At 46.6% G+C, this 72,089-nt stretch overlaps 1 protein-coding gene across 1 annotated transcript; it reads right to left on the bottom strand.

Annotated features, from left to right (window-relative positions):
- Positions 1 to 51,240: 51,240 nt before the first annotated feature.
- LOC119923495 (vomeronasal type-2 receptor 26-like) lies at positions 51,241 to 56,387 on the bottom strand. The gene is given in 6 exon segments (XM_038742870.1): positions 51,241 to 51,720; positions 51,723 to 52,141; positions 52,757 to 52,880; positions 54,304 to 54,531; positions 55,562 to 55,615; positions 56,274 to 56,387. Coding segments are annotated over 6 exon segments (1,419 nt in total).
- Positions 56,388 to 72,089: the final 15,702 nt, after the last annotated feature.

Genomic DNA, 72,089 nt, shown 5'->3' with positions numbered 1-72,089 from the left:
ATGTAGGTATATATGTTTGTACATATTTATTACTCTATTTATTTTACTTGTACCTATCTATTCTATTTTATTTTGTGAGTATGTTTGCTTTTGCTCTCTGTCTCCCCCTTCTAGACTGTGAGCCCACTGTTGGGTAGGGACTGTCTCTATATGTTGCCAGCTTGTACTTCCCAAGCGCTTAGTACAGTGCTCTGCACACAGTAAGCACTCAATAAATACAGTTGATTGATTGACTGATTCTAGGGGTGCTAAGAAACCCCTGGTCAACTCAAAGGTAGCAAGCAGCCTGGGCATTGTCCAGTGATGTTCAAGGGTTTCAATCCCTGTTCTCCCCAACCTGCTCTAGTTTGCGCCCATCCACCCCATCCTGATTGAATCCCACCATCTGTTACCCGTGTTCCTGACAGTTTCTCTCTCCCTTCCCTAGGTGTTTCGGCAGAGGGGACACCTAGCAAGGGGTTGAAGTGGAAAAGGGGGAGTCCCTACCCCCATTTCCACCCTTGGGGTAGCAGGACTGAGGTGACTGATCCCTTCTTCTATGACTCAGGCTTGGTCCCCCTCAAATCTATCCAAGCAGAGACTGCCCCTGCCCACCTCCTTCTCCTCTGGCCCAACCCCTGTCCCCTTCCTGAAGCCTCAGCAAGAAGAAACAATAAAGGCCAGGCAGTGGTGCTGAGTTCCCAAAATTTGTCTCAAGGTCAGCAACGTTCTACTCCACTGATGGTCTGCCTCAGAAGGCCAGATCGAGGTTGTTGTCAGTTCCCTGAGATTAATATTGTTCCCTCCCACTCACGCTCCCTCACAGTTTCCCTCCTTTCTTCCTCCCTCCTTCGATGACTCAGGTGCTTTGGGAATTTCCTTCACAGACAGCAATCTCGGCTTGTTTTTCTATTCTTAATATAACTTCCAACTTATTAACTTGGCAACTATTTCTTCACATACTCTGAATCGAATTTTAATTGCCAATTATCGTTGCTTCAGTTACTTGTTGCTTTGGTTTCTTGTTTCCTTAGCAGCTTCTGGTGTTTCCCTGTTCCCAAAGTCTCTTCTGTTGTCCCCATGTGCTAAACCTTCCCCCGCCCCATCTCCCAGCTGTGTTCAGCCAACGATTCCAGCTCTGGGATCCAGAGTTTCCCTGCGTGTACCAGCATGCAGCAATCACCCATGTTCTGGCAGTGGTCCCAAGCAGAGCTCTCCCCCGGTTCTCAGCTGTTGTTTCAGGGAGATGTTTTTCTCTCTCCACCCATGAGTCTTTCTGGTTTCTATCAGCTGGTGGCTTCGAGCCTGGCCCACCATCTCCTGGACCAGGACTGTGACAGCATCTGCTAGCAAGGGGAGAGGAACAGTAACACCGGGGGAAGTGTGTGAAACTGGCCAAAGGGACAGGAAGGGCAGGCTAGGTTGTACAGAAAGAGCTGGAGGGTCATCTAGGAAAGAAGTGAGAGGAAATTCCCCTGCTGGATCCGTTTATACACATGCACACAGCACCCATAATGATAATAATGGTGGTATTTGTTAAGCTCTTACTATGTGCCAAGCACTGTTCTAAGTGCTATGGTAGATACAAGGTAATCAGGTTGTCCCACATGGGGCTCACAGTCTAAATTCCCATTATACATATGATGGAACTGAGGCACAGAGAAGTTAAATATCTTGTCCAAGGTCACAAAGCAAGACACAAGTGGCGGGGCCGAGATTAGAACCCACGACCTCTGACTCCCAAGCCCGTGCTCTTTTCACTCTTTATCTCTATATGTCTCTATATGTCTCTATATGTTGCCAACTTGTACTTCCCAAGCGCTTAGTACAGTGCTCTGCACACAGTAAGCACTCAATAAATACGATTGATTGATTCATTCATTGAGTCACGCTGCTTCTCAATATATATTCATAATTGCACACATACCCATAGAACAAACATCACACGCACATATACACATGCAAACACTACACCAATGGCCCCCAATCCAGCTTGGACTGCCCCCACAAAATGAATTGCCTCTAGTCTTGTGACAATGCCACTTCACAGCTGATGGGGCTGAGATGGCTCTTCTGCATATGGAGCTTGAACTTCATCTAGGCTGTTTCACTGCATAGAGGAGATTTCTCCTCTGTATTGAGAAGGTGTGTCTTCCAGGATATGTCACTGCTACTTCATAGCTGTTAGGCCTGAGGATTGCTATTTTGTGTAGAGAAGGAGTCTTTTTCACAGGTTCCTCTTCAGCCTCCCACCCTCTAACTGTAGGAGTGTTCAGCAAGTAGTAAACAAGGCAACCTGTCCTAGTGGGTGAAGCAGCATGGACAAGTGGATAGAGTACAAAACTGGGAGGCAGAAGTACCTGGTTTCTAATACTGGCTCCACCACTTGTTTGTTGTGTGGCCTTGAGCAACTCATTTAATTTTCTGTGTCTCAATTACCTCAACTGTAAAATGGGGATTAAGATGGTGAGCACTATGTGGGACAGAGACTATGTCCAACTGGATTAGCTAATATCTACCCCAAGGCATAGTACAGTGTCTGGCACTATTAAAAATATTAAGCACTTAAATATACCACGAATGTTATTATTACCTCTGTGTTGAAGGTTCGCAATTGCATTTGTATTCTGTAGACCTAGGAGACATGAATAGAACCTGGGAAGCATATTTTCAGCCCAGTAACCACAGGCACAAATGAAGGTGTGTGAGGTCTGGAATATGGACTCAATCAGCTTGGATCAAGCCAAGGGTCTGGCCAGACCAGGTTCCATCTCCAGACTGCCTAGATTACTTACAGGAGGATGTGGGAGGAGGCGTGTCTTCATAAAACGACTTTCAGTGTTCAGCTCAGTGAGCTACAATAAAAAAATAATAGGGCCAAATTCTTGGAAATTTACACTGATGGGTCCTGTTCTTAAAGCTAGTGATGGGCCTCTGCCTTGGGCTGAAGAATGGGACCCTGCCCTTAGTCCTGGAGAAGTGAGGCCCTGTCCTTAGTAATGAAGTCTGGGTGGCTTTGAGACTAGACATGGGGGTCTTACCTTGGGTCTGAAGAAGGGCCTCTTGTCCTTGGTTCTAATAATAATAGTAATAGTAATAGTAATGATGATATTTGTTAAGCACTTACTATGTGCCAAGCACTCTTCCAAGCTCTGGGGAAGATACAAGGTTATCAGGTTTCCCAGGTGGGGTTCACAGCCTTAACCCCATTTTACAGATGAGGTAACTGAGGCACAGAGAAGTTAAGTGACTTTCCCAAAGTCACACAGCCGACAAGTGGCAGAGCTGGGATGAGAACCCATGACCTCTGATTCCCAAGCCCATGCCCTTGCAACTAAACCACGCTGCTTCTCTTAGAGAATGGGACTTTGTACTTGGGCTGATGAATTGGACGCTGCTTTTTGGTTCTAGAGACTGAGGCCCTGTCCTTAGGGATGAAGTCTGAGAGGCCCTATCCTTGTGGCTAGACATGGGCTGGACAATGGGGCCATGTTCTTGGGCTGAATATATGGGCCCTGCTCTTAGATGGACATAAGAACTATGTTCATGGGGATGAAGACAGAAGGACCCTGTCCTTGACGATGAAGATAGAGACCCTGTCCTTGGCTCTGAAGAACAAAGGTTCCTTAGATAAGTATGAAGACCCAGGGACTCTGCCCTTGAGGTTGGAGATAGAGGCCCTGTCCTTGGGACTGGGAAATGGGGTCCTGTCCTTAATGCTCGAGACCAAGGAACCCTCTCCAAGTGACTGGAGACCGGGACTCCGTCTTCAGGCCTGGAGATGGGGGCACTGGTAGCATGGCCTAGCAGCAAGAGCATGCACTTGGGAGTCAGAAGACCTGGGTTCTAATCCTGTCTCTGCCACTCACCTGCTATGTGACCTTGAGTAAGTCTCTTCACTTCTCCATACCTCAGTTGCTTCATCTGTAAAATGGGGATTGAGACTGAGCCCCTTGCCCCCTCTTACCTCACCTCCCTTCTCTCCTTCTACAGCCCAGCCCGTACACTCCACTCCTCTGCTGCTAACCTCCTCACTGTGTCTTGTTCTTGCCTGTCCCATTGCCAACCCCTGGCCCACATCCTTCCTCTGGCTTGGAATGTCCTCCCTCCACACATCCACCAAACTAGCTCTCTTCCTCCCTTCAAAGCCTTACTGAGAGCTCACCTCCTCCAGAAGGCCTTCGCAGACTGAGCCCCCCCTTTTCCTCTCCTCCTCCTCCCCCCAATCGCCCACCTCCCTCACTCCCTCTGCCTTAGCCCCTTCCCCTCCAGATAGCATTTGCACAAATTTGTACATATTTATTACTCTATTTTATTTGTGCATATTTACTATATTTATTTTATTAATGATGTGTATGTAGCTACAATTCTATTTATTCTGAGGTATTCACACCTATCTACTTGTTTTGTTTTTTCTGTCTATCTCCCCCTCTTAGACTGTGAGCCCGTTGTTGGATAGGGACTGTCTCTATATGTTGCCGAATTGTACTTCCCAAGTGCCTAGTGTACTAGGCTCTGCACCTAGTAAGTGCCCAATAAATATGATTGAATGAATGAATGAGTGACAACCTGATAACCTTGTATCTACCCCAGCACTTAGAACAATGTTTGGCACATAGTAAGCACTTAACAAATACCATAATCATTATTAGTATTATCATCAGTCAGTTAGTCAATTATATTTATTGAGAGCTTAATGTTTGCAGAGCACTGTCCTAAGTGCTTGGAAGAGTACAATATAACAGACACATTCCACAACAAGCTTACAGGACAGAGGGGAAGACAGATAATATAAAGAAAGTACAGATATTCATCCAGTCATATTTATTGAGCAATTACTGTCTGCTGAGCACTGTGCTAATCACTTAGGGGAGCACACTATAACAATAAACATAGCATTCCCTGCACACAACAAACTTACATTCTAGAGGGGGAGACACACATTAATATAAATAAATAAATGACAGGTATTTACAGATATATGCATGCTGTGGGGCTGAGGGGGTGATGAATAAAGGAAGCAAGTCAGGGTGATGCAGAGGGAGTGGAAGACGAGGAAAGTGGGGCTTAGACAGGGAAGACCTCTTGAAGGAGATGTGCTTTCAATAAGGCCTTGAAGGGTAGAAAAGCTATTGTCTGTTGAATTTGAGAAGGGAAAACATTCCAGGCCAGAGACAGGATATAGGCGAGGGGTCAGCAGTAAGATAGTTGAGACTGAAGTACAGTGAGAAAGTTAGCATTAGAGGAGTGAAATGTGTGGGCTGGGTTGTAATAGGAGAGTAGCACCATGAAGTAGAAGAGGGCAAGGTGATTAAGCCAATGGTAAGGAGTATTTGCTTTATAGGGAGGTGGATGGACAACCACCTGAATTTCTTGATGAGTGGGGAATCATGTCCTCAACGGTATTGAAGAAAAATGATATGGGCAGCAAAGTGAAGTATGGACTGGAGTGGGAAGAGACAGGAGGCTGGGATGTCAGCAAGGAGGCTGATACAGTAATGAAGGAGGGATAAGACAAGTAATTGTATTAAGGTGGTAGCCATTTGGATGGAGAGGAAACAGCAGATTTTAGTGATGTTGTGAAGGTGGGATGCACAGGATTTAGTGATGGATCGAATATGTGGGTTGAATGAGAGAGAGGAGTCAAGAATAAATCCAAGGTTACGGGCCTATGAGACAGGAAGGATGGTGACACTGTCTCTGTCTACAGTGACGGGAAAGTCACGGGGAGGACAGGGTTTTGGAATGAAGATAATGAGTTCCATTTTGGACATGTAAAGCTTGAGGTGGCAGGAGGACATCCAAGTAGAAATGCCTTGAAGGCAGGAAGAAATGTGAGACTGGAGAGAGAGAGAGAGAGAGAGAGAGAGAGAGAGAGAGAGAGAGAGAGAGAGAGAGAGAGAGAGAGAGAGAGAGACAGAGAGAGAGAGAGAGAGAGAGAGAGAGAGAGAGAGAGCAATCAGGACTGGAGATATAGATTTGAGTGTCATCCATATAGAGTTGGTAGTTGAAGCCATGGGAGTGAATGAGTTCTCCAAGGGAGTAGATACAGATGGAGAATAGAAAATTACCCAGCACTGAACCTTGAGAGTCCTCCACAGTTGGGAAGTTGGAGAGAGAGTAAGAGCCCACAGTGAAGACTGGGAATGAGAGGCCAGAGAGATGAGGAGAACAGGGAGCGGACAGTCAGTGAAGCCAAGTGAAGCCAGAGATGCAGCCTGAGATAGTGGATAGAGCACAAGCCTAGTAGTCAGAAGGTCATGGGTTCTAATCCTGGCTCCTAGAAATGAGTCAAGGATAATGTTAGAATAATGTGTTTGTGAGACAGGGAGGGATGTGTTGCGTTCAGGAGTGATGAGATTGTCACAGTGAGGATAGGGATTGGGTGGGAAGCTTGGGAGTTCTGTTTCAGACTTTTTAAGTTTGAAGTTTTGATGGGACATCCAAATAGAGATGTTCTGAAGACAGGAGGAAATGCAAGACTGCAGAGAACACAATTTAGGGCTAGAGAAATAGAGTTGGGAAATCATCACTTTAGAGATGATTAGTTGAAACCGTGGGAGGGAATGAGTTCTCCAAAGAAGAAAATGTAGATGTAGGAAAGAAAAGTTTCCAGAACTAAGCTTTGAGGCACCTCCACAGTTAGATAATAGGAGGGAGAGGAGGGGTCTGTCAAATCGATTTAGAAGGAGCAGCAAAAGAGAAGAAGAATCAGGAGAGGACAGTGTCAGTGAAGCAAAGGTTGGATAATGCTTCTAGGAGAAAGAGATGGTGTACAGGTAGAATGCAGCAGAAAGGTCAAGGAAGATTAGAATGGAGTAGAAGTTGTTGGATTTGGCAAGATCACTGGTGACTTTACGGGGGGCAGTTTCTATGGAGTGAAGGGGGTGAAAGGCAGGTTACAGGGGAGAAGGAGATAAATGTGGGAGGGGAAGTGGAGGGAGCAACCGCTGACAACTTGCTAGTTTGGAAAGTAACGTCAAGAGAAAGATGAGGTGAAAACTGTTTCCAAGGGGTCAAGGGAGGTCCTATGTATTTTTAGGATAGGGGATGCTTGGGTATGTTTGAAAGCAATAAGGAAGGACTGTATGTGTGTGAGGTCCAAGTGTGTGTGTGTGTGTGTGTGTGTGTGTGTGTGTGTGTGTGTGTGTGTGTGTGTGTGTGTGTGTGTGTAGATATGCAGAGGGACAAAGCAAGACCTGCATGAATGGGGATGGGGAATAGACAGAAATTTCTCTTCTTAACCCCCTTACCTACAGGGGTCCCACTCATTAGGAGGCTGCATCAGGGACAGAGCAGGTGAAGACTCAGTTTAGCTCCCTCATATTTCACTTTACTCTCACTTTTCTCCTTTTACTCTAGCAGGTGGACAAATCATTGCAGGAAATAAGATCTGGGGTAAGAGACCGAGGCGTGTCTCAATCCCCTAAGTTTCATTACAATAAAGGACTTTGGAATAAGGGCCTAGGCACTTCTTTTCCTGAGGCATGGGTCAACCTGCTACCCTGGTCTGGACTCCTGGAGCATTCGGGAATCTTGTGGAATCTTGTAGAGAAGCAGTGTGGCTTAGTGGAAAGAGCACGGGCTGTGAGTCAGAGGCTGTGGACTCAAATCCCAGCTCCACCGCCTGTCAGCTATGTGACTTTGGGCAGGTCACTTAACTTCTCTGTGCCTCTGTTACCTCATCTGTAAAATGGATATTAAGACTGTGAGCCCCATCTGGGACAACCTGATAACCGCATGTCTCCCCCGGCGATTAGAACAGCACTTGGCACATAGTGAGCGCTTAACAAATGCCATCATTATTATTGTTATTATGGTGAGGTGCAAGGGTGGAGCAGGGGAGAAGTGGGGCTGAGAGGGGTAAAGTGATCAGGGATTGAGGGTATGAGGGACTGGGGCAGGGGTGAAGCTGGAGGCTGATGCAATGTTGTGAGGAACATGGACTGCATAGAAGAAGATGAACTTTCCACGGTAGGGGATCTGTGCCTCGGCAAGTGGTTAATTTAGTGCAAAGTGCTGAGATAAGGGCCAGGATCAGTTGATGCACTAAACTTTGATTGGAAACACTTCCTCCACTGAACGTTTGAAACCTAAGGTCACATCAAAGAGCCAGGTGAGTAAAACTTTACTGCATCCTTCTTGCCTGTGATACATTTTCTCTCATCTCTACCCACCGGATTAAGGTTTATCCTGGAAACACAGATGACTAACCAGTCGAGTGCTTCCGTGTTTGTCCTGCTGGGCCTGTCTATGAACCCCGGGCAGCAGCAGCTCCTCTGCATAATAAATAATAATAATAATAATGTTTGTATTTATTAAGTGCTTACAATGTGCCAATCACTGTTCTAAGATACAAGGTGATAGGTTGTCCCATGTGGGACTCACAGTCTCCATCCCCATTTTACAGATGGGGTAACTGAGGCACAGAGCAGTGAATTAACTTGCCCAAAGTCACACAGCTGACAAGTGGTGTGAAGCAGGTTAGAGAAGCAGCGTGGCTCAGTGGAACCAGCACGGACTTTGGAGTCAGAGGTCATGGGTTCGAATCCTGGCTCTGCCACCTGTCAGCTGTGTGACTTTGGGCAAGTCACTTCACTTCTCTGGGCCTCGGTGACCTCATCTGTAAAATGGAGATGAAGACAGTGAGCCCTCTGTGGGACAACCTGATCACCTTGTATACCCCCAGCGCTTAGAACAGTGCCTTGCACCTAGTAAGCGCTTACTAAATACCATTATTATTATTAATGTTAAGTGGTGGAGCTGAGATTAGAACCCACATTCTCTGGCTCCCAAGCCCAGGCTATTGCCACTAAGCCATGCTGCTTCTCATAATATTGGAATTTCTTAAGTGCTATGTGCCAAGCAGTGTTTAAGTGCTGGAGTAGATACAAGGTTCTCAGGTTGTCCCACGTGGGGCTCAGAGTCTTAATCCCCATTTCACAGATGAGGGAACTGAGGCACAGAGAAGTTAGGTGACTTGCCCCAAAGTCACACAGCTGATAAGTGGCAGAGGTGAAATTAGAACCCATGACCTCTGACTCCCATGCCCGGGCTCTTTCCACTAAGCCACCTGTTTCTCCTTCCTGGCTCTGTATCTGGTCACCGTTTTCGGGAAACTTCTCATCATCCTGGCCATCGGTACGGACTCGTATCTCCATTCCCCTATGCACTTTTTCCTCACTAACCTGTCCCTTTTGATATCTGCTTCTCCTCCACCACCATCCCCAAGATGTTGGCCAACATGCAGACTGTCAGCCACAGCATCTCCAACGCTGGCTGTCCGAGCCAGATTTTTTTTTCCATTCTATTTGGAGATGTGGACGACTTCCTCCTGGCTGTGATGGCGTTTGACCACTTCAGGGCCATCTGCCGACACCTGTGCGATGTCACGGTCAAGAACCCCCAGCGCTGTGTCCTGCTGGTGGCCACCTACTGGATCATCGCTCAGCTCAGTTTCCTGTTACACACCATCCTGTTGGCTCAGATAACCTTCTGTGCTGACCACACCATCCCCCACTTCTTCTGTGACCTGCCCCTGCTGCTGCTACTGTCCTGTTCTGACACCTCCATCAATGAGCTGCTCCTGATGTCCGTGGGTGGGGGGGAATTTTAATTCATCTCATATGCATCTTAGGCTCTTAAACCCACATAATCTTTGCCATCCTGAGAATGCCCTCAGCGGAAAGCAAGCACCAAGCCTTTTCCACCTGCGGTTCCCACCTGGCTGTGGTTTCACTGTTCTACGGTACAGTTATCAGGGAGTACCTGGGCCCCTCACCCCCTGGCTCCTCTGATGAAAGCGACCTAGCCACAGTGTTGTATGCGGTGGTGACCTCCTTGTTGACCCCCTTCACTTATAGCCTGCACAACTGTGACCTGAACCGAGCATTGTGCACATTCTTCTCAGGAAACCTCCCTTTATCCTGCTATGGACATTCCAGGACCCAAAATATAATAATCGTAGTATTTGTTAAGCATTTCCTAAATGCCCAGCACTGTGTTAACTGCTGAGTACACTACAATCAAATAAAACAGAATCCTTATTTCACATGAGGCTCACAATGTAAGGGGCAGGGAGAACAGGTATTTAACCCCCATTTTACAGATAAGGAGAATAAGGCATTCAACTAAAAAAAGGCAGAGTCAGGATTAGGACCCAGGCCTCGGGAATCTCAATCCTGTGCCCATTCCATTGAGCTATGTTGTGTCTCTGGTTCGTCAAATGGGACCCCTACCCTGGGGCTACAGTTTAGATTTTCTAAACTCTCCAGAGGCTGGCAAACCTCTCCAGGATTGCAGAGAATTAGCATGGTGTAGTGGATAGAGCACGGGCCTGGGAGTCAGAGGGTCGTGGGTTCTAATCCCAGCTCTGCCACTTGTCTTCTGTGTGATCTTGGGTAAGTCACCTTACATCTCTGTGCCTCAGTTACCTCATCTGTAAAGTGGGGATTGAGACTGTGAGCCCCATGTGGGACAGGACCTGCATCCAACCCGATTTGCTTGTACTTACCCCAGGGCTTAGTACAGTGCTAAGCACACAGTAAATACTTAATAAATACCATTATTATTATTATTATTATTATTATTATTATTAGTATTATTATTATTATTATTATTATTATTACACTGCCAGGTCCCACATCTTCCCTTTCACATTCAGGAAACCAATTGCAGCAGTAACGGTGGCTCCAGGCTCACAGAACATGGGTTGGGGGATAGGACGGAGTGAAGAATGAAACTGTGGGTTGAGGATCGTATCTCCCAGAGGATGATGACAAGGTAAGAAGCAGCCAGAGATGGACACCATCTACGGCAATCACGAGGTCATTTGGAAACTGGCCTCAGTGCCCGGGCCTGAGCTTCCTGCTTCTCCACAGGAAGTGAGTCCAACCATGGACTTTCATGATGACTCTGAAGTGCACAATTCCTGGGAATTGGTTAGGTATTCCTCCATCTCCTCAGCCTCCATTGTCTTTCTCATTCCTGGCCATCCTCCTCGACCCACTCAGTGTCCCTGTTCTTCTGCTGATGCTCTCCCCACTTGCACACATCCCAACCCCCCTGGCCAACCCTCCATTCGTCTGATGGTCCAGTGGCCCCAGATGAGTGCCTCCTCTATTCCCCTTGTAGACCCACTTTGGAGCAGGGCTCCCTACACCAGCCCTTTCCTCCTCTCCTCATTGTGTCCTCTTCTATCCCCACCTCTCTGGGCCCTTGTCCTTCCATTGTCTAACGGGACAGACACTTCATGGCCTCCTTTGAACCCTTAATTACTCCTTTTCCTTCCTGCCTGTGGCAAGTATAGGCAGACATGCACTGCGATAGGGACTCTGGGCCTGGCTTTTATTTTCTGACACCTGCTATTGAGCCACCTTCTTCTAAGCCACCAACACACACCCCATCCCCAGGCACCTGGGCATCCAACTACTTCTCCCTGGGTGGCTGGTCAATGTGCCCCAGGCTCAGGTGGCTAGGGCTCTATCCAGGGCCTGGAACTCACCCATCCACAGAACCCCATTCCACCCCCCCCCGCCCATAGAGGCTCAGTAGTCCTTCCCAATCAGCAGTGTTTCCTGGGAATAGACAGCTGCTGACCAGTCATCTTCAGACTTCTGACTGATTTCTACTGCAAGGGTCTCACCAGCAAGTTCCTGCCCTTTGCCGGCACCTCAGGCCCTTCAGAAGGGAAATTGGGGACCATTGATCATGGCTCTCCCTGAACACCTGCTGCAGTGTCTGGGGGCAGGAGGATCCAGAGTGAGTCTGGAGGAGGGAATCCAGCCGAGGGATCTGGGGCAAGGAGGGACCAGCTCAGTCAGTCAACCAATCAACTAATGGTAGTCACTGAGTGCTTACTGTATACCAAGCACTGTACTAGGTGCTTGAGAGAGTGCAATGTAATAGTGTTGGTAGACATGACCCCTCCCCACAGGGATCTTGCAGTTTACAGAGGAGGACAGACATTAAAATGAATCCCAATAAGGGAAATAGTAGAGCATAAGGATATTTATATGTCTGTACTTTAAATTAAGCCCCTACTATGGTGCAGAACTCTGTACTAATGGAAAATTACAATGAATAGACAAGAATTTTTTATGGAGCAGCTTTCAATTTTTTTAGTGCAGAGCAGTGAACTAAGCATTAGGAGAATGCAGTAGAGTTAGCAGATGCAAACCCTGCCCTAAGGAACTCACAATCTAGCAGGAGTGACAGCCAAGGAAATGAATTACAAGTAGTGAGAAGAGGGGACCGGGAATACAGAGACCCTAGAGTAATTCCACTGCTCGGCCCCTGGGGCCCCAGATGTGAACGACTTTCACTAGACCCAAATGTTAAGGGAGATTGCTAGAGTGGGAACACCCCTGGATCAAAATCTCCCTGAAGCAATGTTCTCCCCAGAGAGGAGCAGAGCCCAGAGCACAAACTGAGGATGGGCCCTAATTAGGAGCATCGGGGATTAGATGCAGATCCAGTTGCAGTGCCTGTCCCCTTCATAAACCAATTTCTCCTCTCATATGTACCTCATCCCTCAGCCCCTTGGTTCTCAGGAATTAGAGGAAAGGCTCATCTATCTCTTGTCTCCCTCCTTAGACCCACACCTTGTCTGGAATTTTCCGTTGCAAAAGGCATCTTGCAGCAGAACCAGTGGTTTGAATCAGGTCTCGGGTTAGTGGCTTTGACCAGCCAGATAGAAGCTGCAGGAACAGTGACTGAAGAATCTCACACAGGGATACATAGTTTCCCCCAGCCCAGCTGGCTGGTTCACAGGACAGGGGAGAGTGGAGGCATCAGAGCCAGGGCCCTCAGTGATGGTCTCTGAGCTCATCCATACTGACCAGTGAGATCAGATATGAAGGATGGGAAGGGAAATGGGGAAATCTCTCTCACTCACTCACTCACTCACACACACACACACACACACACACACACACACACACACAGACTGTCTCCTAACCCAGCCCTCTCTCCACCACCACCAACTGCCTCTCTTCCTGTTGGCATCATCTCCAAGGCAGTCATGCTCAAAATCCTTCGGACAGCAGGCAGAGCACAGTGGCCATTCCAGAAAGTAGTGGAGCAGAGGCCAGGGGCTCCAGGTTTACCTGGCCAGTGCAGCCACTTTCCTCTGGCAGCTTCCTCCCTGCTGCTCCCTCCGAAGAAGTTTGGGGTTGAAAGGCACTGGATCTGTTAACAGAGCTGTCAGGGAACAGGCCCATCAGAGTCCTGAGTGAGAGGTGCATTAGGGGAGTGGCAAGAGCAGGATTTGGACTCTCGGACCAAAGTGGAGCTCAAGGGACAGGGGGCCAGGGTGGTGAAGGAGGGAAGAGAATAGCAAAAGGGGTTGGAAAGGATCTATGGGCCAGAGCAAAAATAGGAATTCCCTTGAGAGGTTTATGTTATTGTTTGGGTGATCGTGAGTTTGTATGTGTGTGTGTCAGCCTGAAGAGTGTGTAAACTAGACTTTGAGCTCGTTGTGGGCAGGGATTTTCACTGTTTATTGTAGTTTTGTTCTTTCCCAAGAGCTTAATACAGTACTCTGCACACAGTAAGTGTTTAATAAATAAGATAGATTGAATAAATGAACTAGCAAGGAGGGGGCAGTGTGGGTGGAGGAATAGCAGGAAGGTTGGGGGTGATAACAGCAGGGAAGGGGCAGGGGATGGAGGGTAGGGTGGTGGGGTGACATGAGTGTCAGGAAAAACTTTCAATCCTAGTCTTCATTTCAGAGGTGGTGAGAAAGAGGAGATGGAAGAGGGGCAGAACCCAACCGAGTAATGTCTACAGATACCCATGGTGCCAGGCTGGGTCTCCTGCCCAAATCCCTTCCTTTACCCACTCTGGCCCCAGAGGTTCAATGGAGAGGGGCAGCATCCATGGAATAGTAGTCCTGGCCAGCAATGGGTTTCCAATAAGCCATTCAGTGTGGGTCTGAGCCTGGGCTCCAAATCACCAGGCACACTGTCCCTGGAAATGGGGAGAGGGAATGACTGGGGGCTGGGGTCCTGGCAGATCAGTGGCTGGAGTTGGGGCAGAGGAGGAGAGGGGTCACTGCCCTAGATTTCCATTGGCAGCTGAGCAACTTCCCGACCCTGGACCAGGAGATTGGTGTCTGGGAGTGGGAGCAGGAAGAGGGGTTTGGAGTGATGGATCAGTGACCCAGCCAGTGTCCTACCACATGTAGTTACTGCTGTGTAACAGGAGGTCCTTCTCTCAGTGACCCTGGTGGTGGACAGGAAGGATTGGGTAGGCCCCCTACCCTCACAGACAAACTTAGACACTTCCAATGCCCCCCACCTCGCCCAATTCCAAGCACCCAACAAAGCAGAGATGGTATCCAAGAGGCTGCAGGTAAGGGCTGGCTAGAGGTGGGCAGCAGAAGAGAGGGAGGAGAGGAAGGAGACACTCCCAGCAGATCAAAAGATCAGTATATATATATATAAATAAAATGTGTGAATTTGTGCATGCATATGCATGTAAATAAGTTCATTCATTCAATTGTATTTATTGAGTGCTTACTGTGTGCAGAGCACTGTACTAAGCGCTTGGGAAGTACAAGTTGGCAATATACAGAGACGGTCCCTACCAACAGTGGGCTCACAGGCTAGAAGGGGGAGACAGAGAACAAAATAAAATATATTAACAGAATAAAATAAGTAGAATAAATATGTACAAGTAAAATAAATAAATAAATAGAGTAATAAATATGTACAAACATATATACATATACACAGGTGATGTGGGGAAGGGAAGGAGGTAAGGCAGGGGGATGGAGAGGGGGAGGAGGGAGAGAGGAAGTCGGGGGCTCAGTCTGGGAAGGCCTCCTGGAGGAGGTGAGCTCTCAGTAGTGCCTTGAAGGGAGGAAGAGAGCTAGCTTGGCGGATGTGGGGAGGGAGGGCATTCCAGGCCAGGGGGATGATGTGGGCCGGGGGTCGACAGCGTGACAGGCGAAAACGAAGCACGGTGAGGAGATTGGCGGCAGATGAACGGAGGGTTCGGGCTGGGATGTAGAAGTAGAGAACGGTGGTGAGGTAGGAGGGGGCGAGGTGATGGAGAGCCTTGAAGCCGAGGGTGCGGAGTTTCTGCCTGATGCACAGGTTGATTGGTAGCCACTGGAGATTTTTCAGGAGGGGAGTAACATGCCCAGAGCGTTTCTGAACAAAGACAATCCGGGCAGTGGTATGAAGTACGGATTGAAGTGGGGAGAGACAGGAGGGTGGGAGATCAGAGAGGAGGCTGATACAGTAATCCAGACAGGATAGGATAAGAGCTTGAACGAACAGGGTAGCAGTTTGAATGGAGAGGAAAGGGCGGATCGTGGCAATGTTGCGGAGCTGAGACTGACAGGTTTTGGTGACGGCTTGGATGTGAGGGATGAATGAGAGAGCGGAGTCGAGAATGACACCAAGGTTGTGGGCTTGTGAGACGGGAAGGATGGTAGTGCCGTCAACAGTGATGGGAAAGTCAGGGAGAGGGCAGGGTTTTGGAGGGAAGACAAGGAGTTCAATCTTGGACTTTTAGGTGGTGGGCAGAAATCCAGATGGAGATGTCCTGAAGGCAGGAGGAGAAGATGGAAGCCTGGAGGGAAGGAGAGAGAGCAGGGGGTGTGTATATGGACACACATATGTTTGAGTATATATAAGCAGATGCATTTGTGTTTTTGTATATATGTCCATGCATGCTTCTGTGTCTACATATGTGTATGCATATTTGCGTATATGTGCATGAATAGTATGTGTGAAAGCATATATATGCATATGTACATTATTTATAGGTGTATATGTGAACATATGTATGTATATGCATGTGAACATGCCTGTGTATTTAAGAGTGGGCATATTCATTCATTCAATCATATTTATTCATTCATTCATTCAAGCATATTTATTGAGCGCTTACTGTGTGCAGAGCACTATACTAAGCACTTGGGAAGTACAAGTTGGCAAGATATAGAGACAGTCCCTACCCAACAGCGGGCTCACAGTCTAGAAGGGGGAGACAGACATCAAAACAAAATATATTAACAAAATACAATAAATAGAATAGTAAATATGTACAAGTAAAATAAATAGAGTAATAAATCTGTACAAACATAAATACAGATGCTGCAGGGACGGGAAGGAGGTAGGGCGGGGGGGATGGGAAGAGGAGAGGAAGGAGGGGGCTCAGTCTGGGAAGCCCTCCTGGGGGAAGTGAGCTCTCAGTAGGGCTTTGAAGGGAGGAAGAGATCTAGCTTGGCGGATGTGTGGAGGGAGGGCATTCTAGCCCAGGGGGAGGACGTGGGCCAGGGATTGATGGCGGGACAGGTGAGAACCCTGTGAGCTCACTGTTGGGTAGAGACCATCTCTATATGTTGCCAATTTGTACTTCCCAAGCGCTTAGTACAGTGTTCTGCATACAGTAAGCACTCAATATATACGATTGAATGAATGAATGAATGAGAACGAGGCACAGTGAGGAGGTTAGTGGTAGAGGAGCAGAGGGTGCAGGCTGGGCTGTAGAAGGAAATAAGGAAGGTGAGGTAGGAGGGAGCGAGGTGATGGAGAGCCATGAAGCCGAGAGTGAGGACTTTTTGCCTTCTTGACTGGTATTTGACTGATAGCCACTGGAGATTTTTGAGGAGGGGAGTAACATGCCCAGAGCGTTTCTGCCCAAAGATGATCCGGGCAGCAGTGTGAAGTATAGATTGAAGTGGGGAGAGACAGGAGGATGGGAGATGATGGGAGATGAGAGAGGAGGCTGATGCAGTAATCCATATGCATGTTTGTGCCTATGTATGTACATGTTGCTGCTTTCAATCATGACTTTCTCATTGCAGAACCATCACAGCCATGGGTTCCGCAAACCAGACGGGTGACTCGGCATTTGTCCTGCTGGGTCTGTCCAGCGACCCCGGGCAGCAGTGGCTCCTCTTCCTGCTCTTCCTGACTCTATACCTGGTCACGGTGTGGGGAAACCTGCTAATCGTCCTGGCCATCAGCACCGACTCCCACCTCCACTCACCCCATGTATTTTTTCCTCATCAGCCTGTCCCTGATTGATATCTGCTTCTCCTCCACCACCGTCTCCAAGATGCTGGCCAACATGCAGACTGGCAACCCAGCCATCTCCTATGCCGGCTGTCTGAGCCAGGTATATTTTCTATCTCTATTTGGAGGTCTGGATGAATTCCTCTTGGCCGTGATGGCTTTGGACTGCTTCATGGTCATCTGTCAGCCCTTGGGCTATGCCACAGCCATGATTCCCTGGCTCTGTGTCCTACTGGTGGCCACCTGCTGGATCACTGCTCAACTCAGTTCCCTGCTGCACACAATCTTGCTAGCTCAGCTAACCTTCTGTGCTGACCACACCATCCCACATTTCTTCTGTGACCTGACACAGCTTTTTGCTCTGTCCTGTTCCGACACCACCATCAATGAGCTGATGCTAATGTCCATGGGCGGGGTGGTGATTTTAATTCCGCTAACATGCATTTTGGGCTCTTGTGCCCACATAATCTTTGCGATCCTGAGAATGCCCTCAGCGGGAAGCAAGTGCAAAGACACCCAGATCTACATCTCTGCCCCTGCTCTCTCCCCCTCTCTCCAGGCTCGCATCTCCTCCTGCCTTCAGGACATCTCCATCTGGATGTCTGCCCGCCACCTAAAACTCAACATGTCCAAGACTGAACTCCTTGTCTTCCCTCCCAAACCCTGCCCTCTCCCTGACTTTCCCATCTCTGTTGACGGCACTACCATAGTTCCCGTCTCACAAGCCCGCAACCTTGGTGTCATCCTCGACTCCACTCTCTCATTCACCCCTCACATCCAAGCCGTCACCAAAACCTGCCAGTCTCAGCTCCGCAACATTGCCAAGATCCGCCCTTTCCTCTCCATCCAAACTGCTACCCTGCTCGTTCAAGCTCTCATCCTATCCCGTCTGGACTACTTCATCAGCCTTCTCTCTGATCTCCCATCCTCGTGTCTCTCCCGACTTCAATCCATACTTCATGCTGCTGCCCGGATTGTCTTTGTCCAGAAACACTCTGGGCATGTTACTCCCCTCCTCAAAAATCTCCAGTGGCTACCAATCAATCTGTGCATCAGGCAGAAACTCCTCACCCTCGGCTTCAAGGCTCTCCATCACCTCGCCCCCTCCTACCTCACCTCCCTTCTCTCCTTCTACAGCCCACCCCGCACCCTCCGCTCCTCTGCCGCTAATCTCCTCACCGTACCTCGTTCTCACCTGTCCCGCCATCGACCCCCTGCTCACGTCATCCCCCGGGCCTGGAATGCCCTCCCTCTGCCCATCCGCCAAGCTAGCTCTCTTCCTCCCTTCAAGGTCCTACTGAGAGCTCACCTCCTCCAGGAGGCCTTCCCAGACTGAGCCCCTTCCTTCCTTTCCCCCTCGTCCCCCTCTCCATCCCCCCGTCTTACCTCCTTCCTTTCCCCACAGTACCTGCATATATGTATATATGTTTGTACATATTTATTACTCTATTTATTTATTTATTTTACTTTTACATATCTATTCTATTTATTTTATTTTGTTAGCATGTTTGGTTTTGTTCTCTGTCTCCCCCTTTTAGACTGTGAGCCCACTGTTGGGTAGGGACTGTCTCTATATGTTGCGAACTTGTACTTCCCAATCGCTTAGTACAGTGCTCTGCACACAGTAAGCACTCAATAAATATGATTGATTGATTGATTGATTGAGAAGGGGGTGGTCCACAGTGTCAAACTCAACTGAGAGGTCGAGGTTGATTAGGATAGAGTATGAGCCGTTGGATTTGGCAAGCAGGAGGTCATTGGTGACCTTTGAGAGGACAGTTTCTGTGGAATGTAGCCGACAGAAGCCAGATTGGAGGGGGTCGAGGACAGAGTTGGCATTGAGGAATTCGAGGTACCGTGTGTAGACGACTCTTTCAAGGAGTTTGGAAATGAATGGTAGGAGGGAGATAGAGCAATAACTACAAGGTGAGGTGGGGTCAAGAGAGGGTTTTTTTAGGATGGGAGAGACATGGGCATGTTTGAAGGCAGAGGGGAAGGAACCATTGGAGAGTGAGCGGTTGAAGATGGAAGTTAAGGAGGGGAGAAGGGACGGAGCGAGAGATTTCAGGAGATGAGAGGGAATGGGGTCAGAAGCAGAGGTGGCCGGAGTAGCATTTGAGAGGAAGGAGGAGAGCTCCTCTGAGGATACTGCTGGGAAGGATGGGTGAGTAGCAGAGAGCGTTGAGAGCCGGAGGGTTGGAGAAGGGTGGGGAGTGACTTTGAGGAGGTCAGACCTGATGGATTTAATTTTATTAATGAAATAGGAGGCCAGATCGTTGGGGGTGAGGGAAGGAAGAGAGGGAGGAACCGGGGGCCTGAGAAAGGAGTTGAATGTACGGAAGAGCTGACAGGGATGATGGGCATGGGTGTCAATAAGGGAGGAGAAATAGTTTTATCTGTCAGAGGAGAGGGCTGAGTTAAGGCATGAAAGGATAAACGCGAAGTGAACGAGGTTGGCATGGTGTTTAGACTTTTGTCAGCAGCGTTCAGCAGCTCGAGCTTCAGAGTGAAGGAGGCGGACAGTGACAGTTATCCAGGGCTGTGGGTTAGTGGTACGAGAGCGGCGGAGTGAAAGGGGAGGGAGCACCATAGTGAAGGTTTTAGATATTTCATGGAGAGGGATTTTTGTTAAAACTACAGAATCCATCAGAGATTTCAGAAACATTTTAAAAAAAACAACATTCTATACATATGTTATTTATACTCATATCCATAACACATGACGTACACATTTCTCAATGATAATAATAGTAATGGTGGTATTTGTTAAGCGCTTACTATGTGCAAAGCACTGTTCTAAGCACTGGGGTAGATAAGCAGTGTGTCCCACATGGAGCTCACCATCATAATCCCCATTTTACGGATGAGGTAACTGAGTCAGAGAAGTTAATTGACTTGCCCAAAGTCACACAGCTGATAAGTGGCAGAGGTGGGATTAGAACCCACGACCTCTGACTCCCAAACCCGTGTTCTTTCCAATAAGCCATGCTGCTTCTCAATAGGTATGGATATGCAATAAGTATGCATATCCAGATTTTTTAAAATTCAGCCTTTTGGTTTGAAAGATGCCTCTTGTGACAAGATTACATTGGTGGGTGAGGATGGTTGGTAAGACAAATCTGTAACTGACCATTTTTTCTACATCTCAGGAAGGCAATTCTTCTTGAAATTAAATTGACAGTAAAGCTGTCAATCTGATTAATTCCACAACTTCCTGTTCATGTCACCAATTATAATATCTTATTGATAGTTTATGTGACTGCTTATTATTTAGACACGCCTTACCACTGGTTTTAAAGCATTAAATCAGCTCTCCCCCTCCTACCTTACCTTGCTGATTTCCTGCTACAGCACACCTCTCTCCTCTATTCTCAGTTTGCTCACTGTGCCTTAATCTTGACTATTTTACTGCCAGTTTTTTTCCTGTGTTCTCCCTTTGACCTGGGACTCCCTCTAAGCCGTACACACCAAACCACCACTCTCCCCACCTTCAAAACTCTAGTAAAATCATTAAAACTGCAACTCCTATGAGTTCTTTCTCAATTAAGCTCTTAACTCCCTCTCCCTTCTGTGTCACTTATGTAGTTGCGCATCTATTCATTCATTCAATCGTATTTATTGAGCACTTACTGTGTGCACAGCACTGTACTAAGCACTTGGGAAGTACAAGTTAGCAACATATAGATATGGTCCCTACCCAACAGCGGGCTTAGGCACTTGAGAGTCACTCTAGGCTCAGCCCCACTGCATTTATGGATCTGTCTGACATTTATTTATCCTATTTATTTATTTATGTCTTTGTCCCCCACTAGACTATAAGCTTCCCGTGGGCAGGGGTGTCTACTAACTCCTTTATACTGTATTTTCAGAGGAAAATACAGAGGAAAATGCTCAATAAATACCATTGATTTTACTTTTGATTATTTTTGCCATTTAGATGTGTGCTCTTAGTATTGACTAATGGACTTGATAACTTATGCCACCTGTCTCCTTGAGGACAAGGAACATAACACTTGCTTCTCAGAATTTGCTCAGTAAATCCTGTGGTTGTTGATGATGATGGTGACAATGACATTGATGATAATTAGATCCCAACATCTTTAAAGAGTCTCCTATCACAAATCCAAGATGAGTGTAATTATTGCTTATGGAGCTTTTAATGAGAGCTGGCAAAGCAGAGCTTTTAGGGAAAAGCCCAAGAAAATAATTCATTGGATTTTCAGTCATTTTCCAAATGCTACAAACATAGATGCAAACACTTAGTTTAATATACAGAGAAAAAGGGGAAAGAATCCAATTCAAAAGATGTACTGACTTCGGCATGCCCATGGACTATAATAAATGTACAACAAAAGTCATCAGAAGTACAAAAAAAAGCAGTGTTGCTCAGTGGAAAGAGCCCGGGCTTGGGAGTCAGAGGCCATGGGTTTGAATCCCATCTCTTCCACAGCCCCCTCCTTCCTCCCCCCTCCTCCCCCAACCCCCCTTGCCTCTCCTCCTTCCCCTCCCCACAGCACCTGTATATATTTATATATGTATGTACAAATTTATTACTCTACTTAATTTACTTGTACATAGTTATTCTATTTATTTTATTTTGTTAATACGTTTTGTTTTGTTGTCTGCCTCCCCCTTCTAGACTGTGAGCCCACTGTTGGGTAGGGACCATCTCTATTTGTTGCCAACTTGTACTTCCCAAGCGCTTAGTACAGTGCTCTGCACACAGTAAGCACTCAATAAATAAGATTGAATGCATGAATGAATGTCTGCCGTTTGACCTTGGGCAAGTCACTTCACTTCTCCGAGCCTCAGTTTCCTCATCTGTAAAATGGGGATTAAGCCTGTGAGCCCCACGTGGGACAGCCTGATCACCTTGTATCCCCCCCGTGCTTAGAACAGTGCTTGGCACATAATAAGGGCTTAACAAATGCCATCATTATTTGCAAAGTTCTCAGCAGTATGCTCTCAAGTAGCAAGGTTACCAGATTCTACCAGCAGACTCGAAGAGAGAGCGAGAAATTGCAAGATAAGTTTCCCCCTCTCTTGAATTTAAAAGATTCCACCCGGCTGGCTGATTGGCTCTCATCTCCACAAGATGCTTGGGAATGTAGGCTTCTGATTTCTGGGAAATTTAGTTCCCAGAAAACAGGTACTACAAAAGTAAGTTGCCTATTTCTTCTGTGTCATGACCTAGTTCAGCCTTCAAAGGAAACCTGAACATGAATGATCACAACTAGACTCCGGCAGTAATTTTGATGTTGTATTGTTTTGGGTTTTTTTGTGGTATTTGTTAAGTACTTACTTGAAGCCAGGAACCATACTAAGTGCTGGGGTAGTTACAAACTAATCAGATTGGACACAGTCCATGACCCACTTAGGGCTCACTGTCTTAATTCCCATTTTACAGTTGAGGTAACTGAGGCACAGAGAAGGGAATGACTTGCTCAAAGTCACACAGCGAACAGAGCCAGGATTAGAACCCATGACCTTTGACTCCCAGGCCAATACTCTATCCACTAGGCAAAACTGCTCTTTTGCCCGCAGAACCTAATACTCTTTTTATTTATCCCTTTTTGGGTCATAAGATTGTGAAACTTCTGTTCTAATCACTCTAGATGAACCCTCTGATATTGTCTCCCATCTATTTAATCAATCAATCAGTGGTATTGATTGTGTACTTACTATGTGCCTCTTCTAAGCAGTTGAGTACAGTATGAGAGTCAGTAGTTCTATTTGAGGTTTGGTTTCATTTGTTCTTTAGAAATTGTATTTCTGCATTTTTACTGTCTATAACAGGATTGGATTTTCTTTGCTATACCTGTCTTGCATTCTGCCCTTTGGTTTATCTGGAGAACCTCTTATTTTTTTTTTTAGGCACAGAACTTGTCTCAGAACTAGCCAATTTGAAACCCCTTGAATTGAAAATGTCTTTGGTCACATATCATTGGTTACATGATGTTTGTGGGTTTTCCTGAAGATCTATTAATAATTGTGTTTGTTCAGCTCCTACTGAGTGCAAAGCACTAGCTAAGCACTGGGATAGATATAAGATAATAGTCAGACACTGTCCCTATCCCCTATTAGGTTCATAGTCTAAAGGAGTGAGAGAGCAGGAATTTTATCCTCATTTCAAAGAAGAGGAAACTGAGTCACAGAAATGTGACAGCAGCCAAGTGGCAAAGCTGAGATGAGAAGGTATCAAACATGTGAAGTAGCATGGCGCAGTGGAAAAAGCCCAGGCCTGGGAGTCAAAGGGCCTGAGTTCTGTTCCCAGCTCCTCCATTTGTCTGGTGTATGACCTTGGACAAATCACTTAACTTCTCAGTACCTCAATTATATCATCTGTAAAATGGGGATTAGGATTTTGAGCCCTGTGTGGGACATACAGTATGTCCAATCCGATTATTTTATATCTCCCCAAGCGCTTAGTGCGGTGGCTGGCATGTAATAAGCACTTAACAGATACTATTATATCTAGATATATAGGCATCTTCCATTGTTAAAATAGCATCCAAATCTATGCTTTATCAAAAAGCAATTCTTAATGAACCCTCAAAGCTAAATATTCTGAAAGCACTTGAAAACACCGGCTACTAATAGTATAGGTAACATTTATTACAGTATGATCACAGTAGTTTGTAGAGAGGATGGCAGAGATTTTCCTATCCAGCTATGTATGCTGATTTTCAGAATGGCAAACCTTTATTGAGAGAACACATGGGTGCAGCTAACTTCTTGTTAATCAAATCTAATTGCATGAATAATTGCTTAACAGAAGCTAAATTAGCACTGCACTGGGTACCCTGCTTGCATGAAATTTAGTGCCTAACATCAAACTGGTTTTTCGTTTGCCATTTTGTACTTCATTTACTAGTTTCTTTCGTCATTTCTATTAAATTCATGTTTATTCTACTTTCATTTATTCATTCCTAACTAAGTCTACTAGGTATGGTTCCTTTTATCCTCTAAAGATAGGGGAAATTTTCTTTTACATTTGTGGCATTTTCTATATACAGAATGAGCGTATCATCATCCTTCTCCTATTCTGTGATTGTGAGATTTTGTTATTCATTCTATCCTATTTATTGAGCACTTACTGTGCGCAGAGCACTGCACTAACTGCTTATGAACAGAGTTGAAATTTTTGAACTATTGTATCAGTAGGAAACAGCACTCCATTAGCCCCACAGCACTTGTGTACATATCTGTAATTTATTTATTTATATTACTATCTGCCTCCCCCTCCACAATGCAAGCTCCTTGTGGGCAGGGAATGTGTCTACCAACTCTGTTATACTCAATCATTCATTCAGTTGTATTTTATTGAGCACTTACTGTGTGCAGAGCACTGTAATAAGCGCTTATTGTACCCTCTCAAGCGCTTCATACAGTACTCTCCACCCAGTAAGCACTCAATAAATATGATTGATTGGCTGAAATAAGGGAATTGTTTCATTTTCCTAAACCGTTCACAACTGAATACTTCTTTGTTCTGACAAATATAGGGTGTGAAAAAGTAAACTGTTCAGGTGTACTATTGGTGTTATTGTTTCTAGAAACTATCCTAGATTAAAATAGCTTTCTCCTTTAGAATCCCTTCCAAAATAATAGGTACTTACCCTTTTCAGTCACTATCAAAGAAGCCCAGGCCAATCTGGCCAATGGCCCATTGTAACTAATATTGTTTGAATTCATAATAAATAATAATAAATTAATTAATAATAATTAATAATAATTCTGTGAATGCCCATCTGGCCAATACCTGCCACCGTTAGAAAAGCCTCAGCATCAACTCATCATTTTCTACATTTTTCCCAGAAAAAAATAATCTGAACATGATTCGGGTCATTTAGGGAATACCAATAAACTCTCTTTCTTTGAAATGGAAATAGCTCCAAGAAGCAGGTTCTTCGACATAAAGGAATCTCTGAGTTATGGTATAATGTTAAGTCTGATGGGTTAGGGTAGAGTGGGAGACATGTAGCATTCCAGGAATTTCGTGCTATGGAGTCAACTGAAACATGTGTAGGGCCCTAGCATTTAAATGCAAATTAGTAATAACCATTGGATGAATGAGTAAAATGTCAAAAAGCATAAGTGCCAGCTTCCATTAATCCAGCCTTTCATCTTGACTTTGATAGAACCTGACCATCTGCTTCCCACACCATTTTCCCAGAGCAGATCTCACTGTTTGATGCGATGGCATTTGGAGTGATACAGAATGTGTTTTTAAAACATTCTCATCTGAAAAGAAATATTATTTCTCTGGGAAGACTTTTGTGGGCATGGAAATTCTACTGATCTATTTCAAGGGCTCTTTGCAGCATTACCAAGCACACCACCAAAGCCACTCATCCAAGTTGCCTCATTGCTCTGCTCATATTGCCGGCCCTCCCTAAATGAATTTTCCCAGCTGCGCCAAATTCATATTGAGAAATTCCCAATAAATTCCTTCTGGGTGGAGAAATGCTGATGCCTGCTACATAGTGAATCTATGAATAGAGCCATTGCTGGAACCTGCAACTTATAAATTATCCCATTTGGAACTGAGTCTTAAATAGGGAAGCTGGGTGGGTGATTTTTCACAACAGATTTTTTTTTTGGATTGGTAAATGTAGCTTAAAAGGCAATCAAGCTACTTTGTGATGAGTACCCGTTAAATATTCTAGCCAGATGTTTCTAAAGTGCCATGCTTGTTTTTAGTTTCATTATCTATTCCATGCACCTATTAACATCGATAGCCCCTATCAACGTTACATTTAGAAATGCATAGGCATGTTATTATTTAGTTAAGTTTAGTTTAGTTATTATTTGTTAAGCACATACTATGTGCCAAACACTGTTCTAAGTTCTGGGTAGATGCAAAGTGATCAGGTTGGATAAAGTCCGTGTCCCACATGGGGCCCACAGTCTTAATCCCCATTTTACAGTTGATGTACCTGAGGCACAGAGAAATGAAGTGACTTGTCCAAGGTCACATGGGAGACAGGTGGCAGAGCTGGGACTAGAGCCCTTGTTCTTCTGACTCCCAGGCCTATGTTCTGTTTACTAGGTCACACTGCTTCTCCTCTACTAATGCTCCTCATCAATAACTGTGGTATTTGTTTAGTGCTTACTATGTGCCAGGCACTGTACTAAATGCTGGGATAGTTACAAGCTAATCAGATTGGACAGAGCCCCTCTTCCAAATAGACCTCATGGTCTTCATCCCGATTTTATAGAAGAGTTAACTGAGGCTCAGAAAAATGAAGTGACTTGCCCAAAGTCACACAGTAGATGTGTCAGAGCCAGGATTAGTACTCAAGTCCTTCTGACTCCCAGTGCATGCTCTGTCCACTAGTCCATGCTTACTTATGTTTTGCCTTAACAACGGCAGCTGGATCTATTCTGAAACCATCTGCTTTAAGTGACACATTTTTTCAATGTTCTAAATGATTAAACTTGATATGATTTACCTGAGGTAAGTTTGTTGTGGGTAGGAAATTTGTCTGTTTACTATTATGTCGTGTTCTCATAGAACAATCTGTACTTGCCCAAAACTGCACGGAGGAAGCCTAATATAAGTCAGCCCATTGTTATAGGGATTGTAACTTGGAGATAGTAACTGTGGTATTTGCTAACCATTTATCATATATCATGCAAGGTTCTAAATGCTTGGGTAGATTCAAGTTAATCAGATTTGACACAGGCTCCCAGTCTAATTTTTTTTGTTACTATTAGGTCTTGTGCTTACTATGTGCCATAGTCAAGTTGATTTCGACTTGAGTTCTGAACTGAATCTTTCCAGTCGACACTCCCACCTCCTTTCTTTATGGGTCTCCTGTGGGCTGGGAAGCATTAATTACTTGGTTTCCTTAGCTCCTGTTTCAGTGCTGGTAATGCAAATGCTCAATAAATATTTCTGGTGCTAGGATTAAAGAAGCAGTGAGGCTTAGTGGATATACCGTGGGCCTTGAATCAGAAGGAGATGGGTTCTAATCTTCAAACCACCACTTGTCTGCTGGGTGACCTTGCTCACCTTGTATCAACTGATTGACCCTACACAAAATACTTAAACCCACTGTGCCTGTTTCCTCATCCGTAAAAGGGGGATTAAATACCTTATCTCCCTCTCCCACTAGACCGTGAGCCCTATGTGGGACAGAGACTTTTTCCAGCATAATTATCTTTTGTCTTCCCCACTGCTGGGTACATAGTGAGCACATAACAATATCATAATGATCGGTTTTTATTAGGGCATATGGCTGGGAATCTTTGTGTGGGAGCGGTTCAGGGAGGGGAACCTAAATTGCATGCATTGTAAACTCCTGCTCAGGTCACAATATATCCTGAAGCCTGTCGTGGTGGTGGCTTTCTCAGACAGTGACCACCCGAGCAATGTCTGTTGGTGCAGGGAGCTCTGGGGGCATGCGGGATCCCAAACCACAGAGTCTTCTGTGACTTCCAATGCCTATCTCCAATCAGTCATCACCTCCTGTTGGTTCTACATTCACAACACCTCTAGATCCTGCCCCTTCGTCTCCATCCAAACTTCCACCATGCATGTCTGCACACATAATTTTCTGCCTTGACTTCTGGTTCAGCCACCTCGCTGACATCCGATGCCTCATCCTTTCCCTACTCCAGTCCATACTCCACTCTCCTAACCAGATCATTTTCTGAAAAATCATTCTGCACCTGGCTCCTCAACCCCAGGGGTTACCCATCCTTCTCCACAACAAGCAGAACCTCCTTGCTATCAGCTTTAAAGCACTGAATCGACCATCTCCCTCCTGCTCATGCTTGCACATCTCCCACTGCAACCCAGTCCATACCAATTTGCTCCTTTAACAAAAATGTGTTTACTGTACTCAATCTTATTTCTTTAGCTGTTGATCCTTTTCTTACATCCTCTCTCTGGCCAGGAAATTCTCTCCCCTTTCACTCTGGTCCTGGTGAGTTTCACTTTCACTATGGCTTTCCTGGCATAGAGAGTGCCTGATAGCATCAACGAAGCCAGGTTCCTCATGTTTGGCCTGCCGGTGTTCTGCGGCATCTGGGCTGCCTTCCTCCCCATGTAACAGAGTACCAAATAGAAGACAATGAAGATCTTCTGCATCCTTGCTTCTGGGACAGGGCTCCTCATCTGCATCTCTATCCCCAAGTGCTAGGTGATCCCGCTGCAGCCCACCAGGAACACCGAGGGATGGTTGAAGAGGAAATTATCCTGGGGACTGTTTCTTTTATTGCCTAACATTTTTCTCAACCCCAATTTTACTACAGTGGCAGGATCAAAGAAAACGTAAATCCTGTCAGAGACATTCAGCCGGGATTTGGTAGCTCCATGCCGCCTCCAATCTGGACTCCAACCGAGACTTCTGCTGTCACCCGCCTGGATGCCCTGGGGAACATTCCAGGCTGGACAGGGTGCAGTGGAGTGGCTGCTCTGTGCAGATGACTCCAAGGGTCTTGGGCAATTTTCCATGCAGGGCAGAGTCTGGTGGGGATGGTGGAGAAACGCATGGAAGTTCCTGAGCTAAGCAGATGCATAAAGCTTGGGGGAAACAGGGACTCCCTGCATCACAGTCTAACAGGGAGGTGAGAAAAAACAGGGGATAGTACCTGCTTCTCACCTCTCCCTCCCTATTGGTGGGCTCCAGCAAAGCCGCAATCTGGCTCAACTTGGACTCTGGGTTCAGGGCCATGGCGGTGGGATTCAGGCTCCCTCTCCTCCTCTTCCACTGGCTCAGAGCTGGGAAGCAGGGCTTAGGCTCTGCTCTTTCCCCAACTGGAGTCCTGGGAGACAGGATAAGAGTCCTTCCAAGGCAGCCTGGACTCATGTGCAAGGACAGACCCTCGGTTTCCCTGTGGAAAGCCGCTTGGCTCTATTTGATTTTAGTAGTTGCTCAATTCCCGGATTAGTACTTTTTCCTGTGATACCCCGATTTCCCAGAGACCTCAATGGCACACCTAACTTACATCCGTAACAATTGATTGTGTGGCCCTTTGCCACTAAAATAGGGTTTTGGACTCAGTGATGCAGCATGTTGAGTTCTGTGAAGAGTAGACCAGTTGGCTGGAGTTTTCTGGGGCAGATAATGGGTGAGGGGGCGACAGATATCAAGGTCTCGGCTAGTGGGACATAACTCTTAGGAAGGAGAAAGAAGGCATCGACTCTCATTTCCCTTCTCTATTTACCCTACTTTCTGCATCAGCTATGCATTTAGGTCTGCATTCCTTATGCCCTTTGATATTCACCTCACCCAAAGCCTCTCTGCACATAAGTCCATATCCTTTAACCTCTGTCTCCCCCTGTATATGTAATTTATCTTAATCTCTCTCTTCCCCATCTACACTGTAGGCTCTTTTTGCTCAGGATCACACCTACCAATTATTTTGTATTGTAATCACCCATGGGTTTCAGGTAGACCTCTGTAAAACTAAAGTGCTAAATAAATACCATGGATTGTTGGAGTTATGGACTGATCCATTGGGGTGAAAGAACTTCTTTTTTTCAACCCCTGTCCCCCTGCCTCCTCATCTCTTGTCCCTAATCACCTGGCCTCCTTCTTCATTAAGAATGTTGAAACCATTAGACATGATCTCCCTTTAGTCTCCCGTCTTCCTTTCCATTCCCTCCCCACTTTTGCTCCTTATTCATATCTCTCATCTTTCTTATTTTTCAGTATCTCAAGAGGACATCTCCTGCCTTCTCTCAAAATCCACCCCCTTCACTTTCAAACCCATCCCCATACCTTCACAATTTATCAAAGCATTTTCCTCTTCCCTTCTTCCCTACATGACTGCCACTGTCAACTGTACGCCCTCCAATGGCCTTTTCCCCACTGCTTTCAAACATGCTCATGTATTCCCTATCCTAAAAAAAAAACTCTCCCTTGACCCCTCAACTCCCTCTAGTTATCACCCCATCTCCATCCTACCATTCCTCTCCAAACACCTTGAGTGTGTTGTCTACACCTGTTGTCTCAAGTTTCTCTCCTCTAAATGTCTCCTTGATCACCTTCAATCTGACTTCCATCACCTTCAGGACACAGAAACCACCCTCTCAAAGGTCTCAGATGATCTCCTTGCCAAATCCAACAGCCTTTAATCTATCTTAATCCTCCTTGATCACTTAGTTGCCTTCAACACTGTTGACCACCCCTTTCTCCTGGAAACATTATCCAATTTTGACTCCACTGACAGTATCCTTTCCTGGTTCTCCTATCTCTCTGGCTACTCATTCTCAGTCTCTTTCATGGATGCCTCCTCTGCCTCCCATCCCCTATGTGTGGCAGGTTCAGTTCTGGATCCCCTTCTATTCTCCATCTACACCCACTTCTTTGGAGAACTCAGTTTCCCACATGGGTTCAACTACCACCTGAGAAGCCGCATGGCGTAGTGAATAGAGCATGAGCTTGAGAGTCAGAAGGTCATGAGTTCTAATCCCGGCTCCACCACCTCTCTGCTGTGCGACGTTGGGCAAGTCACTTTAATCAATCAATCAATCAATCAATCGTATTTATTGTGTGCTTACTGTGTGTAGAACACTGTACTAAGCGCTTGGGAAGTACAAGTTGGCAACACATAGAGACAGTCCCTACCCAACAGTGGGCTCACAGTCTAGAAGGGGGAGACAGAGAACAAAACCAAACATATTAACAAAATAAAATAGAATAGATATGTACAAGTAAAATAAATAAATAAATAAATAAATAGAGTAATAAATATGTATATATATATATATATATATATATATATATATATATACATATATACAGGTGCTGCGGGGAAGGGAAGGAGGTAAGATGGGGGGATGGAGGGGGGACGAGGGGGAGAGGAACGAGGGGGCTCAGTCTGGAAAGGCCTTCTGGAGGAGGTGAGCTCTCAGTAGGGCCTTGAAGGGAGGAAGAGAGCTAGCTTGGCGAATGGGTAGAGGGAGGGCATTCCAGGCCAGGGGGATGACGTGGGCTGGGGGTCGACAGCGGGACAGGCGAGAACGAGGCACGGTGAGGAGATTAGCGGCAGAGGAGCGGAGGGTGCGGGCTGGGCTGTAGAAGGAGAGAAGGGAGGTGAGGTAGGAGGGGGCGAGGTGACTGAGAGCCTTGAAGCCCAGGGTGAGGAGTTTCTGCCTCATGCGCAGATTGATTGGTTGCCACTGGAGATTTTTGAGGAGGGGAGTAACATGCCCAGAGCGTTTCTGGACAAAGACAATCCGGGCAGAGGCGTGAAGTATGGATTGAAGTGGGGAGAGACATGAGGATGGGAGATCAGAGAGGAGGCTGATGCAGTAGTCCAGATGGGATAGGATGAGAGCTTGAACGAGCAGGGTAGCGGTTTGGATGGAGAGGAAAGGACGGATCTTGGCAAATTATCTGTGCCTCAGTGATCTCACCTGGAAAATGGGGATTGAGGCTGTAAACCCACGTGGGACAGGGACTGGTCCACCCCAATTTTCTTGTATCTACTGCAGGGCTTAGTACAATTCCTGGTACATAGTAAGTGCTTAACAAATACCACAATTATTATTATTACCATCTCTATATGGATGATTCCCAGTCTACATCTCCAGCACTAATCTCTCTCCCTCTCTACAATATTACATTTCTTCTTGCCTTCAGAACATGTCTTCCTGGATAACCCCCATTCCAGCACCTCAAACCTAACCAGTCCACAACAGAACTCCTCACCTTCACACCCAAATCCTGTCCTCCCCTGATTTTCCTATCACTAATTTACTACATCATCATTCTTCCTGTCTCACAAGAACATAGCCTTGGCTATGGATTTGAAGGATTTGAAGGAGGGAAGAGTAACTGTAGTGTGTGAAGAGGGAGGGCATCCCAGTCCAGAAGCAGGTCCGTAACAAGGTAGATGAAATAGAGATACAAGGAGAAGTTTGGCATTAGAGGAGTAAATTGTGTGGGGTGAGCTGTAGGAGGAAAGGACTGAAGTGAGGTTGGAGGGGGAGAGAGTGAATGAGTGATTTAAAGTAGATGGTAAGGGGTTTCTGTTTGATAAAGAGATGGAGGTTCTTGAGGAGTGAGGAAATACGCCCTGAGCATTTTTGTATAGAAAAATGAACCAGGGAGTAGTGTGAAGTATGGACTGGAGTGGTGAGAGACAGGAAGCTGGGAGGTAAGCAAGGAGGCTGATACCGTTATCTAAGTGAGATAGGACAAGTGCTTGGATTCATTTGGCAGCAGTTTGGATGGAGAGGAAAGGATGGAATTTAGCAATGTTGTAAATGTGGAACCAACCAGATTTAGTGATGGACTGAATACGTAGGTTGACTGAGAGCAAGGAGTCAAAGATAAACACCAGGTTTGAGGTTCAACTTTCACAGCATTGCTAAAATCCTCCCTTTACTCTCCATCCAAACTGCCTCCATAGCAACCCATGGTAATTACCGCGTTAATCCTACCCCTCCTTGATTACTGCATCAGCCTCTTTGCTGGCCTCCCTGCCTCCTGTCTATCCCCACTCACACTCCACTCTGCTGTCGGGATTATCTGCTGGATCATTTTCCTCAGTCAAGTTCATCCTTGCATGCCTTAACTCTGCCAACTCCACTACCCAGCAAATTTCTCCATATTTATTGACACCCATGCCCATGGCCCTCATCAGTTGTTCCAGTAGTTTAACTTCCTCCTCAAACCCCATGTCCCTCTGCCTCCCCAATCCCTTACCACTCATGACGTGGCTACCTACTTTACTGAGAAAATGAAATCTATCAGGCTTTATCTCCCTAACATCTCTCCTGCTCCTCACCAGTTCCTGCCCCTTCTTCAATTTTCCCACCTTCCCAGCAGTACATAAAAAGGAGATCACCTGTGTTTTCTCATAATCCACCTCCTTCAGCTGTGCATTTGATCCCATCACTTTGCACCTTATCAAAACACTTGCTGCATCCCTTCTTCCCTCCCAGACTGACATCTTCAACTGTTTGCTTTCTATTGGCTTCTTCCATACTGCTTTCAGGTATGCTTATGCCTCCCTTATCCTTAAAAAACCCTTCCCTTAACCCCATGACTCCCTCTAGTTATTGCCCCATCTCCCTCCTTTTATTCCTTTCCAACCTCCTTGAGCACGTTGTCTGCTCCCACTATCTCAAGTTCTGTTCTTCCATTTCTCTCAACTCCCTCTAATCTAGCTTTTGTCTACTTCACTGTACAAAAGCCATCCTCTCAAAGGTCACAAATGATCTCCTGCTTGACAAATCCAATGGCCACTGCTCCTTTCTAATCCTCCTCGACCTCTAAACTGTCTTCCACACCATTGGCCACCCCCTTCTCCTCAAAATGTTATCCAACCTCAGCTTCACTGACACTGTCCTCTCCTGGTTCTCCTCCTACCTATCTGGCCACTCTTTATCAATCTCTTTCGTGGTCCTTTCCTCAGAGGAATCTCTTTCCTCTGCCTCCCCCCTCCTACCTGTGGATGTCCTCCAAGGATCAGTTCTGGGTCCCTTCTATTCGCCATCTACATTCACTTGGAAAATCATTCACTCATGGCTTCAACCACAACTCTCTGCCGATGATTCCCAAATCTACATCTCTAGCACCCTCTCTGCAGTCTCACATTTCCTTCTGCCTTCAGGACATTTCTATTTGTATGTCCTGCTGTCAACTGAAACTTAGCATATCCAAAGCAGAATTCCTTACCTTTCCACCCAAACCCTGTCCTTCCTTGACTTTCCCATTACTATAGACCACACCACCATCGTTCCTGTCTCACAAGCTGTTAAACTTGGCTTTATCCTTGACTCCTCTCTTTCATTCAACCCACATATTCAGTTACAAAATCTAGTTGGTTCAACCTTCACAATATTGTTAAAATCTTTTCTTCTCTATCTAACCTGCTACCACGGTAATCCTATCACTTCTTAATTAACCTATCAGCTCCCTTGCTGACCTTCCTGCCTCATGGTTTTCCCAACTCCAGACTGCACTTCAATTTCCTGCCTAGATTATTTTTCTACACAAACAAGAACCCCCAGTGGTTGCTTATCCATCTCTGCATCAAACAAAAATACCTTTCTATCAGTTTTGAAGCCCTCAACTAGCTTGTCCCCTCTTACCGTGCTTTACTGATTTCCTTCAATAGCCCAACCCTCACACTTTACTCCTGTAGTGCCAGCTTGATTGCTGTAGTTCTATATCATCTCTCTTAAAACCTACCCCTTGCCCAAATCCTCCCATTGACCTGGAGGTCCCTTTCTCTCTGTATACAACAGACCACCACACTCCCCACATCTTCTCCAAGGGGTGTATTTCAATTACATCCTCTTTTCCCCTACTCCCTCTTACTCCAAATCACCTTTCAATTGGTACCCTTTAAGCACTTTATATTCACTCTACCCTCCTCCTCACTGCATGTAAATACATCATCAATCGTATTTATTGAGCGCTTACTATGTGCAGAGCACTGTACTAAGCGCTTGATATTACATATCTCTAATATATTTATTTGCATTAATGTCTATCTCCTCCTCTAATAATAATAATCATGATGATGGCATTTATTAAGCGCTTACTATGTACAAAACACTGTTCTGAATGCTAGGGGGGGATATAAGGTGATCAGGGTGTCCCACGTGGGGCTCACAGTCTTCATCCACATTTTACAGATGAGGTAACTGAGGCACAGAGAAGTGAAGTGACTTGCCCAAATTCACCCAGGTGACAAGTGGCAGAGGAGCCATGACCTCTGACTCTCAAGCCCGGGATCTTTCCACTGAGCCACGCTCCTCTAGACTGAGCGTTCAAATGGCCTGGGAATGTGTCTACCAAGTTTATTTTATTGTACACTCTCAAGTGCTTCATACGGTACTCTTCAAATAGTAAGTGCTCAATAAATACCATTGGTTGATTGATTGATTGATTGAAAATATTCTCAGTCACTCTGCCCCCCCCATTTCCCATCCTGTCTTCTCCTGCTCTCTGTTCTTCAGGCCTCACTCCTTTTCCTCCAGATTTTCCCCTCTTGCCTCATCCACGAGGACTCTCTCCACCCAGATCCTTCTCCATAAATTTATTTCAATCAGTAAAACAATCAGTGGTAGTTACTGAGTGCTCACTGGTGCAAAACCCTATACTAAGTTTTTGGGAGGGTGCAATACAGCAGAGTTAGCACTTTCTCTGCCCACAAGGAGCTTCCAGCCTAGCTTACAGCTTCCTCTCAACTCCCTGGGTTCTGTTTCTTCAGGCTCACCCTCATGTTCAAGCTCATTCCCATCAGTATTCCCAATGTTGTGGTGTGGAGATCAGTTTCTCCCATAGGTACAAGTTGTTAATAACAATAACAATAATAATAACAATAATGGCATTAGTTAAGTACTTACTATGTGCCAAACATTGTTCTAAGTGCTAGGGGGGATACAAGGTAATCAGGTTATCCCACATGGGGCTCACAGTCTTAATCCCCATTTTCCATAAGAGGTACCTGAGGCACAGAGAAGTTAAGTGACTTGCCCAAAGTCACACAGCTTGGTGTCAGTTTGGTGTCAGCATGGTGGCAGAGATGGGATTAGAACCCATGACCTCTGACTCCCAAGCCCATGCTCTTTCCACTGAGCAACGCCGCAAATTCAGTTTCTGTGGAGCTTTTGAAGGGGAGAAGTCAGGGCAGATAGGGGCTGGTAGGAAAGTTGGGATACTGGGGAACATGAATTGGGGATGAGGGATGAAACTATTAAGCTCACTGAAACATAGAGGCTGTGAGAGGAGAATATTTCCCCAAGGGTTTCTGGGAACCCACAATATTTTCTGGTCAAGGAGGGGCTTGGGGTTTGAGCATGGATGGGGTGCCTACATCCACTTTGTGCCTGTAGTGGTACCAGCTTCCTGTCCTGTAGGATCATAAGTGGAGCTGCTCACTCATGGCCACTGATTCTCAATCACTTTTGTGGACTCCCCCTCTGCCTCTCCCACCCTAACTGTGGGAGTTCTTCAAGGTTCAGTTCTGGGTCCTCTTTAAGTCTCCACCTTCACTCACTCCCTTGAAGAACTCATTTTCTCCCAGGGCTTCAGCTACCACCTCTATGTGGATGCCCAAATCTAAATCTCCAGCCCAGATCTCTCTCCCTCTCTGCTGCCTCACAATTCCTTTTTACCTTCAGATTATCTCTATTTGGATGTCCCCTCCAACAGCTCAAACTTAAGATGTCAAGGGAGGGGTTTGGTGTTTGACCATGGCTGAGGTGTCAGCATCTACCCTGTTCTGGTAGTGGTACCAGCTTCCTGTCCTGCAGGATCAGTAGTGGAGCCACTCTGGGTAGTCGGGCTCTTCCTCATGAGTGACCAATCTGGGCCCTCCTTCCACTTGCCTGACATTCACCCAGATCCATCACCACCAGGGTGCATCTTCTTCGTGTCCAGAAGGGGGTCTATCTTGGGAGTCAGGGGAGAGTCACGTCCAGGGGTAGGATGGTGCTGTTAATAGTTAGGGGCAGGGTAGGGCCAGGATGACCCTAAGGATCTAGGCCCAGTTGGCACAGGACAGAGCAGGCTGTGGGTGGAGACAAGATGATTTGGGGCAGGCTTTGGGCAAGAAATGGGCAGAGTGGCAGCATGGCCTATTGGAAAGAGCCTGGGCACAGGAATCAAAGAACCTGCTTTCTAATCCTGGCTCCACCACTTGTCTGTTGTGTGACCTCGGGCAAGTCACTTCACTTCTCTGTGTCTTAGTTTTCTCATCTGTAAAGTGAGATTCAATCATCCTCCCACAATCTTAGACTATAAGCTCCATGTGGGCCAAGGACTATATCTGACCCTGATTACCTTATACCTATGCCAGCTCTTAGAACAGTGCTTGACACATAGTAAACCCTTAACAAATACTATAAAATAATGAGTACCTTCCCGACACAGGGCTTGTCCACAGCTACCCTCCCCTAGCCTACCCTTCTCAGTCCTTTTCCCTCCAGGCTTGGTAGACCAGAGGCAAAGATCTGCAAAGGGGACAAGGTCGGGCTCTTTTTCCTACCCTGTCATTATTCTTGGTGCCCAGGACTTTTTCCAGCTGTGGGTGATCTATCAGTTACGTTTTCATAATGGTATTTACATAATGATATTTCCATAACACTGGCATTTATTGAGCACTGACTGTGTGTAGAGCACGGCCGTAAGCACTTGAGGGAGTGCAATAAAACAGAATTGATGTACAGCTTCCTTGACCACAAACAGCATATAGTCTAGAGTTACAAACAAATGATTTATATTATCCATTTTAAATGTATGTAGACATGCATGGGCCTGGCAGGTAGGGGACCTGGATTCTAATCCCTGCAGCATGACTTTGGACAAGTCAGTCAGTCAATCACATTCATTGAGCACTTACTGTGTGCAGAGCACTGGAGTAAGCACTTGGCAGAGTACAATATAGAAATATAGTAGACACATTCCCTGCAATGAGCTTACATTAATATAAATAAATAAATTACAAATATGTGGGCAGGGAATGTCACTGTTTGCTGCTGTATTGTACTTTCCCCAGTGCTTAGTCCAGTGCTCTGCACACAGTAAGCGTTTAATAAATACCACTGAATGAAACTGCTGTGAGGCTGTTGGAGGGTTGCGGGGAGGTGAACAAAGGCAGCAATTCAGGGTGATAGAGAAGGTAGTTGAATAAAAGGAAAAGAGAGCTTAGTCAGGGAAGGTCTGTGGAAAGATATGTGCCTTCAAAAAGACTTTTTTGTTTGTTGTCTGTCTCCCCCTTCTAGAGTATGAGCCCACTGTTGGTTAGAGACTGTCTCCATATGTTGCCAATTTGTACTTTCCAAGCACTTAGTACAGTGCTCTGCACACAGTAAGCATGTATTGTCAACAATACGATCCAACTGAGTATTGTCAGTTGGATAAAAGAGGGAGGTGGTTCTAGGCCAGAGGGCAGACATGGGTGGATGATCAGCGGTGAGATAGACCAGATCGAGGTACAGTGAGATGGTTAGCATTAGGGGAGCAAAGTGTGCGGTCCAGGATGTAGTAGAAGAAGACGAAGCAGCATGGCTTAATGAAAAGAGAACAGAATTGCGAGTCAGAGGTCATGGGTTCTAATCCTGGCTCTGCCACATCAGCTATGTGGATGTGGGCAAGTCACTTAACTTCTCTGTGCCTCAGTTATCTCATTTGGAAAATGGGGATTAGGACTGTGAGCCACATGTGGGAAAACCTGATTACCTTGTATCTACCCTGGCGCTTAGAACAGTGTTGGCACCTAGTAAGTGCTTAACAAATACCATAATAATAATAATTATTATTATTATTAGAAGAGTAATAGTAATGATGATGGAATTTATTAAGGGTTTACTATGTGTAAAACAATGTATTAGGCACTGGGGAGTTTACAAGGTGATCGGGTTGTCCCATGGGGAGCTCACAGTCTTAATCCCCATTTTACAGCTGAGGTAACTGAGGCACAGAGAAGTAAAGTGACTTACCCAAAGTCACACAGCTGACAATTGGCTGAGCCAGGATTTCAACCCATAACCTCTGACTCCAAAGCCCGAGCTCTCTCCACTGAGCCATGCTGTCTAAGAGTACTGAGGTAAGGTAGGAAGGGGCAAGGTAACTGAGTGTGTTAAAAAGCCAATTGAGTTTCTGTTTGATGAAGAGGTGGATGGGCAACCACTAGAGATTTTTGAGGAGTGGGAAAACATGCCCTGAACTTTTCTGTAGAAAAATGATTCAGGCAGCAGAGTGTAGTGTGGACTGGAGTGGGGAGAGACAGGAGTCTGGGAGGTCAGAAGGAGAATGATGCAGTAATCAAGGTGGGATATGATATGTGATTGTATTAACATGGTAGCAGTTTAGATGGGGAGGAAAGGGCAAACTGACATGATTAGTCATGGATTGAATATGTAGGTTAAATGAGAGAGGGAAGAAAAGGATAACGTTAAGGTTATGGGCCTGTGAGACAGGAAGGTTGGTGGTACCATTTACAGTGATGGGAAAGTCAGAGGAAGGACACGATGTTGGGGAGAAGATAAGGGAGGAAGATAAAGGAAGATTAGAAGTTCTGTTTTAGGCTTGTTAAGTTTGAGGTGACAGGAGGACATCCAAGTAGAGATGTCCTCGTAGACGTCATTTAACTTATTTTTTCCTTCAGTTTCCTCAGATGTAAAGTAAGAATTGAGGGTCATGGATCATGCCTACCATCTGTACTGTACTCTCCCACATGCTTAGTAAAGTGCTTTGCCCAAATGAAGTGCTCAATGCATAGCACTGCTCGACTGAAGATTAATTAACTAGTCTCCCTGTCACTTAAGTTATGAGTCCCCATGTGGGATTGGGGCTGTTTCCTACCTTATTATCTTGTATCTACTCCAGTGCCTGCTACAATACTTGGCATATAGTATGCGATGAATGAATACCACAGTTCTTATTACTGGCAAGTTATTGAGAGGTTCACCACATACAAGTCTTGGGAAGTACAGAATAATGGAATGACATTCCTGGACCACGAGGAGGTCCCACTTTATTGGAAAGTAAAAGATAAAAATATTAACAACCACTACCACACTTCACGGGCACTGCCCCTTATCCCTCTTAATTATGTGCAGTAGGACGACCCCAGCTTCACTCCATGCCTGTAACCTTAACTTCTTTTCCCAGAATCCTTCAGGATGAGCCTTTGCTCCGTCAGCTGTTATAGACACGGACCCCAGAACAGAAGTTGGCTTCAGGGTGATCGGGGGGATGGGAATTGTGCAGACTCATAAGGAGGGTTCTGACTGGTGGAAAGAAGGGTGCCTGGACACACAGCACAGTGCCCAGGCCTTCCTTGATGACGTTACTCTCAACTGCCTCGTTGTGGGTGGGGAATTTGTCTGTTTTATTGTCATGTTATAGTCTTCAGAGTGTTTAGTACAGTGCCCTGCACATAGTAGGTGTTCAGTAAGATTGACTGATTGATTGAGTATGAAGACAGGAGGTTTGGAGGCCATGGATCCTTAACTGAGCTCAGGTGATTGTGGAGAAATGGAGTCTAGGGCTACTGTAGGAGTGAATTTCCTCTGTGGAAACATGGGACGCTGCATGTAACTTGGATTTAAGTTTTGAATCGAATCTTTCCTATCGTCCTTCCCAGCTCCTTTCAATGTGAGCCTCCTGTGGGCCAGGAGGCCTGGATTACTCAGTTTCCCTAAACCCTAGTTTTGTGCTGGTAATGCAAATGCTTGATAAAACGTTTCTGATGCTGGATCTGAGAAAGAGTGAAGCTTAGTGGATAGAGCTCTGGCCTCGGGTTAGAAGGAGCTGGTTTCTATTCTTGGCTCCACCACTTTTCTGCTGGGTTGCTTAACCCCTCTGTTCCTGTTTGCTCATCTGTAAAATGGGGATTAAATCATTTTTCTCCCTCCCTTACTGGACCATGAGCCCTATGTGGGACAGAGAATGTTTTCAACATAATTATCTTTTGCCTCCCCCACTGCTTAGCCCACTGCTAGGCACATGGCTAGCATATATCAAATTCATAATGATTAATGATTATTGGGGTAGGGGGCTGGGAACCTTTCTGTAAGAGCAGATTGAAGGAGGGGAGCCTGGGTCCCATGTGTTGTGAGCTCCGGCTCAGTTCACAGAAGATTCTGAAGCCTGTGGGAGCGGCAGCAGTTCCAGATGGTGACCACCGGGTGGCATCTACTGTTGTAGGGACAAGGGGGACCCCAAACCTCAGGCTCTTCTCTGTCTTTCAACGTACATCTCCAATCTATCACCAACTCCTATTGGTTCTACCTGCAGAACATCTTTAGAACCCACCCCTTCATCTTCATCCAAACTGCCACCAAGCAAGTCCGAGCATTTGTCATAACCCACAGTGACTACTGGTTCAGCGTCCTCACTGACCTCCCTGCCTCCAGCCTTTCCCCACTCCAGGCCATACTCCACTCTGCTGCCCGGATCATTTCTGGAAAATTGTCCTGTACCTAACACATCAAAATCCCCCAGGGGTTGCCCATTCTTGTCCGCATCAAGCAGAAACTCCTTGCCATCAGCTTTAAAGCACTCAATCAGCCCTCCCCCTCCTAGTAATAATAATAATAATGATGATGGCATTTGTTAGGCATTTACTATGTGCAAAGCACTTTTCTAAGTGCTGGGGGGATACAAGGTAATCAGGTGGTCCCACGTGGGGCGCACAATCCTAATCCCCATTTTACAGATGAGGTAACTGAGGCTCAGAGAAGTTAAGTGACTTGCCCAAGGTCACACAGCAGACGTGGCAGAGTCGGGATTAGAACCCATGACCTCTGACTTCCAAGCCCGGGCTCTTTCCACTGAACCACGCTGCTTCTCTAACCTAATCTAATCTGATGCTTCCTACTTATGCTCGCTAATCTCCCACTACAACCCAGTCAGTACACTCTGCTCCTCTAACAGGAACCTATTTACTGTACTCTGTCTTATTTCTCTCACTGTTGACCCTTTGCTCACATCCCTGCTCTGGCCTAGAGCTCCCTCCCACTTCATATCTGACAGACAACAACTCTCCCAATCTTCAAGGCTCTACTAAAACCGTATTTCCTCCAGGAAACCTTCCTTGACTAATCTCTCATCTCCCCACACTAGTTCTCCCTTCTGCATCCCTTATGCACTTGTTTTCATTCCCCCTAGCACTTTGATATTCACACCACTCCAGAGCCCTGATGATGTGTGAATCCTTCTACTCTGTTGCTCCTTCTATCTGTGAATTGCTTTTCTTGTCTGTCTCCCCCTCTGGACTGTAAGCTCCTAATGGGCATGGATGGTGTCTACCAAAGGCATCATTCTCTCCCAAGGGTTCAGAGAGTTCATTCATTTATTCAGTCATATTTCTTGAGTGCTTACTGCTGCACTAAGTGCTTGGAAGAGTACAATGCAATAATAAGCAAACACATTCCCTGCCTCCAACAAGCTTACAGTACAGAGTCAGGGAGACAGACATTAATATAAATGAATAAATTATAGATACATACACTTGGCGCGATGGGACTGGGAGGGGGGAAGAACAAAGCAAGCAAGTCAGAGTGATGGAGAAGGAAATGTGAAAAGAGGAAAGGGGAGTATAGTCAGGGAAGGCCTCCTGTAGGAGATGTACCTCCAATAAGGCTTTGAAGCTGGGGAGAGTAATTGTTTGTGGGATTTGAGGAGGAGGCCATTCCAGGCCAGAGGCAAGATGTGGTTGAGAGGTCAGCAGCGAGATAGACGAGATGGAGGCACAGTGAGAAGGTTCGCATTAGAGCAGCAAAGTGTTGTGGGCTAGGTTGTAGTAGGAAAGTAGCGAGGTGACGTAGGAGGAGCAAGGTGATTGTGTGTTTCAAAGCCAATGGTGAGGAGCATTTGATGTGAGCCTGTTGTTGGGTAGGGACCGTCTCTATATGTTGCCGACTCGTATTTCCAAGTGCTTAGTACAGTGCTTTGCACCCAGTAAGCGCTCAATAAATATGATTGAATGAATGTATGAATGAGTGAATGAATGAATGTAGAGGTGGCTGGGCAATCACTGAAGTCTTTTGAAGAGTTGGGAAACATATCCTGAAGGGTTTTGTAGAAAAATGATCCAGGCAACAGAGAGAAAAATGGACTGGAGTGGGTAGAGTCAAGGGGCTGGGAGGTCAGCAAGGAGGCTGATAAAGTAATCCAGGTAGAATGGGTTAAGTGATTGTATTAACATGGTAGCAGTTTGGATGAAGAGGAAAGAGCAGATTTTGAAGATTTTGTGAAGGTGGGACTGACACCACCTTAAGTGATGGATTGACTATGTGGGTTGAATGAGAGAGAGGAGTGAAGGATAACACCTGGTGAGACAGGAAGGATAGTGCTGCAGTCTACGATTATGGGAAAGTCATGGGAAGGACAGGGTTTGGGTGGGAAGATAAGAAGTTCTGTTTTGGACATGTTAAGCTTGAGGTGACAGGAGGGCATGCAAGAAGAGATGTCTTGAAAGCAGAAGGAAATGTGAAACGGCAGAGAGGGAGAAATATCAGGGCTGGAGATGTACATTTGGGAATTGTCATGAGCCCGCCTCTGGGAATTCACCTTCCCCTACTCTCAGGCACTCAGGACAAGTGCTAGGTGAGAAGTGACAGAATCCTCTCCTGGTTCTCCTCCTATCTCTCTGGCCACTGATTTACAGTCTTTTTCATGGGCTCCTCCTCTGCCTCCCACTTTCTATTTGTGGGTGTCCCTCAAGGTTCAGTTCTGGGTCCCCTTCTTTTCTCCATCTACACCCACTCTCATGGAGAACTCATTCACTCTCATGGCTTCAACTAACAGACAAATCCCCAATCTACATCTCCAGCCCTGATCTCTCTTCCTCTCTGCTGTCTTGCATTTCTTTCTGCCTCCAGGGAGGACATCTCTACTTGGATATCCTACTGTCACCTCAAATGTAACATGTTGAAAACAGAACTCCTTATCTTTTTACCCAAACCCTGCCATCCCCATGACTCTCCCATCACTATAGACAACACCACCATCTATCCTATCTCACAAACCCCTATCACTGGTATTTTCCTTGACACCTCTCTTTCATTCTACCCCCAAATTCAATCAGTCACTGAGTGCTGATGGTTCAACCTTCACTACATCTCTAAAGTCTGCTCTTTTCTCTCCAACCAAACTGCTACCACAGCAATCCTGTTCTTCTTTGATTACTATATCAGCCTCCTTGTTGACCTCCCTGCCTCCTGTCTCTCTCCACTCCAATCCGTACTTCATATTGCTGCTAGGGTCATTTTTCTGACAAAATGTTCAGTCCATGTTTCCCCATTCCTCAAGAACCTCCAGCAGTTGTCCTTTCACCCCCACATCAAACAGAAACTCCTTGCCATCGGCTTTAAAACACTCAATCAACTTGCCCCCTCCTACCTCACCTCCTCATCTGCTACTCCATTGTGCTGCTATCCTTCTCAACTCAGCCTAGGCACTTCACCTCTTTAATGCCCACCTACTGACTACACTGCCAACATAATCAGTGTACCTCAATTCTGTCTATCTTGCCACCAACCACTCACACACATCCTGCTTCTGGCCTGGAACTCCTACCCTGTTCATATCCAATGGACAATTACTCTCCCCACCTTCAAAGCCTTACTGAAAGGACATCTCCTCCAAGATGCCTTCCCTGACTAAGCTCTCATTTCCTCTTCTCCCACGTCTTTTTGCATTGCCCTTGCACTTGGATTTACTACCTTTCTTCACCCTTCCTAAGCTCCACCACATTTGTGTACATTAGCAGTAATTTATTGATTTATATTAATGCCTGTCTCACTCACTAAAATATAAGTTGTTGGGGGACGGAAATATGTCTACCTAGTCTGTTATGTTGTTTTATTGTACTCTCCTAAACTCTTAATACAGTGCTCTGCATAACGGTAACAGCTCAATTAATACTATTAATTAATTATTCCAAAGAAAGGTATTCAGGAAATTAATGATCTGCTTACAGAGAACTCACAATTCCCATTCCCACTGCCTGCTTCTCCTCGTCCCATCCCACAACTGCCTGAACTACTGCCATTTCTCCATCCTGAGGATTGTGGATAATTGTTAACATTTCCCCCTTTCATTCATTCATTCAATCGTATTTATTGAGCACTTACTGTGTGCAGAGCGCTTGGGAAGTACAAACTGGCAACATATAGAGACGGTCCCTACCCAACAGTGGGCTTACGGTCTAGAAGGGGGAGACAGAGAACAAAACATATTAACAAAATAAAATAAATAGAATAAATATGTACAAATAAAATAAATAAATACATAGAGTAATAAAAACCTACAAACATATATACATATATACAGGTGCTGTGGGGATGGGAAGGAGGTAAGGCGGGGGGGATGGGGAGGGGGAGGAGGGGAAGAAGAAGGAGGGGGCTCAGTCTGGGACTTTGAGAAGGAAGGTTCTGGGGTTTTAAAGCCTATTAGAACCTTGAGTTACTACCTAGAGCACCGCATAATTGCAATGCATCTTCTGGATACAAACTCCTGGCCTCCAGGGCCAAATGTATTTCAGACCCTCTCAGCTCTGATGTCTTCTGCTTCAGCCCTTTCTGCTCTCAAGAGGGGGCCGAGTCCATGAGGCTCCCAGCCAATTCCTGGACTCTTCCTGTGATGCTGAGCCTGGGGATGGGGCCAGGGTGGAGGGAAGAGGGGTGGTCAGGGGAAGGTGGAACAGCGGGATGGTTTCTTGAGCTGCAAGAATAGCTTCATTTATGAACCCTCCGTGACCAAGAGCACTGGGACGGAGGACCACAGGCACAACTCCTACATGCAAGACTTAGGCAGAGCCCTTTCAGGAGGGGAGAGTAAGAGAGCCTGGGAATATCCTTGCCAAGTTTGAAAAGATTGTGGGGAGAGTTTTTTATGGTATTTGTTAAGCCCTTGCTATGTCTCTAGCATTGTATTAAATGCTGGAGTAGAAACAAGATATTCAGATTGCACATACTCCCTACCCCTATAAGGGCTCACCTTCTAAGAAGGGGGGAGTAGGATTTGATCTCTATTTTATCAATGAGGAAACGGAAGCATAGAGAAGTTAAGTGAATTGTCCAAGACCATATAGCAGGCAAATGGTGGAGCTGGGATTAAATACCAGTCTTCTGACTCCCAGCTCAGAGTATTTCCACTTGGTCATGGTGATTCTCTAAATTGCCCAAGTGGGTAATGGATGAGTAAGTAGAAATTTATCTCTATTAGTCACCCAGCCTATGAATTGGGGAAGTCTTTCTCCCTTCCCTCCCTCCCTCCCTCCGTTCTCTCTCTCTCTCTCTCTCTCTCTCTCTCTCTCTCTCTCTCTCTCTCTCTCTCTCTCTCTCTCTCTCTCTCTCTCTCTCTCTCTCTCTCTCTCTCTCCCCCCCCGCCCCGAGACTCTGACTCTGGCTCTGGTCATCCCTCACAGCTGGTCCTAGGCTCACCTCACCTTGATGTCCTCTGTGCTTATCTTGTTTATGCTCCTCCAGCTTTCCCATTCCACCAGGGGGGAAGAGAAGACTCCCTGCTGTCTGGACAGACAGTATCCAGCGACCTACTACAGGGATGGGGACCTGGTCATCACAGGGTTGTTATCTCTGCAAACCATGACTGTTTTTCAGAACGAAAATGTCCAATTCATCGACAACAGTAACAGGAAGAACTATATTCCCCAGTAAGTGTTTGTGCTTTTTTTGTCTTAGTGGTTATATTTATTTAATTTAATTTAATTGTGGTACTTGCTAAGCACTTAATATGTGCCAAGGACTGTTCTAAACACTAGTTGGACACAGTCCCTATCTCCCATGTGGCTCACAGTCTAAGTACGAGGGATGAGATTTTAATCCCCATTTTACAGACGAGGTACCTGAGGCACAGAGAAGTTAAATGATCAGTCCAAAATCACACAGCAGTCATTTGGCAGAGCTGGGATTAGAATCCAAGTCCTCTGACTCCCAAGCTCAGGGCCCACTGATTCTTTTGTTTTCTCCGTTTCAGTGGTGATTGATGATTGGGCAGTGACTGCATCTAACACTGAGTTTCTGACCTCCCTCCTGAGACAGATCCAAGTCTGCATTCTGAACCCTCAGCATCACTACACAGACTGGACTCTCTGTCCTTCCTTCTCTCCCTTCAGTTCTTGTCCCTCAATTCACCCTCATGGGTTTGAAGGAGAAACATGTCCCTCTACTCCTTCCACTCTCTCCCTCATCTGGTATCCATCAGAGCTGCGGCTTAGGAACAAGGAAGACTTGGGACGAGTGATGCAGGAGGGGATGCAGTGTGGCTGGTATAGGTGATCCAGGGCCCTGGGCTGGGTGATGCTTGTTGCTACTAGACTTTGCACCAGATCTGTTCGCTCGGTAGTACATGTCCCCTGGAATGCAGGGTGCGGGTTCAGGGTGGACCTTGGGGGCTAACACTTCTGCCTCATTTCAGTTGGGTTTACAAAGACTTCCAGCACTTCCTGGCCCTGCTGTTTGCTGTGGAGGAGATCAACAAGGATCCTGGCCTTTTATCCAATGTGTCTCTGGGGTTCATTGTCCACGAAAACTACCACCATGCTCATAGAGCCACAGAGGATGCCTTGATGTGGCTGTTGGGAGGACGACTGACCATCCCTAACTACAGCTGTGGGAGGCGGGAAAAGTCCGGGGCTGTCATCGGAGGAGCTACATCTGCCCTGTCCAACAGCATGGCGACCATCCTGGGACTCTATGAGCTCCCACAGGTAGGAGACCATTCAACTAGTCTGGTGGCATCCCTGTGTAGATAAGGAATGACCAGATTGGAGACACATCTTTTGGAAAAGAGTTTCCCTTCACTTCTTTCAGTCCCACACTGCCTGTTGAGAAGGGATGTTCCTTGGAAGGAACAGTTTTTCAGACACAACCTAGGGTTGTGTGTGCTTCAAGGACAAGTCAGGTCCTGAGGATTCATTTATTGAGAGGATGTAAACGTTCAAGTGAATTTCTGTCACACTCATTTCCATTGTTGTCCTTTTTTTCTGGCTCCTAGTGCACTTCCTGTCCATTCTGCAATTTTCCCTTTTAGAGGGGTAAGAAGAAACGTTAAAAGGAAAGATATGTGTGGGACATGGAGTCAGCAGAGCACACAGGAGCCAGGGACAGGGGACACAAATGAGGGTTTCATTCAAAACTCCATTCTTTTCCCCCTTCTCATCTCACTTTGCACTCACTACTTTTGGAAAGCTCATCTGCTCCCATGGCTTCAGCTACCCAGGCCAAGCAGTAACTCTCCAGTCTATCTCATAGTATTAAATTCCAACATCCTCTGCCATCTCACATTTCTACTTGACTCCCAGGGATCTGTGCAGGAATGTCTCCCTGAAGCTTCAATTTCATAAGAATGAAACTGAACTCTTCATTTTCCCTTCCATATCCATTCCTCTGCCTGGGTTTCCTATCAGGATTGAAAATACAACTCTTCTCCCTATCACCAAGACCCTCATTCCTGGCATGAGCTTTGCTTCTTTGGTCTCTTTCATCTCTCACATCCCACCCGTTGGCACATGTTGCTGGACTTTCTTCCACAGCATTTTCCCAGATCTGTGCCTTGTGTTCCATGACTGCACATGGTAAATCAGACTTGTCTGGAAGCTCCTGATTTTCTTGGAAGGCTCCTCTATCACCCTCCTCATTGATCTGCTTATCTGTAAATAATTTTGCTTTAGTCTTTCCTGTTAGCCAAGTGCAGTCTACGAAAACCCTATTATATCATGAGAAAGCATCCCTTCATAATAATAATAATAATGATGATGGCATTTGTTAAGTGCTTACTATGTGCAAAGAACTATTCTAAGCACTGGGTGTGGGGGATACAAGGTGATCAGGTTGTCCCATGTGGGGCTTACAGTCTTCATCCCCATTTTTCAGATGAGGTGAGTGAGGCTCCGAGAATTTAAGTGACTTGCCCAAGGTCACATAGAAGACATGTGGCGGAGCCGGGATTCAAACCCATGATCTCTGACTCCAAAGCCCGAGCTCCTTCCACTAAGCCACGCTGCTTCTCATCCTTGGGGACTTCAATATCCATGTGGATGTTCCCAATGACCCTTCTGCTGACCACTTCCTCTCACTCCTCAACTCCTTGACCTCCTGCTCCACCCCACCTTACCCACTCAAGAACGTGGACACACACTCGATCTCATCCTCTCTGTTGACCCTCACCAACTCTACCCTCACCAACTCTGAAATTTCTTTATAATGAAAATTACTAATAATTGTATTGCTTAGGTGCTTCCTATAGGCCAAACCTTGTACTAAGTGTCTTTCCTCACTTTGGTCTATACTTCACGCCACTGCCCGGATTATCTTTCTGCAGAAACATTCTGGGCATGTTACCCCACTCCTTACAAGTCTCCAGTGGTTACCTATCAATCTCTGCATCATGCAAAAACTCCTCACTATTGGCTTCAAAGATCTCCATCACCTTGCCCCTTCTTACCTCACCTCCCTTCTCTCCTCCTACACTCCACTCCTCTGATACTAACCTTCTCACTATGCCTTGTCCCGCTGTCGACCCACGTCCTACCTCTGGCCTGCAAAGCCTTCCCTCCTCAAATACGTCAAACTAGCACACTTCCCTGCTTCAAGCCCCTACTGAAAGACCTACTGAAAGGTATCCTCCAGGAGACCTTCCCAAAATAAGTTCTCCTTTTCTTCTGCTCCCCCTCCCCTCCCCATCACTCTGACTTGCTCCCTTTGCTCTACCCACTTCCTGCCCTACAGCTTTTTCAATATATGTAAATATTTCTAATCATAATTGTATTCATTTTTATTAATGATGTCTATATATATATAAATATTCATTTGTAATGATGCTACTGATGCCTGTTTACTTGTTTTGATATCTGTCTCCCCCCCTTCTAGACTGTGAGCCCACTGTGGGCAGGGATTATCTCTTTAATGGTGCTGAATAATACTTCCCAAGGGCTTTGTACAGTGCTCTGCATGAATGAATTAATCCTCATTTTATAGAAGAGGAAACCGAGACACAGAGAAGTTAAGTGAATTGTCTAAGGCCATATAGCAGATAAATGGTGGAGCTGGGATTAGAAGCCAGCTTGTCTGACTCCCAGATAAGTGCTTTGATAATTGCGAAGGGATGGAGTCTGATGTGTAGCTGGAGGGTGTGGAATTTGAGAGAAGGCAGGAGACCTCTTCTTGAGATACTGCTGGAAAAGATGGGAGTGTTGAAGAAGGGGCAGAAGGAAGGGGGGAATGGAGAGGAGCAGGAAAGATTTTAGGGAGATCACACCTGGTGGTTTTAATTTTCTCAGTGAAGAAGGAGCCCAGATTACTGGGAACAAGAGATGGGGGAGGTGGCACTACAAGGGTTTAAAAAAAGAAATACTTTAACCCTGATGAATCAGTCAATAATTCCAACAATCCATGGTATTTATTGAGCACTTATGGTTTACAGAGGCCTGCACTAAAACCGTGGGAGATTACAAATAGAATAGAATTGTTAGATCTGATCCCTGATCACAAGGAGTTTACGGTGTAGAAGGGGAGACAAACAATAAAATACATTACACATGGTGGAGGTAACAGAGGGTAAGGATATGGCTTTGGGTGAGGTGAATATCTAAGGGCTCAAGGAGTGCAGACCTAAGTGAATAGCTGATGCAGAAAGTAGGGTGAATAGGAAAGGGAAATGAGGGTTGAACTCTTCCTGAGAGTTCTGTCCCACTGGGAAGGGTCTCTACCTTCCTATTCTGAGACGTTGATCCCCATCGTTCCCTCCCCCATCTGCTGCCCCAGGTTTGAGCGAACTCCACCCCACTGGTCTACTTCTCATAGAACCCACCGGGCTGCACCTCTGAGTCCAAAACCCCCTTTTTAGTGGCAAAGGGCCGTACCGTCAATTGCTTCGGAGGCAATTTTGGATCATGCCTGAGGCCTCTGGGAAAAGGGGGAGTCACAGGAAAGGACACAATCCAGGGAATTGAGGGCAACTACCAGAATCAAATGGAGCCAAGCAAACTTCTGTAGGGAGACTGGGGTCTGTCCTTACGCATGAGTCCAGGCTGCCTGGTAAAGACTCTGATCCTGTCTCCCAGGACTCCAGCTGGGGAAAGAGTGGAGCTCCTCAGTGCCCCTGAGCCAGAGGCAGGGGAGGAGAGGGAGCCTCAACCCCTCCTCCCCATAGGCCCTGAAACCAGAGGCCAAGCTGAGGAAAAGTGCAGTTTTTTCGGAGTCCACCTTCAGGGAGGGGGACATGGAGAGCTGGTTCTGTTCCCCTATTTCTGTCCCAATTACCCGGGAAGGGAATGTGGTGGACAGGTTTTGTCCCCAGTTCCTGTTTCACTTCTCCATTAGACTCCAAGCTAGGCAGTGCCTCTCCCCCCAGCTCTCAGCAGGAACTTCCATGTGTTTCTCCACCATACCCACTGGACCCTGCCCTGCAAGGGGAATTGCCCAATGCCCTTGGAGTCCTGTGTCTAGAGCAGCCATTCCCCTGCACTAGGAATCATTCAGGCCCAGCCCGGAGTGGCTGGTTGTGGCTGGTTGTCCCGCACAACCAGCAGGTGATGGCAACAGTCTCTGTGGGAGTCCCACCTGGAGGTGAGAAGAGTCCAGTAGGCCATGGGACAAACACTTCAGTGATCCATTGAAGTGAGTACCCAGGCCTGACCTCTGATTTGGGTTGGCCAGTGAATCCCTTCTGAATGTCCCTGGCAGGATCTCTCTCTCCTTTAGTCCTGCTGTTGTAGGAAAACTGGGGTTGAGAAAAGTGTTAAGCAATAAAACAACAGCCCTGACCTAAGGTCCCAGGGATCATTTCTTCTTCAACCATTCCCGGGTGTTCCTGTCAGGCTGCAGCAGGATGATGTAGCACTTAGGGACAAAGGTGCAGACAAGAAGCCCAGCGCTGAAGGACAGGATGGAGAAGATCTCTGTGGCCACTGTGGCCTTCCCCTTGGTGCCCTGGTATGCGGGGAGGAAGGAGGCCCAGACGCTGCAGAGCACCAGCATGCCAAACATGTTGAACTTGACCTCATTGAAGCTGTCGGGGAGCCTCCTGGCCAGGAAAGCCACAGTGAAGCTCACCAGGGCCAGAACGCCCAGGTAGCCCAGGACACAGTAGAAGGCAATCACGGAGCCCTCGTTACACTCAATGATAATGAGTCTGGGCTCAGAGCGTGTGTTCACCTCTGGGAAAGGGGGAGCGGTGCCCAGCCAGATCACACAGATGGTCACCTGGACCAGAAAGCAGGACAGAACTATTGAGAAGAGAAGGAGACTCTGGACCCCACTCACCTTCTGACCCTGCTCCCCACACTCGTGGCCCTGAAAGCCATAACCACGGTGATGGTCTTGGCCAAAATGGAGGAGACGGCCACGGTGAACATGACGCCAAAAGCTGTTTGGTGGAGGAGGCAGGAGGCTGTGGTGGGTTGGCCGATGAAAGTCAGGGCACAGAGGAAGCAAAGTTTGAGGGAGATGAGGAGGGTGTAGCTGAGATTGAGGTTATTGGCTCGGACTATGGAGGTGTCTCGGTTCTTAATAAAGACCCCTAAAACAAGGGCTGTGAGGAGAGAGAAGGAGAGAGACATGCAGACCAGGATCAGTCCCAACGGTTCTTTGGGGGACAGGAAAGTCACCACTTTGCCAAGGCAGCCATCTCTCACAGTGTTTGAATACTGATCTTCAGGACACTCCACACACTGTTCCATGTCTGAAAAAGAAAGAATCATTCATTCAATCAATCAATCAGTCAGTCAATCAGCATTTATTATGTGCAGAATGCTGTACAGTGCAACAGCTTGGGTAGAAACGTTCCTTGCCCAGAAGGAGTTCACAGTATAAAAAGGGAAACAGACTGTAATATAAATAAATTAACAAATGATGGATATGAACGTAAGTGCTGTGGGGCTGAGGGTGGGGTGAATATCGAGTGCCTAAAAAGATGGAGGAAAAGAGGAGGGAGCAGAGTCTCACCTCCCCCTAAGGCACACTTTTCCCTCCACCTAGGTCAGCATCACAGCCCAGGCTGGGACTTTTGCCTCTTCATCAAACCTGACCCATCTGGTCCAACACTCTCTCCCAAGTACCCCCGCCCAGTGCAGAGACTGTGTTTTCTGTCCCTTGGCCTCACCCTGCAGTCACCCCAGTCCATGGGCAAGGGAGCTGCTGAGTAAAAACTCCTGAACAGCCATGTCTGCGATCAGGCGTGTTCATCTCTGGCCTGCCCCTTGGGATTTCCCATTGGCTGCCTCTGTCTCCCCATGCCCTTCATCTGTCACCACAGACTCTGGGTCATGTGAGGATCTGGGTCACGGCACACATCTACCTGTCTGTTTGGAAATCTCCCCCTCTGGACGCTGGACACAAAAATAACGGCAGACGGCCTCCCCTTGCTGGGTGCATTTTCTGAATCCTGGTCCACAGCTCCTGCTGCACTGCAAATGTGGAGCCTGAATTTTCGAGAATTTCGAGCAGTGAGGGTGGAGATCCAGAGTTCTAAACCTACCTGGTCGATCCTGCAGCCTCCCACCCAGAGGCTTCCCAAACCATCTCCCATACAGGTCTGATCCCCACCAAGGGCTGGGTTACAAGTACCCCCCCTTCACCTCCCCCCTTTTCCTTCTCCCTGCTCAGAGTCAGGGGCTTCAAGGGGTCGGGGGACCAGGTTCCACTTCTGATCTGTGGTGGGTCCACTTGAGCCGACCCCAGGGTCAAGAATGATGTTCAGGCACCCCTTCCTTCTCCCACTCTTGCAGACAGCAGGGAGGTGTCTTCAACTCTGAAACCTTGAATTTCTAACTGCATCTAGAAAGATGTGCCTGAGAAACTGTGCCGGGAAGGTGCAAGGTTCTGAATAGATGAATGCTAAAGCATTTTCATTTTTCTGTGGCCTGTCTTGGGGCTGACCTTGCACTCCCAGAGTTCTCCCTGAGGAAATAGCTCTCTGCCTCCCACTGTGTCCACAACCCTTCCCACACTCTGAGATCCCCAGTTTGCCAAACTATCTTGCCATGACCACCAATACGTGATCTCACTCTAACAATGTGGGGATCACATTCCCGAGGTGACCCTGTGGCTAGATCCAACCCAAGCAGGTGATCAGAGGGGAGCCATGTCAGGTCAGGGCTCTCTCCATATGAACCCCACACAGAATGAAACAGTCCCTACTGAGCTCGCCCAAGAGACGGCCGAGCAGAGACACTGGTAACTGTCACAGCACCTCTGGGATACCCGAGCCCCACCTCCTACCATGATCTATCCATGCCAGGCAGCAGGGATTTAAACTGCACCCGAGCTCCATCAGCATCCCCTTTGCTGGACTGTGTCACTGCATTCCCAAGACCCCCTGGCACTGGGGGCAGGGATCAGTCTGGGGGGAAGACATTAGGCTGGCATTATATGACAGATAGAGGAGGAAGCAGCACCACCTTGGCTCATAATTCAACCCCTTCACCCAGGGATTGGGAGAATCGATAGCCACCCCTACTTTGGTCCTCGTTTTAGTGCTTAATTGCCCCCAGATGTTTCTGTCTACAGTTCCCTCAACACCTCACAGTCTCAGATCATGCACCTCTTGAGGACCAAAGTTAGTGTCTCATTGCCACCTAAGTGTTTTTTCCCAGTACTAGGAATTCATTCATTCATTCATTCCTTTGAATTTATTGAGCACTTACTGTGTGTAGAACTGTAAACTGAGCACTTGGAAGAGTACAGTATAACAATGAACAGACATATTCCCTGACCACAACGAGCTTACAGCCTACAGTCTACTTGCAGTGCTGTGCTCACAGTAACTGCTTCATCAATACAATCACTACTAGAAGCTTGGGACTACCACTTCAGGGCATCAGGGTACTCCCATTGGCTGCTTACCTGAGAGCCTCCCCCAGGCCATATGATCGTTGCCTTATTGACAACGACATCTTGGTCTGAGTGTGCCTGGGGGTCCACCTCCCCAACTTTCACCAACTCACCATTTCCATTGGGAAAAATCACAAAGTTCAGAATGTCATAATTTTCAGCAGATCTGCGATTCTCGTCCAGAATCACCAGTTCCCCAGCAGGATTGTCAAACTGACCCTTTCTCAGAAACACATGGAGCTGAAATGTATAAAAGGAAATTCTAGAGACTCCTGACCCCATGGGAGGTGAGATCAGCTGCAGTGGGTTTTGTGGGGGTCAATTTGTTTTTTTGAGTCACAATTGAAACCCATCACCTTCTGACTCCCAGGTCCATGCTCTATCCACTACACCATGCTACTTCTCCAAGTGGCTTAACTTCCCTGGTCCTCAATTTCCTCATCTGTAAAATGAGGATTCAATACCTTTCTTCCTTCCCATTGAACTGTGGGCCCCATGTGGGACAAGGTCTGAGTCTGACTTGATTATCTCTTATCTACCCCAATGTTTAAAACAGTACTGGCACTAGTAAACACTTAGTAAATACCATCACCAGTATTATTATCATCGTGACTTCCCAGGAAAGCTGCCACAGGGAGGCAACAGGGGAGACAAGGAGTCTGGGAGCAATATCCCACAGGGAGGGGATTTCTTCCTCCCCACCTTTGGCCCTGCTGACTGCCCTGCTTCTCCAGATACCCCATCCTCCCCCGACCTCAGTTACCCAGCCCAGGAATCGAGGAAGTCTCCCTCTCTCCTGCTCTCTCTTTCTCTCTCTCTTTCTATTTCCTGGCATGAAATGGAGGACAAGGAAGGGAACCCAGGGACGACAGACCTCCTCATGGGAATATTTTCCATTTCATCCTTACATTGGCAAGGAGGAGGGAAGGGAGTGTTATGTCTGCCTAACAGTGAGGGGAAGCCTCGTCCTAGGACCAGCGACACTGCCGACCTCTTTCATTCAGCAGTTAGTTTGTGGAGATCAGGAGTGGGGAGCTGTGAACAGTAGGGAGGAGGGCAAGTGGCGATGATCGCGATGATGAGGATGGTGACCCATGAAGCTGCACTCTGTGACCACCTCCCAACCCCGCTACCCCCAGTGGGATGACGTTGGTTGTTCCAATTGATGTAAATTGTCCTTCAAGCTTGAAGAAGGCAGCACTGATGGTCTGATCTGGGGAGCACAGTACCGTCCAAAAATGCTGTCCCTTGTCATGTTGTTAAGTTTAACGTTTGCAGTGCCTAGCACCGTGTTCTCTTTTCCCTGAAGTCGATGAACCACAACCTAAATAAGCATTGGGATCAAAAATATTTGTGAATTACACATTCTTCATCATGGGCATACACCATACACCTCTGCTGTTTGGTCCAGTCACAAGCACTTAGTACAATGCTTGGCACACAATAAGCACTCAATAAATACCACTGAAGGAATGATTGATTTATATCTTCCTTTTTTTTCCAGGATGTGTGTGGCTGGGGCAGCTGATACACCAATGACCATGATTAAAACAAACCAATTTTTATAGGCCAAATTTTAGTTACAGTTTGACCAGATGCCTAGGAAGGACCTCTTTCATTAGGGCAGTGTTCCTCCTCTCTCTTAATTCCAACTGTATTTCAGTGAATTGATTTCTAGGACTCGGTCTCTGAACCAAGTCCTGTATAGACCAGAGGATAACAGATGAGGCTTCTCTGAAGTTGTACGTTTCGACCAGGTCCTCCACTACTGCACTTCAGCAGGGCCTTTCTCTTTTAACCTCTAGACTTACAGCTCCTTGTGGACAAGAAATCTGTCTACCAACTCTGCTGTAATGTACTCTCTTGAATGGTTAGGACTATGGTCTGCACACAGTAAGCTCTCAATACATGCCACTGGTTAACTGACTGATTTTGCTGCCCCTGGTCCAGTGGGGGAACATTATCTGCCACAGATGAGGCACCAGACAGTCACTGCTTCCCCGATATTCCAGGTCTGAGCAGGAAAGGAGAAACTCCTGAAGCCCCTGCACAACAGCATACACGGCATTGTACACACTGTAACTCAGGGCAGACATTGTCAGGGAAAAATGGTGCACACAGGCATCAACTCCAAGGAAGCATTTTCTGAGCATTTTCTTCCACCCAGTTCAGGAAATAAAAAGGAACAGTAAAAGGCAGACTCCCAGAATTCCTTCAAGACAATGAATTCTGGGTATGTTTCTGGTCTAACTGTCTGTAAAAAATCTCTGAAACTGGGAACTTCTTTAAGAAGGTTTGCCATAGTGAAAGTTCCATGAAAGTTGTAGTTATCTGTTTACCAATGCTCAAAGTAAAGTCCCAGTGAAAGGTGGTGATCAAAACCATCTTGAACAGCCCAAAACTCTCTATCACATATTTCAGAAGGCTTAGTGACTCTGCATCCCCATAGGCAGCCATCACTGTGGCTGATGTAGCCATCACCCTGTAGTACACTTCCCAGACTGAATAATTGAGGAACTTCTCACTGGAGATCTTCTCGGTAAATGCTGCACAGACACCATTTCTGACCACCTCCCCAGTCAGGTCTGAGAGGAATCTCTCTCCTCTCATATCATCTGACACCACCAGCCCAACCCAGGTCCAGCCAAAATGTACCATTAATTGGACAATCCCCCGGGGCAATTCCTGAAACCGGGAACTTCTTTAACAGTGTTTGCCATAGTGAAAGTTCCATGAAAGTTGTAGTTATTTGCTACTTTCCCAATGTTCAAAGTTAAGTCCCATTGAAAGATTATGATCAAAACCATCTTGGATAGTCCAGATATCTCTATCACATATCTCAGAGGTCTTAGGGACTCTGTATCCCCAAAGGCAGCCATCACTTTGGCTGATGTAGCCGTTACTCTAGTGGACTTTCCAGGCTAAATAAATTTTGAAATTCTCACTGGGGATCTTCTCAGTAAATGCTGAACAGACACCATTTCTGACCATCTCCCTGGTCACATCTGAGAGGAATCTGTCTCCTCTCATATCATCTGACGCCACCAGCCCGACCCAGGTCCAGATTTATTACTCTATTTATTTTACTTGTATATATTTACTTTCCATTTTTTTGTTTGTGATGTGCATATAGCTTTAATTCTATTTGTTCTGATGCTTTTGACCCTGTCTACATGTTTTGTTTTGTTGTCTGTCTCCCTCTTCTAGACTGTGAGCCCTTTGTTGGGTAGGGACCGTCTCTATATGTTGCCAACTTGTACTTCCCAAGCGCTTAGTACAGTCCTCTGCACACAGTTTCTGACATCCTTCCTGAGACAGATCAAAGTCTGCATTCTTAACCCTCAGCATCACTGCACAGACTGGACTCTCTGTCCTTCCTTCTCTCCCTTCAGTTCTTGTCCCTTAGATCATCCTCACAGGTTTGAAGGAGAAACATTTCCCTCTACTCCTTCCACTCCCTCCCTCACCTCGTATCCATTAGAGCTGTGGCCTAGGGCCAGGGAAGACTTGGAACGGGTGATGCAGGAGGGGTTGCAAGGTGGCTGGTGCAGGTGATTCAAGGCCCTGGGCTGGATGATGCTTGCTGCCACTGGACTTTGTACCTGATCTGTTCTCTCGGTAGTACATTCATTCATTCATTCATTCAATCATATTTATTGAGCACTTACTCTGTACAGAACGCTGTACTAATGCTTGGGAAGTACAAATCGGAAGTATGAATCGGCAACTTGTAGAGACAGTCCCTACCCAACGACGGGCTCACAGTCTATAAGGGGGAGACAGACAACAAAGCAGAACAAGTAGACAGGCGTCAATACCGTCAGAATAGCTATAGTCACATCATTAATAAAATGAATAGAGTAGTAAATATGTATAAATAAAATAAATAGTGTAATAAATATGTGCAAATATGCACAAGTGCTGTGGGGAGGGGAAGGGGGAAGGGCAGAGGGAGGGAGGGGAGATGATGGGGAGAAGAGGAGGGAGGAGATAATTACAATCCCCCAGCCCCCTTGGCAAGGGGAGCCCAGAGAGGAGGTGGAGCTGCAGGGAGGGGAGGGAGGCCAGAATGGTGACCCCACCCCCAAGGCCTGTCTTCCCCTTTCCCCCCAACCCGAGGCCCCTGAGGGCGGGAGGGCTGGGCCCTGTCCCAGCACACTCCGAGGGGACAAGAGGCCAGTCCTGGGGAAGCTTCCGCCATGCCTTCCCGCAGCCCTGGAAAGCCACCATGCTGAACAGCCTCCTGCCCAGAATGAGAGGGTGAGCGGGAAGGCGGGATGCTCCTCACCTGCATGTCCCCTAGAATGCAGGGTGGGGGTTCAGGGTGGACCCTGGGGGAGAACACTTCTGCCTCATTTCAGTTGGGTTTACAAAGACTTCCAGCACTTCCTGTCCCTGCTGTTTGCTGTGGAGGAGATCAACAAGGTCCTGTCCTTTTATCCAATGTGTCTCTGGGGTTCCACATCCACGAAAACTACCACCATGCTGATAGAGCCATAGAGGGTGCCTTGATATGGCTGTCGGGAGGACAGCAGATGATCCCTAACTACAGTTGTGGGAGACAGGAAAAGTCTGTGGCTGTCATCGGAGGAGCCACGTCTACCCTGTCCATCAGCATGGCTACCATCCTGGGACTCTACAAGCTCACAGGTAGGAGACTATTCAACCAGTCTGGTGGCATCCTTGTGTAAATAAGGAATGACCAGACTGAAGACTTGTCTTGGGCAAAAGAGTTTCCCTTCATTTTTTTCAATCCCCACTACCTGTTGAGAAGGGATATTCCTAGGAAGGAGCAGTTTTTAAGATCCAACCTAGTGCTGTGTGTGCTTCAAGGACAAGCCGGGTCCTGTGGATTCATTTTGAAGGGGATAAAAACGTTCAAGTGAATTTCTGTCACACTCATTTCCATTGTTGTTTTTTGCTGGCCCCTAGTGCACTTCCTGTCCATTCTGCAATTTTCCCTTTTAGAGGGGTAAAAAGAAATGTTAAAAGGAAAGATACGTGTGGGGCATGGAGTCAGGGGAGGATACAGGAGCCAGGGACAAGGGACACACATGTGGATATCATTCAAAACTCTGTTATTTCTGTGCTTTTCTTCTCACTTTGCACTCGCTACTTATGGGGAATTCATCCACTCCCATGGTTTCAGCTACCCAGGCCACACAGTAACTCTCCAATATGTCTCATAATATTAAATTCCCACATCCTCTTAATCTGACATTGCCACTTGACTCCCAGGGATCTGTGCAGGGGTGTCTCCCTGAAGTCTCACTTTTATAGGAGTAGAACTGAACTCTACATTTCCCCTCCCTTATCCATTCCTCTGCCTAGGTTTCCTCTCAGGACCGATAACACCATTCCCTTTCCTGTCACCAAGACCCTCATTCCTGGCATAAGCTTTGCTTCTTTGGTCTCTTTCATCTCTCTCATCACACCTGTTATTGCATGTTGCTGGATTTTCCTCCACACCATTTCCCCAGATCTGTGCCTTATGTTCCATGCAAATGGCAAACCAGACTTGTCAGGCAGCTCATCACTTTCTAGGAAGGCTCCTAAATCAGCTCCTAAAGAGGTAAGTAAATTCTTTTCCTGCTCTAACTTGCCCTCTCCCCTGACCGGCAGCAGTACTAATTAATGCTTTTTGACTCCCATGCCCATTGCCTTTGCCAGGTGTTTCAGACATTTAAGTCCCTCCTCAAATCCAGTGATCTTTATTCCCTCACCTGGCTATGTAGTTAATGGATAAAATTGAAGTCATCAAGCACGATCTCCCTAAAATCTCCCCTGGTCCTGTCCGGTCCCTCCCTCCCCTGTTCCTTTCTTGAATCTCCCATCTTTCCCTCAAGTGTCCCAAGAAGTGATCGCCTGCTTCCTCTCAAAATCTACTCCTTGTACCTGTTCCTCAGACTCTTTTCCTTTGGACCTTATCGAAACACTTGCCCCTTCCCTTTTTCCTTGCTGACCACCACCTTCATCTGTTAACTATCCAATGGCTTCATCCCCACTGCTTTAAAACATGCTCATGTTTTCCCTCTACTGAAAATAACCCTCCCTTGACCCTCCAGCTCCCTCTGGTCATAGCTTTATCTTCGTCCTAACATTCCCTTTCAAACTCCATGAATGAGTTGTCTACACTTACTGTCACCACTTCCCTGCTGATTTCCTACTACAAACCAGCCCATATCTGCCGATCCCCTAAAGCCAACCTAATTAATTGATCTCATCTATTTGCTGCTGGCCTCTGGTCCATGTCCAACGTCTGGCCCATAACTCTCTCCCCCTTCATAACCGATAGATGATCTCTTTCCCTGTCCACATAACCCTACTAAAGTCATGACTCTTACAAGAAAGATTTCCTGATCAGTCCCTCACTTCCCCTACTCTCTAGCCTTTCTGGTTGGCTCTGCACCTATTATTGACCCCACCTCCTCATCCCCAAAACACATATGTACATGTCCATAATATACTCTAAGGTCCATCTCTCCCTCAAGTCTGATAGCCCACTGTGGGTACGGAACATGTTTACCAGCCCTGTTGTATTGCACTGTCCCAGGAACTGAGTACAGTGATCTGCAGGCAGTAATTGCTCAATAAACATGACTGATTGATGAAAATCACTTTGAGGCTAGGTATTGTGTTTTTTGTCTATTTTATCTTTTTCTAAATGATAAGATCAGTGCTCTTCCCAAAGAAGGAGCAAAGTAAGTACTTTTGAAGGATTGGCCAATGTTCTCACCCATCCCAATGAGTTCTGTTGTTCTCTACCAAGATCACCTATGGCCCCCATTCGATCCAGTCCTGAGTGACAAGATCCAATTTCCATCTCTCTATCAGGTGGCCCCCAGGATCTCCTCTCTGCCTTGGGGGATGGTCCAGTTAATGGTGCATTTTTGCATTTTGGAAGTTCCCGGTTTCAGGAATTTTTTACAGACAGTTAGACCACAGAAATGCCCAAGAATTCTGGGAGTCAGCCTTTCACTGTTCCTTTTCATTTCCTGAACTGGGTAGAAGAAAATGCTTGGAAAATGCTTCCTTGGAGTTGCTACCTGTGCACCATTTTTCCCTGATGATGTCTGCCCTGAGTTATAGTGTGCACAACACCTTATACGTTGTTGCACAGGGGCTGCAGGAGTTGCTCTTGTCCTGCTCAGACCTGGAATCTCAGGGAAACAGGGATTACCTGGTGCCTCATCTGTGGCAGGTAATGTTCCCTCACCGGATCAGGGGGCAGCAAAATCAGTCAGTTAATCAGTGGTGTGTATTGAGAGCTTACTGTGTGCAGACCATAGTCCTAACCATTCAGGAGAGTACATTACAACAAACTTGGTAGACAGATTTCTTGTCAACAAGGATCTTCTAGTCTAGAGGTTAAAAGAGGAAGGCCCTGCTGAAGTGCAGAAGTGGAGGGCTTGGTTGAAACTTACACATTCACGGAAGCCTCATTCATATTCCTTGGGCATATACAAGATTGGGTTCTGAGACCGAGTCCTAGAAATCAATTCCATGAAATACATTTGCAGATAAGAGAGAAGAGAAACACTGCCCTAATGCAAGAGATTCTTCCTGGGCATCTGGTTAAACTGTAACTAAAGTTTGACCAATGAAAATTGATTTGTTTTAATCATAGTCATTGGTGTATCAGCTGAACCAGTCTCACACATCCTGGCAAAAAAGTAAAATATGAATCAGTCAATCCTTCAGTGGTACTCATTGAGCACTTATTGGTGTGCCAAGCACTGTACTAAGTGCTTGGGTGTGTACGATACAACAGAGGTGGTAGACATGTTCCCTGCCCATAATGAAAAATTGAGGAGGGGAGTAACATGCCCAGAGCGTTTCTGCACAAAGATGATCCTGGCATGTCTTAACTCTGTTCACTCCAATGCCTAGCAAATTTCTCCATCCTTACTGATACCCAGGCTTACTGCCTTCACCAGTTATTCCAAGTGTTTAATGCCCTCCTCAAATCCGCTGTCCCCTTGCCTTCCTGATCCCTTGCCCCTCATGACCTGGTCAATCAATCAATCAATCATATTTATTGAGCACTTACTGTGTGCAGAGCACTGTACTAAGCGCTTGGGAAGTACAAGTTGGCAACATATAGAGACGGCCCCTACCCAACAACGGGCTCACAGTCTAGAAGAGGGAGACAGACAACAAAACAAAACATGTAGACAGGGTCAAAATCGCCAGAACAAATAAAATTAAAGCTATATGCACATTATAAACAAAAAAATGGAAAGTAAATATATACAAGTAAAATAAATAGAGTAATAAATCTCTACAAGTATATATACAGGTGCTGTGGGGAGGGGAAGGAGGTAGGGTGGGGGTGATGGGGAGGAGGAGAGGGAAAATAGGGCTCAGTCTGGGAAGGCCAGCTGGAGGAGGTGAGCTCTCAGTAGGGCTTTGAAGGGAGGAAGAGAGCTAGCATGGTGGATGTGTGGAGGGAGGGAATTCCAGGCCAGGGGAAGGATGGGGGTCGGGGGTCGATGGGGGGACAGGTGAGAACAAGGTACAGAGAGGAGGTTAGTGGCAGAGGAGCAGAGGGTGCGGGCTGGGCTGTAGAAGGAGAGAAGGGAGGTGAGGCAGGAGGGGGTGAGGTGGTGGAGAGCCTTGAAACCGAGAGTGAGGAGTTTTTGCCTATAAACAGAGAAAACAAAAGAATCAGTGGGCCCTGAGCTTGGGAGTCTGAGCTGGTTTTAATCCCAGCTCTGCCAAATGACTGCTGTGTGATTTTGGACTGGTCACTTAGCTTCTTTATGCCTTAGTTACCTCGTCTGTTAAGATTAAATCCTCATCCCTCGTACTTAGACTGTGAGATACATGGGAGACAGGGACTGTGTCTAACTCGTGTTTAGCATATTCATTAACGCATATTAAGTGCTTAGCAAGTACCACAATTTAATTAAATTAATTAAATATAACCACTAAGACCAAAAAAGCACTTACTGGGCAATATAGTTCTTCCTGTTATTATTGTTGATGAATTGGAAAATTCCCCTCTGAATAACAGTCATGGTCTGTATAGATAACATCCCTGCGATGACCAGGTCCCCATCCCTGTAGTATGTGGCTGGATACTGCCTGTTCAGGCAACAGGGAGTTTTCTCTTCCCCCTTGGTGGAATGAGGAAGCTGGAGGAGCAGGAACAGGGTAAGCAGAGAAGGCATCGAGGTGAGTCGAGCCTAGGACCTGCTTTGATGGACAAGAGTCAGGAGTCTGACTCTTTCCCTCTAGCAGAAGGACCAGGACTCCAGTCTCCACTTCCACCACAGGGAACCTGTCAGCAAGATATGGGAGAGGCTCCATTCAGGACAAACCAAGACAAGGGGAAAGGGGTTTTTCATGAAGGTTTGCCTGAACTTGTTGTTAGGATCTTGAGCCCAACCTGGGACACGAGAAATCAGCCATTCAGGGGACCTTGGGATTATTCTTGCCCGGAGCTCTGCACCTGCATCCCTGAAACTTTCTCACAAATAATCAGAGGTTAAAAAAAAACAGTTAGGAATTGTCCTCCCTTTTGGTTTCCCAAGACGTTTGAGAGGGTGGATAGGTTTGGGGGCTTGGGGATGATTCTGGAACTAGGGGACCCTCCCAGAGCTCTGTTACCCACCCAGCATAACAATGCCAGTCCCTGTAGCGACTCTGGGGTTGACAGCCTTCACAACGGGCAGGTGACTGAGAGTGGTGACAAGGACAGAAAATGACCCTGAGGAAGCTGGCCATAAGCCTCACACACTCCTGCCCCCAGTAACCACAGCAGAAGACCCTGTGGGTCCAGCCCATCCCGACAGTCTAGGATATGTCCAAGGATCAGATGTTCCACCTTCCAGCAAGATAGGACTGCATGGGGATGATAAATTTACTCAAATACAGTGTAAGAACCCTTCAGGCTTCACCATCTTAGCCCCAAATCCTTCAGTATAATGGGACATCCTGGCTGTGAGGTTCCAGGTTCAAGATCCATTCCCAACCCACCTATTCTGCCCTGAATCCCACACAAATGTTTCTAGGACTCAAGGTGTGAGGAAGATAGCAGTTTCTGTTGGAGATTTGCCTCTCCTTGAAACTCCAGGGACAATCACAGCCTATCACGGCTCTATCACAATAAGGGGTTCTTGGGAGCAATCGGGGTCTCCAGAGGCAGACTCCTCTTTTGGGAGGTCCGATAGTCCACAGAAGATTAGCTCCTCTGGATGGTCCACTCAATCAATCAATCAATCATATTTTCTGAGAGCTTACTGTGTGCAGGTTATGGCACTAGGTACTTGGGAGAGGACAGAGCTGGTAGACGTATTATCCACCCACAATGAGCTCACATCTAGATGGGGGCTCTGGGGCCTCACATTCTGGGGAGCAGCAGTAAAGCTCACCTGTCGGTTTCTGAGGCAGCAGCCCGAGGTCAGATGTGGGAAGGAGGCTGGAGTTCTTTATCAAGAATGGCCCCGGGCCATTAAGAAGTCCTCCAAAAGGCAGAAACCCACAGTCCCAGAGCGCATGTCTGCAAATGCAACACCTAATGTTGATTCTCAGTCCTACAGGTCGTGGCCTGGGAGAGGTCTGTCTAGTGTTGGCAGTAAACACTGCTAGGGTTTGTCCTGCTAGGCCCAGAGAAGAACCTGCAGGGAAACCTTGTTCAGCTGAGCTTATGGCCAGAAACGTGACAGGTGAGCATCAGTGTCAGCGAGGAAAATACAATGCATTTTGGGGAGCATGATCCAACTACCAATAGCTCATGGTTTGGGGAGATTCACTACTGTGGGGAAAAATGTCCCCACTTGCCCGTGGCTTAGAAGAGGGGAGGCAAAATTCAGGGAGATCTTTGTCAGCCCCAATTGATGGGGTAAGAATGTAAAAGCCATTACTTGGTGAGACCACAGGGATACTGTGTCAATGTTTTTGAGAAGCAGCATAATCTAGTGAATAAAGCATGGGGCTGGGAGTCAGAAGGATCTGGGTTCTTTTCCCAGCTCTGCCACATGTCTGCTGTGAGAGCTTGGACAAGTCACTTCACATCTCTGACCCTCAGTTACCTCATCTGTAAAATGGGGATTAAGATTGTGAGCCCTTTGTGGGACCACGGACTGGGTCCCACTTGATTAGCTTATATCTACCCTAGCATTTAGTACAGTGCCTGGCACATAGTGAGCACTTAACAAACACCATTAAAAAATTATTCTCTCCAAGAGAGTATCTGCCTTTGTAGAGGACAGTGCTCTTTAACCCTCCATGAACTTTCTTTCATTCATTCATTCATTCAGTGGTATTTATTACTCTCCCCAGCTTCAAAGCATTATTGAAGGCACTTCTCCTACAGGAGGCCTTCCCTGACTATACTCCCCTTTCCTCTTCTCACACTCCCTTCTTCGTCACTCTGACTCGTTCCTTTTGTTCTTCCCCCTTCCCAGCCCCATAGCACTTAATATTCATATCCTTAATTTATTCATTTATATTAATGTCTGTCTCCCTGACTCTATACTGTAAGCTTGTCGAAGGCAGGGAATGCGTCTGTTTATTATTGCATTGTACTCTTCCAAGCGTTTAATGCAACAGTATGCACTCAACAAATATGATTAAATGAATGAACTGTCTGAGCCTTCAGGAGAGAATGATGCAGTCGGTAGACATCATCCATGCCCACTAGCACAGTCCAGAGGTGGGAGCAGACAACATTTTATTATTCTGTACTTCCCAAGAGTTGTGTATAGTGCACCTCTCAATCACTTGACAGTAACAAAACTTTAGTATTCACTCATTGCACACTATATGCCAAGTACTGTAGCAAGCACTGGAGTAGATACAAGAAAATCAGGTGAGAAACAGCCACAATCCCACATGAGGGTTCATAGCTTAAGTGGCAGGGAGAATAAGTAATTAATCTTCAATTCATCAGTGTTATATATTGACCACTTAATTTGGACAAAGCACTTTATTAAGCACGTGGGAGAGTACAGTACAGATGGTAGGCATGATCCATGACCCTCAATCCTCATTTTACAGCTAAGGAAAAGAAGTTAAATGACTTGCCTACTTGGCCATCTCTACTTGGATGTCCTCCTGTCACCTCAAACTAAACAGGCTTAAAACAGAACTCCTTATCTTCCCTTATCTTCCTCCCTTATCTTCCTTGTTTTCTCCCCCAACACCTTGTCCTTCCTCTGACTTTCACATCACTCTAGATCATATCATCAACATTCCTGTCTCACAGGCCCATAACCTTGGCATTATCCTTAACCCCTCTCTCTCATTTGACCTACATATTCAATCCATTAGTAATCATGTCAGTTTGCCCTTTCCTCGCCATCTAAACTGCTACCATGTTAATTCAATCACATATCGTGATTGGATTACATCACATATCCCACATATCCCTTGGGATTGTGATTACAATCACATATCCCACCTTGATTACTCCATCATTCTCCTTCTGACCTCCCAGTCTCCTGTCTCTCTCCACTCCAGTCCATACTTCACTCTGCTGTCTGGATCATTTTTCTACAGTAAAGTTCAGCGCATATTTCCCCACTCCTCAAAAGTCTCCAGTGGTTGCCCATCCACCTCTACAACGAACAGAATTTCAATTGGCTTTAACACACTTAATCACCTTGCCCTTTTCTACCTCACCTCACTACTCTTCTACTCAACCCTGATTGCACACTTCACTCCCCTAATGCTAACCTTCTCACTGTACCTCGATATTGTCAGCTTATCAGCTGTGTGACTTTGGGCAAGTCACTTAATCAATCAATCAATCATATTTGTTGAGTGCTTACTATGTGCAGAGCACTGTACTAAGCGCTTGGGAAGTACAAATTGGCAACATATAGAGACAGTCCCTACCCAAAATTGGGCTCACAGTCTAAAAGGGGGAGACAGAGAAAAAAAAAAACCAAACATACTAACAAAATAAAATAAATAGAATAGATATGTACAAGTAAAATAAATAAATAAATAAATAGAGTAATAAATATGTACAAACATATATACATATATACAGGTGCTGTGGGGAAGGGAAGGATGTAAGATGGGGGGATGGAGAGGGGGTTGAGGGGGTGAGGAAGGAAGGGGCTCAGTCTGGGAAGGCCTCCTGGAGGAGGTGAGCTCTCAGCAGGGCCTTGAAGGGAGGAAGAGAGCTAGCTTGGCGGATGGGCAGAGGGAGGGCATTCCAGGCCCGGGGGATGACGTGGGCCGGGGGTCGATGGCGGGACAGGCGAGAATGAGGTACGGTGAGGAGATTAGCGGCGGAGGAGTGGAGGGTGCGGGCTGGGCTGTAGATGGAGAGAAGAGAGGTGAGGTAGGAGGGGGCGAGGTGATGGACAGCCTTGAAGCCCAGGGTGAGGAGTTTCTGCCTGATGCGCAGATTGATTGGTAGCCACTGGAGATTATTGAGGAGGGGAGTAATATGCCCAGATCGTTTCTGGACAAAGATAATCCGGGCAGCAGCATGAAGTACTTAACTTCTCTATGCCTCAGTTACCTCATCTGTAAAATGAGGATGAAGACTGTGAGCCCCCCATGGGACAGCCTGATTATCTTGTAACCTCCCTAGTGCTTACAACAGTGCTTTGCACATAGTAAGCATTTAATAAATGCCATTATTATACAGATACTCAGGTCGAACAGTCTCTGTTCGACATGGGGCTCACAGGCTTAATGTGGCTCAGTGAAAAGAGTACGGGCTTTGGAGTCGGAGGTTATGGGTTCAAACCCGGCTCCGCCAAATGTCAGCTGTGTGACTTTGGACAAGTCACTTAACTTCTCTGTGCCTCAGTTACCTCATCTGTAAAATGGGGATTAAGACTGTGAGCCCCCTCGGGGGACAACCTGATCACCTTGTAATCTCCCCAGTGCTTAGAACAGTGCTTTGCACATAGTAAGCACTTAATAAATGCCATTATTATTATTATTATCTCACAGCTGACCACTCACCCATGTCTGGCCTGTGGCCTAGAATCCCCTCCCTCTTTATATCTGACAGTATTCTCCCCTCTTCGAAGTCTTCTTGAAGGCACATCTCCACCAAGAGACCTTCCCTGACTAAGCTCTCTTTTCACCTACTTTCTACATCACCCAGACTTGCTGCCTCTGTGCACTGCTCCCAGCCTGCAACAACCTCATAGCACTTTCACTCATTCAGTAGTATTTATTAAGTGCTTATTATGTGCAGAGTACCGTACTAAGCACTGGGGAAAGTGCTTACAACAATACAACAATAAACAGTGACATTCCACGCCCACACATTTGTAATTTATTTATTTATATTAATGTTTATTTACATTTTATTTATATTTTATTAATATATTTATATTAATGTAAGCTCACTGTGGGCAGGGTATATGTCTGCTATATTTTCATATTGTATTCTACCAAGTGCTTAGTCTAGTGCTCTGCACACAGAAAGTATTCAATGAATATGACTGACTGATTTACTTATCTAAGGTCATGCTGCAGGGATTAGAATCCAGGTCCCCTAACTGCCAGCCCCATGCCCTTTCCAAAGGCTACACTGCTTCTCAGTAAGAGATCTGGCCTCTGTCATCAAGTAGCTTTACTGTCTGAGATATCCAGAAGGACAGAGAACCAGAGCCTGGCTGGGCTCAGAAAGAAGGTGAACAGCTGTGGATGGCCACACGGAATTGGAGCCTCAGGAAGACCCGAAGCACAGATGAAGTCAGGAAGAGGAACCACAGATGATACAATCCATCCAGTTCTACCTGTTTCCATCCAGTTTGCCCATGGGTCGGTGGTCCATGACTCATGGCCCAGAGCTCATGTCACAGCCAAGTTTGGTCTGAGATCGTGTGCAGCCTCCTCTATGGCCCATGGTGGGAACGTGCCCTGAGCCTCCACCTGAGCCCCTCCCCTCAGCGGCACAGGGAGTTCTCCCTGCCTGAGGAAGCGGGAAGAGGCTGTGGGTCAGAGAGAGGTGGAGGCTTGGTAGACCCAGTTGAGAGGGGGCTTGGTTGGTCAGGGTGAGGGGCAAGCCTCGCTGACAGATGAATATGAACCTGTAGGCTACAGTTAGGCACCAGAAACTGGCTCTGTATGAGGACTGTTCTTGCCTTGTACCTGAGTGGTCTTTAAGCTGCACATCTGACCCAGGCCCCATCTTTTCTGACAGTGGTCCAGCCTCATCTGTCCCCAACAGTCACCAAGGAGCCTCTTGGTTCATGTTTGTATTCAGGGCATCTGAGAGCTGAGGAGTGCAGTTTTGGTGGGAGCGGGGCATGGGGGGCAGTTTAGGGGAGGGAAGGTCAGGTTCAATCCCCCGCCAGATTCTGGGCTCTGTTAGAGAAAATGCAAGAAAAATGGAGCCCCTTTCCCAGGCTGGGATGTTGGGGCAATGTCTGTGTTGGTACCAAGTACACTCAGTGCAGGAAGCAGGGTGGCCCTAGAGCTTTGGTCAGTATGTGGGGAGTGACCTCCTCCCAGAAGGCTGTCCTGCCTAGACACAGCAACCTCTTCTGTGGGGACCAGGAAAAGGGAGTCTGGGTGAGTCAGTCTCTCTCCCTGTCCATCTGTGCCCTTTTCACCTCTTTCAGCCTCCTGCCTGATACCATTCATTCATTCATTCAATTCATTCAATCGTATTTATTGAGCATTTACTGTGTGCAGAGCACTGTACTAAGCGCTTGGTAAGTACAAGTCGGCAACATATGGAGATGGTCCCTACCAAACAACGGGCTCACAGGCTAGAAGGGGGAGACAGACAACAAAACAAAACATGTAGACGGGTGTCAAAATCATCAGAACAAATAGAATTATAGCTATATACACATCATTAACAAAATAAATAGAATAGCAAATATGTACAAATAAAATAGAGTAATAAATCTGTACATATATATACAAGTGCTGTGGGGAGGAGGAGGTAGGGTGGGGGGGATGGGGAGGAGGAGAGGGAAAAGGGGGCTCAGTCTGGGAAGGCCTCCTGGAGGAGGTAAGCTCTCAGTAGGGCTTTGAAGGGAGGAAGTGAGCTAGCTTGGAGGATGTGTGGAGGGAGGGCATTCCAGGCCAGGGGAAGGACGTGGGCCGGGGGTCAATGACGGGACAGGCAAGAACAAGGCACAGTGAGGAGGTTAGCGGCAGAGGAGCGTAGGGTGCGCACTGGGCTGTAGAAGGAAAGAAGGGAGATGTGGTAGGAAGGGGAGAGGTGCTGGAGAGCCTTGAAGCCGAGAGTGAGGAGTTTTTGCTTGATCATAGGTTGACAGGCAACCACTGGAGATTTTTGAGGAGGGGAGTGACATGCCAAAAGAGCCACCCCACTGACATCGTCTTGACAGCCTGGATGGACACCAGTGAAAAGGTAACCTCTTCTGAGATGTTTACCCTGCCTCTGCATGGTCTCTTGAACTTGGAGCAGAACTTAACCAAGATTTTGTTGCTTGCTGAGGAAGGGCCCAGCCTCCTTCACCACTCCCCATCTCTCTGGGCCCCAGCCTCAATTACGTGGTCTCAGCCGGGCTGGGGAGACCAGGGGATCACTTCTGTTTGAGAGCTCCACATCTGCGTCCCTGCAACGAAAATGTTGGCTGGAAATAAGCTTGCCAATCTCCACTCAGTCTTCCTGGCCATCTCTGGCTCTTTAGGAGGCCAACGGGCAGGAGAGGAAGGGAGTTGTTTCCCTTTCAGTCCTATACGTGATGATGGGGTTGGCAGGGGTTATATGAGGCAGGAGGCAGGGAGAGGTGACAAAGTTAGAAAGTGCTGGTAAGAAATGCTGAGCTGAGAACCTCCCGAGTCCCATCTCCCGTCTCCCCAGCAGAGGACGCTGCAGCCAGTAGTAGATGTACCCCATTACACAAGGGCAAGGTAGGGAAGGGCGGATTCCTGGCCTGGTTTGATCTGTTGGGTCATCCTGGTCCCCTCACTCCCCTGCCTTTCCCAGCCCTAAGCACTAACACAGACCTCACCCTATAGTAGTTACAGTCTTGTTCTCTAGATTGTTTGGGCTTGTGGGCAGGGAATATGTCTGCCAACTATTTACATTATATCGATTGCTTAGTACAGTGTTTTGCACACAGTAACCATTTAACAAATACAATGGACTTATTCATTGATTGATTCATTCATTTAATCCTGCTCATGTTTCCACTATCCTAAACAAACCCTCCCTTGATCCGATTCCCTCCATTTTGCCACCCTATATGCCTCTTACCATTCCTTTTCAGATTCCTTGAGCAAGTTGTCTGCACCCACTGTTTCTAATTCCTGTCCTCCAATTCTCTCCTTGATTCCCTCCAATCTAGTTTCTTCCCTGCGTGCTCCACAGAAACTGTCCTCTTATGGGTCACCAATGATCTCTTCTTGCCAAATAAAATGACCCCTACTCCATTCCAATCCTCCTAGACCTTTCAGCTGCCTTCAACATTGTCAACCTTCCCTTTCACTAGGAAACATGATCCAACTTTGGCTTCCTGATACAGTCCTTTCCTGGTTCACATCATATCTCTCTGGTCACTCCTACTCAGTCTCTTTGATGAGCTCCTCTTCTGTATCCCACTCCCTAATTGTGGGAGTCCCTCAAGGTTCAGGTCTGGGTCCTCTTCTATTCTCAATCTAAACCCCTCTCTTGAAGAACTCAACCTATCCCTTGGATTCAACTGCCATTATTATGTGGATGATTCCCTAATGGGCATCTTCAGCCCTGATCTCTGTCCTTCTCTGCAGTCTTGTATTTCCTTCTGCCTTCAGAACAGCTTTACCTTGGTGTCTTGCCAACACCTGAAATTTAACATGTCCAAAACAGAACTCCTCAACTTATTCCCCATTCTCCTCATTTCTTTCCCAACTCT

Source organism: Tachyglossus aculeatus, unplaced genomic scaffold (assembly GCF_015852505.1).
Source record: "Tachyglossus aculeatus isolate mTacAcu1 unplaced genomic scaffold, mTacAcu1.pri scaffold_1_arrow_ctg1, whole genome shotgun sequence".
Classification (NCBI taxonomy): Eukaryota; Metazoa; Chordata; class Mammalia; order Monotremata; family Tachyglossidae; genus Tachyglossus; species Tachyglossus aculeatus.
The sequence above is the reverse complement of the archived record's forward strand: the minus strand, read 5'-3'. Positions and strand labels throughout refer to the sequence as shown.